The 72089-nt window shown below is 42.2% G+C and overlaps 4 protein-coding genes across 10 annotated transcripts; 2 read left to right on the forward strand and 2 right to left on the reverse strand.

Moving 5' to 3' along the window:
• The first annotated feature begins 10685 nt into the window (after positions 1 to 10685).
• LOC133893291 (non-specific lipid transfer protein-like 1) lies at positions 10686 to 12608 on the forward strand. The gene is made up of 3 exons (XM_062334279.1): positions 10686 to 11200; positions 11400 to 11426; positions 12366 to 12608. The coding sequence occupies exons 1-3, from the start codon at positions 10861 to 10863 to the stop codon at positions 12494 to 12496; spliced, it is 498 nt and encodes a 165-aa protein (XP_062190263.1). The 5' UTR covers positions 10686 to 10860; the 3' UTR covers positions 12497 to 12608.
• Positions 12609 to 16201: 3593 nt separating this feature from the next.
• Positions 16202 to 17193, reverse strand: LOC133892827 (SKP1-like protein 1). Its single transcript, XM_062333790.1, has one exon. It carries the CDS (start codon positions 17145 to 17147, stop codon positions 16554 to 16556), a length of 594 nt encoding a protein of 197 aa, XP_062189774.1. The 5' UTR covers positions 17148 to 17193; the 3' UTR covers positions 16202 to 16553.
• A 6543-nt stretch (positions 17194 to 23736) lies between these two features.
• LOC133892998 (SKP1-like protein 1B) lies at positions 23737 to 24855 on the reverse strand (the record flags this gene model as incomplete). Its single annotated transcript, XM_062333978.1, has 1 exon — positions 23737 to 24855. A coding segment is annotated over one exon (627 nt), but the record flags the coding sequence as incomplete, so codon positions are not given.
• A 15443-nt stretch (positions 24856 to 40298) lies between these two features.
• Positions 40299 to 48334, forward strand: LOC133892321 (uncharacterized WD repeat-containing protein C2A9.03-like). Of its 7 annotated transcripts, XR_009904367.1 has the most exons (11): positions 40299 to 40470; positions 40774 to 40901; positions 41206 to 41373; positions 41935 to 42021; positions 44372 to 44506; positions 44585 to 44689; positions 44773 to 44864; positions 44956 to 45061; positions 45147 to 45233; positions 45324 to 45889; positions 47960 to 48334. XR_009904367.1 is itself a non-coding variant. In XM_062333011.1 (10 exons), the coding sequence occupies exons 2-10, from the start codon at positions 40803 to 40805 to the stop codon at positions 45735 to 45737; spliced, it is 1293 nt and encodes a 430-aa protein (XP_062188995.1). In that variant the 5' UTR covers positions 40299 to 40470; positions 40774 to 40802; the 3' UTR covers positions 45738 to 45920. The 7 variants fall into 7 exon arrangements, 6 of the variants coding, with proteins under 6 accessions (XP_062188995.1, XP_062188996.1, XP_062188997.1 ...); XM_062333011.1 differs by lacking the exon at positions 47960 to 48334 and having other exon boundaries at positions 45324 to 45920; XM_062333012.1 differs by lacking the exons at positions 40299 to 40470; positions 47960 to 48334 and adding an exon at positions 40485 to 40669 and having other exon boundaries at positions 45324 to 45920.
• The last annotated feature ends 23755 nt before the right edge of the window (positions 48335 to 72089 follow it).

Raw genomic sequence — 72089 nt, forward strand, 5'->3', positions numbered from 1 at the left:
GAGCACTGGACCATGTACTTCAATGGATCGTTCACATTAAAGAGAGCAGAGGCTGGAGTGGTCCTGACTTCATCTACCGACGGTATCCTTAGGTACGTAGTTCAACTATGTTTTTCGGCCACTAACCATATTGTAGAATACGAGAGCCTCTTATCCGGAATGCGAGCGACCTTCGTACTTGGGATAATGCGCTTGCTAGTAATAGGGGACTCACTACAGGTTGTGAACCAAGTGTAAAAGGAGTTTTAGTGCTATGATCCGACAATGACGGTATACCTCACTAAAGTGAGAAGACTGGAGCGATGCTTTATTGGTTTCGATGTTAAGCATGTCCCTCGCAAGGACAACCTCCTAGCCAATGAGCTGACCCATCTAGCTTCTTCTCACAAACCTGTCCCGGTTGGAGTCTTTGAAGAAATACTCACATGACCATCCATTACGGTCTTGGGCCAAGGTGATGGGGATGCTCCGCTTGGAAATAAAGCACCAGAGGCAACACCTTTTGAGGCAACTCCTCCTTTGGTGCCATCGAGCTCGGGTGGACATCATCCGGTCGCCATGCTCGATTCGGGTACAACCTGAATTGATTAGATCTTGGACTACCTTCATAATCAAGTAGTCCCTGGCGATGATGCATCAACAGAAAAGATCACACGACAAGCCCGCAGATACTCCCTAGTAGAGGGACACCTTTACCACAAGGGGAGTAACGGCCTTCTACTAAAATGCATCACTCAGAAAGAGGGGAGCATTGTGCTCTCTGATATCCATGGAGGCATAGGTGGTACCACGCTTCATACCGCACCATATTTGGAAAAGCATTTCGCCAAGGATTCTATTAGCCCTTTATGATGCTTGTGAGCTAGTGAAACGGTGCGAGTCATGTCAGTACCATAGCTGATATACCAACCTACCAACCTAAGCACTACAAACCATACCACTCTTTTAGCCTTTCACTATCTGAGGGCTCAATATCGTGGGACCGTTCTCTAAAGCTCCAGATGGTTTTAAATTCCTGTTCGTGGCAATCAACAAATTTACTAAGTGGATCGAAGCCGAGCCCATCAGGAAAATCACTACCACAATAGCGATTAAGTTCATACGGAGGCTGGTAGTATGGTTTAGCAGTCCAAACTGCATATTTACGGACAACATGACTTAATTCGCCAGTAGTGCCTTTTAGGACTGCTGCGAAGAGATCGAGACCAAAGTTTACTATACGTCAGTGGCACACCCCTAAAGCAATGGACAAGTCAAAAGGGCAAATGGGATGATATTACAAGGGATCAAAACTCGGGTCTTCGATCGGCTTAAGAGCTATTCAAGACGCTAGGTGGATGGGCTCCCCATAGTACTCTGGTCGATACAAACGATCCCTAACAGGACTAGGGTCAAAACTCCTTTCTTCCTGATCTTTGTTGTGGAAACAATGCTCCCCTCCAAGATGGTCCTTTAGTCTCTCCGAGTGACTGGCTACTCGGACGGCGACTAGCTGGCGTGACAAGAGGATGACAAAATTTAATCGAAGAGTTCCATGATCTGCTCTAATTTGAGCAGCCCAATATCAAGAAAGCCTTAGACGTTATTATTACCACAAGGTGCGGGAGCTAACATTGGTTGTAGGGGATCTCATCCTTAGGCAAATTCAAAATAAGGTAGGTCAGAATAAGCTTCCCCTAAGTGGGAGGGGCCCTACAAGGTGCTCAATGTCACCTGATGTAACATCCAGAGTTTTAGTATGCTAATTAGTTGCAAATTTCAATCCAATTTAAATTTTTATTTAGATTAATTAAGCTAACTAGGATTAAGAAAATAGGTATGCCAATGTATATGTACCAGTATATATACATTCATATATATATATATATATATATATATATATATATATATATATATATATATATATATATATATATTAGATGTGCTAAGTTGAATAGGAGTCCGAGAGTGTACTAGAATCAATTTCGAAATAATCTTGCGCATTAGTTGAGTTTTTGTGGTTCTTTGTGTGGAGATTTGAAATTGAATATCTCTCAATTTCAATTCTACTCTTAGATTCTATTCAGCTAAAATTCCCTAAATTCAAATCCTCTCCCAAAGATCTTTATCCAAATCCAAATCAAAGTTCAAATATTCCAAATGGAGTTGATCTTAATCCCAGGTCAAAAATTCAAATTCAAAATATTCTATTTTGAATTATTCCAAAAATCTCTCTCTCTCTCTCTCTTTTCTTTTTCTCTTTTCTTTTCGCCTTCTCTTTTCTCCCAGGCCGATTTCCCCTCCCCTCTCTCTTTCTCAGCCCAACACCCGACCATTTTCTCTTCTTCCATGTGTCGGCCCATACGCCGCACGCCGGCCCATTCTTCGCGCTGGCAGCCTGATCGCACCCACGCGCGCTCGCCTGGGCCCCGCGCGCCGCCCATCCGCCCACGCGCCTTCCTCCCTCTCCTTCCTTCTTCCCTTTCCAACGCGACGACGCCTCCGCCGGCCGTGGTTTCCCTGGGAAAATCTCCCGACCGGCCTCTGCGATCTCCGCTCGCTCTTCTCTCTCGCTTCTCTCCCTCTCTCTGCTACCCATTCACTTAAATAGCATATAGGCATCCCCGTAGCTTGTTCTCGCACATAGCCGCATGCCACCGTAGCCTTTTGCCTCCGACGCCGTGTTGTGGTCGCCTCCGGTGTTGCGGTTGCTCTGTGATGTGGCCGGCCATCGTGCCGTGATACCAAGAGGCATTAGGCCTCTTTTCCCTGCAGGTTGGCACCTCCCAGTGCAGGGAAGGTGCTGCCCAATTCTCTCGCACCGCTGCACTCTCCTCCGGCCGCTGTCTGGTAATGCTTCCGCCGTCGGCCGCTGTGGACGAGGTCCCCTCTGAATCCATCGTGCCGTGTAGTATTCCGGCATCCGCTCATTGTCGTGAATCCCCTCCGTCGACTGACTTCCCCCTCCCCTCCGCTGCTCACCCAGTGCCAGCAGCCCCACGCGCACTTGAAGCGGCCTTGGGCCGTGGCTCAGCCAAGTCAATTGAGCCATGGCTCGGCCTGGTGGCCGGCTGGCCTACCAGGCCAACCTGGCTGCCAAAGAGCGTGTGTCCATGGGTCGGCCCAGCATCCTTAGCCCGTTAGCCACCAGCCCAAGACCTGGGTGGCCCAGTACTGTGCATCCAAGCTCGGCCAAGGCCCATCTAGGCCTGGAGCCCGCCCATCTAGACTCATTCGGCCCAAACAAGTACTATTCACATGGGTCCCACCAATTCACTATTCATGTGGGGCCAGGTTACTGTTCAGTGGGTCCCACCCGTGGGCCCTACCTATGAATAGTACAATTTTGTAATTTTTTGATTTAATTTCTGATTAAATCTTTCGGGAGCTATAACTTCTCCGTTCTAGCTCCGATTTCGGTGATTCTTTCACCAAAATTCATATAAAATTGATATCTACTCATCTGTCACATTGTGATATCCATTAGCGATTATTTGGTTTTTTATTTGATGTTATTTGATTCTTCTTTACTATAGTTCGTTATTGATCGTAGTCATAATTGCAGAAAAGCACGGCTTCTGCGAGTTCTGCGCAAGAAGTGCCAGAAGCGAGGAGGATCCTGATTTCATTCAAGACTTCAAAGAAAACTCCAAAGAAGGCAAGCCCTATCTCCTTGATCATATTGAATCTATGTTTTCAAATAATTTATATGAACAACTAAAACTTAACCTATTATCACATGTGCTATTACGCTTTTACGGTCTACTTGCAATAGTTAATCCTATTAAATAATTGCCATGCCATGACTGTTATCACCCAGTATACATATCACCCTAGGATTACCTGTTGTTAACTATAATAACAATGGACGACGCGTTGATATGTCACATGCTTAGGATTGAATACGTCTTATCGGAGACGTCGCTTTTAAAATGCGTCTCCTCGGAGATGACGATTTACCATGATCAATATTAACTCAAATACCAAGAATTATTGATGGTTGTGAATCCCATGATGGTTGTGAAATTCTTGATGTCGTATGAGATATGACGGAAGATGTGTAAAAATGGGTGAAAACTAGTTTGGCGGGGGCAAGCGGGATAGTCCTCAGAGTTAGAGGCTATCTCATCGTTGGGGGCTTGAGGTGATACTCATTGCCAACGCTGAAGATGCCTACCCCGGCCGTATAAGCACCGAATCTTGCATCGTCTTGCTTAGCCACCTCGTGCAACCATGCATCCTGTATGGGCATGATTTGATTTTCCTTACATCGGACTGGGTCGAACAATATACCAGGAGGCTGAGAGCAGCGAGCAGTCAAGTTACCATCTGTCCCGCTGTTTGAAGGATTCCAGAATTGTCTTAGGCTTAAAAAATGGAGACTGGCTTTTGGAACATGCAGCTCTGGTACTTGGCGGGTCTCGTGGAAAAGCTCGACAGGAAAGGTGTTTTGGAAAGTCTCGGTATGATTCGCTCCTCCGCTTGCAACGGTTTGGGGCTGAGAATATCGCATGGGTAAAGCTGTACAACTTCTACAGAGTGTAAATCTATTCGAATAGCTGTGTCCACGGTCATGAACGTGCAAAGGCATGGTCACGCTTGAATAAACTCCTGGTGCGTGTGTCTTGATGAGTGAGTGTGTGGACTAGATGTCCATGTGATGAGGTTCCTAACTCGATCCATCAGAAGTTGTGTGGTACTAGAAGTACACCAGATGTGATAATAGAGACTGCGGAGTGAGGTGTAACCCCTCCCAGGACCAAAAAACCCCAGATACAGCTTGTTACTGATTTTTGAACTACTTGAACTCTTTTAAAGTCATTAGCTGAGGATACCACTAACCACCTACGTAAAACTATTTTACGCTAAAACTAAAATAATAAAGCCTTGCTCTTGAAATGTCCCTTTGTGCATCTATCAACACTTGGAAGTAGTATAGGGCTTACTGAGTACCTTCTGTACTCACTCATGCTGTCATTCAGATGAAGAAGCTGATGTCGACTTCATCAAAGGTGAAGCCGGGAATGAAGAGTAGTCTCTAAAGTCACGTTTGCACCCTCGTTACTTGTGGCTTGGGCTTTTGCTTTCGTTGTGTATTTTGATGGGCGTTAGGCCAGGCTTGTAATATTCGAGTGGGTTGTGTGCCTATTGTACTCAGAACCTTACTATTTATGTACGAAGTTTGGTTGTGGTACTACAACTGTTATACTGTGCGTATCAGCTACGTAATCCAAGGACTGATACAGGAGGCACAGGAGATCCCGGTAACGGGGGTCTTACACCTGACCTGGTGCGGTCGGGTTAGCTTTCGAGGATTGCCGTGAGTTGCACAACTCCTAGAACATAGCTCAGTTGTGCATGTTCCATGTGTAGGGCTACTCGAAGATGGGCATGTTTCTCTATTATGCAGGATCTTCTGGACGAGCGTGAAACATGGCTTGTAAGTTTTTCAATTCAAAAACCAGACTCTCTATTTTGCAGGATTTCTCGGGAAAGAACAGTCTCCCACTGGCTTGTAAGTTTTTCTGATTCAATGGATTGACCACCTGGTCAGCAGATTTTTCTATCGACCGAACAATTGGGGGCTAGACCAGGTTAGATTATGTAGTCATTTTTTCATGTTTTTTCCTGTTTTTTTTCATGCTACCATTTACTTTCCATGTTCGCTCATGTGGTGAGTGCCAAATCGTCTGAGTGGGGATTCAAACTTCCACTCGTGCAGTTTCAAGGATATAGGCTGTTGAGGGATAGCGACCACAAAACCACAAGCCCTGACTCGGGTTGAGCACAAGTCACCACCGAAAGACTTGTCATGCCTAGGGTTGTCCTAAGCGTCACGAACCTAGCTAGAGAGCGGTATGGAAGTCCTTGCCCCTAAATACAACAGGCACTCGGAACCTACTCGCCACATGAACACAAAGAAAGTTTACATAAAAGCAGGTCATGTCTTTACAAAATAACCGCTTGGATAATTCCCGGGGGTTGTTTCTTATGGCTTTTACTCGGTATCTCTAGGATCTGAAGATGCCAATCTTCGGGTCAAACCGGACGAACCAAAGCAAAGACCGAGTAACAAAATAAAATGACCATGTAAGGTCATGAAGCTCCTCAGTGGTCTTCTAGACACCGATGAAGCCTTGGGACATTGCCCAAACAAGGTCTAGGTCAAGGAAGTGCTTGCTGACCCAAGCAGAGGCAAAGCAGGCGTCATGGAGTGCGGTCATAAACAAATGGCCGTTGATGTTCCTGCGCAACCTCTGCTCGAGCACACCCGCCTCCTCGGAGGCCACCAAGAACCAATCGACATGACCAGTTACAGTGTCTCTAGGAGTGGGGTGGATATGAATGCCGGTGACCCGGAGCAGTGAGTCAAAGGGGGTGAATGTCTGACTAAGAGAATCGCAGAAACACACCCTCCTCTGGTCATCCTCCCTCATCACTTGCTCCAAGTCTCTCTTCACCACCAACAGCTCCTCCCGACAAGCTAGTCATAGAAACAGGTCGCAAACCATGCATGAGTCAGCTAGTTGAGGCTCACTTGGCTAGCATGGGACTGCACATGGCTTAATGATGGTAGGGCCAACACACCTTGAAGGTCGCTTTATTGGATATCTCGCTCGACCACAAACCTAAGCTCGCACTCAGCAACAGCTTCAAGACAGCGCTGGTCGTCGGCATTATCAACAGGCGTGGTTGGATCTTAGAGCGAGCAGGCGGCGTTGCAGGGGCTCAAGCGAGCATGAGGGGTGGTTAGTTCGGGGACTCTACGGCCATAGCAGCAACACAAGCTTATCAGAGAAATTAAAAGCTTTATTCATGCATAGTACAACCCTAAATTACAGTTTGAAGTTTACTCTTCTTCTGCAACCTCCTCGATGGTCTCCACCTAGAAAATAGACCCTATGAAATCCACCGACCCTTGAAACTCTGCCTTCAGCCTGGTTGCAGGACCGGCGGGCATGACACCCTCCCGAACGGTCTCAAGGTTGAAGTTGGGATCACGGTAGTGGTAGCACTTGAGAACATATGCCGCCACGGCTTTCGCCACTGCCGTCACGTGCTCCGAGGTCCTCGCCACCAGGATGCCCAAGAGCTGGGATAACCTCTCCATCAGAATGTAAGTGGTGTAGGCCCAGCCCAGGGAATCCTGTCATCCTTTAGGTCGGCGACGTCCAACCCAATGCCCCTCAGGGGTTGCCGAATTGCCTTAAAAGCTTACTTAAGAATATCGTGGGTCTTTCGCTCATCCTCCTTGAGCTGAGAACATTTATCCATGAACGCAGCATTTTCTTGTTGAAGCTTGCCATTCTCCTGCTAAAGCAAGCGCCTCGCCTCCTTCTCTTTGGCCACCAGCCTCTCCAGCTCAGCACACCTGCTGTCTGCCACCAACTTCTCGACGATCAGTGTTTGGATAGAGGAGGGAAAGATGGTGAGCAAGGAAAGCAGGTCAAGGCCAGGAGCGGGCTTCGCAATTAGCTCCGCTGACATAGATGTCATGGTCAGTGCTCCCGTCGTTGGAGCCATGGAGGCTGAGGGGTTGGAGCATCTTGCTGAGGCACCAGAGGAGTTGTAACCAGGGCCTATGGTGGGGTCGAGGACTTGTAGCGACAACAGAATACAGAGTCAAGAAAGAAAGAAAACTTTCAAAGCATCTACACCTAACCAGGAATGTACCACGTGGGTGGAGGGGTAAGCATGAGCCTCGTCCTCATGAAGCCTCCGGTGACTAGTGTCCCACGAGTGCGTTTGGACACTTCCGCCGAAGCCAAGTCCTCTACTGATCTCTTCCCTGCTGGCATAGGGCCTTGGTCAGCAGCAGCTTGATCTCCCCTGACCTAGTCGGAGCTTGTCTAGTCGCTGTCGACCTGGTTAGAGTGTGTCTGGTCAGGGCATGATTGGTCAACCCTCTGCTGTCTAGCATCGCTTGTGGAATCTGCACCCATAGTCACTAGCTGGCTCTGAGTAATCTCGGGCCAACTGGGGTGCTAGCCGATGGGATGGTCATTTGGACGACTGGATTGATCAACTGAACGACCTCCATGACCTCATCTACTATCGGACGTAGGACATCGACCTCAAGAAGACCCTACAGCAGCCCAAGTCACAAAATCCTTTTCTCAGATCAAGGATTGAGGGTGATGTTTGCGAGGAGAGGCCAAACTTACCAGTCTAAGCCGAGCCCTCTCTAACTAAGAAAGGTCACATAGTGGAGGAGCGCCGCGTGGAGGACCATCTTTTCTCGAGGCAGTCGACATTAGGATTCGGATCCGTGAATCGATGGTCTCATCGGTGAGATCTGGACAGAAGGAGTGTATAAAGGGTCATGCACCTAGCAAAAAAAGGGAGAGAAAAAATGCCAAAGAAACAACTACGATGTTACCCGTGGAGCTCTCCTAGGTGTCGTCGTCACTCCTAGTGTACAGGTATGCCAGATGAGCCCTCCTCTGCAAGGAGCACAACCGGTGCTTGACGAAACCACAGATGATGTCCGGTCCCATCAGCCCGGCTTCCCCAAGCCGCTTGACTAGAGAGGCGAGGGTCAGCAGCTCCGGAGTTGTCTTTGAGATGCTCCCCTAGTTCTCAGTGACCAGTGCCGGTGCGCTCGGCACACGTAGCTTGTCCAAGGCATTATCTATTGATAGGTAAAACCAATCCTCCCTCCAGTGCGACCACGACGATTTGAGGCCCATCTCGATGTGGGAATCCGTGATGCTGTCACAGAGATGGAACTCGTAGCTCCCGGTGGCAGGTTCGGTCACCGATAGGGCCGAGTAGAAAAACTAGAAGAGATTAAGACATGGCTCAACCCCAATAAAATTCTCGCATATATGAGCAAAGATGCTTAGCATGATAATGGAATTATGGTTAATATGGAGGTAGTGTATGTCATAGAAGGTAATGATGGTAGTGAAGAACTCGGAGAAGATCGGCACGAGACCGGCCAGGAAGAAGGAAACAAACATGATGACCTCCCCCTTGCGAGGAGTAGCCACACTCTCCCTGGAGCAGTGTCCAAAAGACAAGCGGCGAGGAAGCATGCTGTCATTTCAGCCTCGCCGCATTACACTTGGACTTGGGGAAATCTGGCTCATTGCTGGGGCGCGGCGTCAAGGCGGGTGTAAGAACGGGAATGAAGAAGAAGGGCTTTGAGCACAAAAGGCATGGAGGCTATGAGAGGTGGCGAAAGGCTGAGGAACCTTGGGCTTTCCAATTTATAAGACCGACGCGATATCCCAACCACTGCGGAGTCTAGCCGCCACAAAATTCAAGAAGATGCGCTTGGAGAACCGAAATTCCCTCTAGTTCGGCGGCAATTTTCTCTCCCCCACGATCTCTCCCACGAGGATGTTGAAATTCCCTCAGGTTTGGTGGCAATTTTTCTCTCCCCCACAATCTCTCCCACAAGGCTATTTCTCTCTCCCACGATTCTCCCCCACTCACATTTTTCTCTCCCCCACGATCTCTCTCTCTCTCTCTCTCTCTCTCTCTCTCTCTCTCTCTCTCTCTCTCTCTCTCTCTCTCTAGACATTTAAACCTCCACTTGAGATGAGATTTCCTAAGTTTACCCTAAGAGCAGGCCACATCGACGACCACTCCCTGGGCGAACTTATGTTCACACGGGGCTCAAGTGATCCGATCAGGCCTGACCACAGCCAAATAGAGTCCAGCAACCTCAGAACTAGATGGTGAATTACTCACTCCACCCCATCCGCAGTGGAGCTTGGGTGTTACTATCGATATAAAGAATAAGAAGGTCCCCTGTCAGGCGGGGCCTAGGCCACTAGACTCCAACTGACGGTTGATATTTTCAAAACCATGGCCCCCTACGCGACCAAACGAGACTTGCACGACTAGTCCCTGGTCACAGATGGAATTCCTGCGACCAAGAAGAGATGATCATGAGGCAGAAACTCGTCTAAACAATCTAATCGCATTTAATATCATCTACTCATATGTTTTTCTTCCCCAGACACCCTTTCGGCGAGCAAAGTCGTGGACCAACTCATAGACAGTGTGACATGTCCCAATGCTTCGGGACAGCATAGCAGGCGTTCGAGCAGCTGGGCAAGTAGGTGTGATGAGCGTGCATCGAGTTGAGAGTTGTTGGCGGATGGAACAAGGTGTGCATGATGACTAGATCAGGCATGCCCGCCCTCTGTAATGATGACTTAGGAGTAGCTATCTTTGTCAGGTAAAGGATGGTCACCGTATTTTGGCACATTGTGCTTGTATGTGTACTTTGTCTCCTACTATATAAAGGAGGGAGGACCGAGCCTATAATGATGATGAAATCATCCAACTTATAACAAAATACATATGATATAGCGCTATTATTTTGAGAGAGACCTGAACCTAGATAAACCTTATGTTATTGAGTTTCTTCGACACACATACTCACAAACGACCAGTGGAAACACTGATCATTCAAACACATGCCTATCATTCACTATACCTTAGATATATTATCAAAAACTAATCCTCAACAGAATTGTTCATATACGTTGAGATTCGTATTGAAAAAGATATGAAAACAATAAGAATTAAATATAAATATATATTATATGAAAGAGATAAATGGTCACTATAGATGTTACATGTGTAAGGATGAGGACAAGTGCAGTTGTATTTTCCTGGAATGCCGCGCCATTCCATAAACTAAAGTAACCAGCAACCAACCAGCTAGCTCACTCGATAGCAACTGCACCCCTGTAATATCTCGTCGTCCTCGCTGGCCACGGGGCGAAGACGACGGCTCCGCCTCCTTTAGAGCCGGCACCACCCCGCGCAAGCTGATACCAGCCAACCATTCATTCCACAGTCCACAGCTGCCTCCTTTCGGTCTCCACGTTTACCTTGATCGTTCTCGAGTCGCGACCGGCCATGGCGCGCCTCACCATGCCGTTCCTCGTCGCGGCGGTCGTCCTCGCGCTCGCGGCCGGAGCGGCGTCGCAGGCTCCGGCGCCGGCGCCAGGGGCGGATTGCTCGTCGGCGGTGACCGGGCTGATCGGGTGTATAACGTACGTGCAGCAGGGGAGCACGCAGAGCAAGCCGTCCAAGGACTGCTGCGACGGGGTGAAGGGCGCGCTCAAGAGCCCGGCCACCGTCGCGTGCCTCTGCAACGCATTCAGCCAGAACGTCGGCATCATGATCAACTTCACCCGCGCCGCAGGGCTGCCCGCCGCGTGCGGGGGCGACCCGACCGCCTTCAGCAAGTGCAACAGTAAGTAGTACCACCTGATCTCTTGGCTTCTTCGTTCTTCCGAAACAAGAACGTTTTCTTAAACCAGCCCGTTGGCTAATTTTCACTTCGTTTTTCTCTTCTTTTGTCTTAATTTGTGGAGAGAATAATCTCTAGGTGATGTGCATCTTTTGTAGTTCTTGCAATCTTAATTTTAATTTGATTTTTTTCTTTCTTGCAGTCAAAGTGCCCGGCGCCCCTACTGAAGGTAACAGATGCTCCTCTGTCCTCTGTTTCTTGTTCATATTTTGCAAAAACGATGGATTATTTCGGATTTTCATAGACTTCTAGCCGATCTTCTTTCGAGTTTTGGCCTAAAAAGAGGGTGAGATCGTACCCCATAGTTAACAGTAGTGTTAGCTATCTTAGCAGCACAACGGCCCTAAATTTTCTGAGGTCAGAACGCTCTGCTTTTTGTCTTGATAGTGATCTGCAAGTGAAAATCTAATCAATAATTGATACTAGTAGCATAAGAAAACGACACGTAAAACTAGCATCTCCAGGCCAAAAGCACGCAAAATAGCGAGATAGGACAGATGGCACATTTTTATGTGGTAGACTTTGTTTGGCAGCTCCAATTCTAATAATTTTTAGAATCAATTATTTGTAGCTCTATAAATTTTTAGAACTGAGTTATAGATAGATTAAACATTTTTAGTTGAAACATCTTATTTTTATTATAAATTAAAAATATATATATTTAAATTATATTATTTTGTTTTATAGATTTTAAATCTTATATGAATCTCACAGCAAACTAATTACCTCCACACCGACGGCTAATGGCAGTAATAGATTGCCATCATAGGTGATTGACCAAATTTTCTGATGGGTGACAGCTTAGGATCGTAACTAACAACCTGACGTGATGTGTCCATTGCAACCATCAGTAAGTGATGCAAAGTGTTACATGCTAAATGATGTGATATGTGTACGGGATTCTATTTGGTGTATTATTATCTCATGCTCACCGATGAGCAAACGTCATATGTGTGGTCTGAAAATTCCGTCCTAAATCTCTGAACGCTCATGAGTTATGCACCTGAAAAAAGCGCTGGACTGAAGAGAAGCTGGGTCCTGCCGCTGCATACTGACCTTTAAACCGTGCGACCTTTCGTTGTCTCACCTCTCTGCTTCCATTTTGCAGGGCCTGCACCATCTTCCGGATCGGGACCGGCCGCCGGCTCGCCGAAGTCAACTGCAACCCGGTCTCCGATCTCGGCAACCGTCGTCATCGCCGCCGTGGCAGCGCCTCTGCTTTCTTACTACTACCTCTGAAGATTTGTCGGATGATTTGATGATCTAGTTCACGAGTTACTACGAACCTTTGATATGTATGCGCACTGTGCCATGATTGAGTGACTTCAATTGAGAGAGACATTTTCTGCTACTGCTTCATTTTCACTGTGCTTTTTTTTTCTAAGAACCTTCAAAAAGGAATGGGAGTTTCTGCAGTTCATTAAAAAAAAAAGAAGAAGTTGACTCTGTTTATAACCGGATCTGAAAATCGTACCACCGTACGGTTTATTTGAAAAAAACTGACAATAACTCTTAACAACAGCAAAAAATGGCCGGGACAGTCATATGAGGTGATACAGCAACACACACCTAAAACACATAAAGGGTAGAATTCGATATGAGTCATCGATAACAAGTTTATCGCTAAAATGATAAAACAGCTTCGACTTTCTGCAACAAACCTGAGCTCTAAGGCTCTAACACCTTGACACCACACCCACTCGTATCACAACCACCAAGACATCTGAATTATTTCTGATACATGCCTTACCTGCTGTCATCCGAATTATTTCTGATACATAGTGCTGCATTGTACTAGTAGAAGACTAATAGTGCTATACTGGCATGGACTATTCAGAATAACAAGTTGTCAAAAGAAATACAAGACTAGCGTCGCACCGAGTGATATAAAACATGACATGTAAAGTCAAGCTTGTTTCATCAGAGCAAAAAAGAAAAAAGATACGCAGTTGATGCCATCATATACGGAGAATCTGTAATACAACTGGCAGTTTTACAAACTGAACAGTTCATCGCTTTGTTTTTCTTCCAAGAAAAAGAACACTTCATTTCTGAATCTCCAACGCAGCAAACCATTTGGGAAGGAAATCCTCTAACGTAACACGTGTCAAACGTCAGAGAAACCACGTCCTGTCATTTGCCGGACGTGACGCTACCTAAGAGGAACCGCGTCCTGTCATTTGCCGGGGTCAATGTGGAAGTGTTTGGATGGGCCAGATGGTAGAAGCCCGATTTTTAAAGGCCTTGCTAGATTCTGTCTGGGCTTCTAGCCCAGTGTCTACTGAGTGCTGTGCTCAGGTCTAAAACAGCAGTACACTTTCCTCTCAGAAATAGCAGTGTACTTCCTCCCAGGAAAAAAAACAAGCAGCAGTATCACAAGTATCGCGCATGTTCGATTGTTTATGAAATGATTTTAGTTTTATTATTTGGATGGCAATTTACTCACCACACACACTGTGTATTCTGTATCTAAAACGCAGAAGAAACAGAGTCTGTTTTGATGTCAATTTCTACAACAAGTTTCCCTACCTTACCATGACAAAAACAATATATGCTAAAAACAACACAATGGAACACATATTTTCCAACATTATTGCCAACTCATGTATTGAAGGAAAACATCCTGGGATTGGAACTTAAGAGTATCTCCAACCGACTTCTGAATCTCGCTCCTTGTATCTTCATATAAAGAGTATCTCAAAAATATTCCCACTCTATTTCTCTACGTGCTCTAATCGACTCTTTAAATCTTGCTCCTGCAATGGCTATATTTCCAGCTGCTATATTTTGTATATGTTTGAATTTTATTTGAATTCAAATTGAATTAAAAGAATAATACCACATGAAATAATAAAAATGCATATAAATAGAGCATTATAAAAGAACTCACTTTTTCACCATATAATATAGGGCTGAAAATAATTTTAGAAATTAATCATCATATAAGAAGAATATTGGTGAATTTTCCCAGATTTTTAGAAATTTATTTGAGACCCTAACAATTTTTATAAGTTATAAAAGTAGCGATTTTAGAGAATTTTAGTTTAAATTCTACACATCCTTTTTGAGTGAATCCAATTAAAATAGGTTGCGCGTGGATTATTAAACATGTACAAAAAATTCTAAAATTTTTAGAGCAACAAAAGATACTATTTTGAGTAGAGAAGATGAGAAGAGAAATCAGAGCTATCGAGTACTGTTCACAGTATGTCCACAGTCAGTGTCTCTTCATTCGTTGTTCTGGAAACAGCAAGCGAGATAGCTAGCGCGTTTCGCTTAGACAGAAGTAGCGAGCGCTACGAAGGAGGTGGCGAGCCTAGTAGAATAGAAAGCCGAGTAGAGAGGAGTCGGTTGGAGCCAATTGATCGGGTGGAATTGCTAAATGTAGCGATAGCTTGTGGGATGAGGGGTCGGTTGAAGATACTCTAAGGACAAGAACAATACTTAGATGTTTATAGCTAGGTGTTTAAGAAAAGAGAGTGTTAAGCAATTTCATAAAAAAAAATATTTTCAATGTAAATAAAGACTACAAATACTTAAATATAGTTAATCATCTTATTAGCACCAGTATAAGCGGTGGTACTTAAGTAAGTACCTCGCTCTCCGTTAGTCACCTGTGCTAGTGAGGTTGAGAAAAAAACCTAAACATCCTATTGTACATGCTCTTTCCCCTGTTCAGTAGGGATGAAAACGGTCGAAAATGATCGGAAGAAGTTTTCACCATTTCCACTTTCACATTTTTCTCGAAAGTGAAATAAAAAATGATAGTGCCGGAAACGAATACGGCGTCGATATTACGGGAACATCGATAACGATATTGTCGGAACGGAAACAAGCCGGTATCGATCGAGACTCAAAATTATAGAACGATAAACACCAGCGTAACGCTACTACGCCCATGCACCATGTATAGGATCAGATCAATTGATCGATGATTACACACAAACACACTATGAGGATAATATCAAATGTTTAACTTAAGTAATAATATCATACATGTTCAACTTATGACAGGCCAAACAAACAGACAAGTACTGAAGTATACAACCAGATACCAGAATATCGCAACATGCTAACATCCAACGAGATAGATATATTACATGTAGTTTTTAGTTCAGACTTAACATAAACACATAATAGTTTAGATTTGACATAAATTTATATGGGTTGGGCTGCTTGTGTATGTGGGTCTTCAGATATGAGGGTAGAAAACGGTAATTATCGGGCTTAAAATACAATAATTACCGGCTAAATACGAAAAATCCGAAAACGATTGGAAGAGCCCAAAATCATTTCCACTTCTATTTCTGGGACGTAATACCATTTTCATTTCTATTTCTTCGGTATATCATTTCCGACTGCTACGGTTGAAACTCTTCAAAAACGAGCTCCGAAAACCGATATATATCGTTTCCGTTTTCATTCCTACTGTTTAGTGTATACTGGAAACTAGGCATAGTCTAGAACTGAATTATACTAAAACATAAGAACAATACAAGATCCAAATACTTTACGACTCTGGTGGTAATTAAGAGCTAAGAGTTTATTGCAACCAAATCTTTCGGAGAGAACGAAGACCTGCTTGAATGACCGTGACCCACACGCCAAAATCAGTACCAAAATACCAAAAACAGAGACACACATCACCTTCCCATTTCTTAATTGAATGTAATTCAACAAACACAATAGGCAGATTAGGATAAAAATCACTTCATTTTCATGCAAGCAGATCACTGAAGAGACAGAGTAATCAATGCTACCACCAATTGCATGGGATTGAACATACATGACATGCATTTCAGGATCACTTAACCACTTCATGCAAGCATATCGAGATTACAAGCTAGAACATACTCTACAGAGACCAAGCATTTCTCATGGGATTAATCAGAAATTACAGGAAATTCAGGATGTGATATTATCTTCATGCAAGCAGACCGAGAGAACTAGCCAGAACAGATCGATCAAGAGCAGAAGCACACATTCAACAGAGATAGAGCAATTAATGGGATCAATCATAAATGGCAGGCAATTCAGGATGTGGGTATTCATTCACTTCAGGCAAGCAGTTCAAAACTTCCACCAAACGATCGATTCTGTTCTTCTACATGACGAAGTGAAAATGGCTAAGCAAGTGTGAAGACCGGGTTGATCTGAACAGATCGATCCGAGACAACGTAATTACGAAGCAACCACTAGGACGGGACGTTAGTAAGAAAGGAGGCAGTAGAACAGAACCGCTTGGCCGGCAGATCCAGTGGGATGTTAGCGCAGCAATGGCTTCGAAACAAGGCTGCTAGTTGTCGAAAGCCCAGGCGTACTCCCTTCGGATCTCCTCCTCCTCCGCCTCGGTGAAGTCGTTGACGATGTTGAAGGTGGCGCGGATCTGCGCGGTGGTCTTGCCCTTGATCATGTCGGCGACCTTCTGGCAGGTGGCGTCGAGGAGCCCCTGGATATCGAGGTAGTTGGCGGCGAGCATGAGGTCGTAGAGGGCGTCCTGGCCGAGGCTGTCGACGAGCTCGCGGTCCCACTTCTCCAGGTCCTCGGACGATGCCGCGGCGTTGGCACTGCTGCTGCCGGCCGCAGCGCTGGGGTCGGAGTCGGCGGGCTTGGTGGCGGCGTTGGCGTGCTTGGTGCAGTACTTGATCACCGTGTCGAGGGCTCGGGAAGGGACTTTGGGGAGCGGGATGACGTCGTTGGCGAGGCCTTTGTCCTTGATCATGTCGGCGAGGAGCGAAGACAGCTTTGCCGCCTCCTCCGATACGCGGAACTCCTCCTCCTCCGAGCTCTTCAGGGTGATCTCCTTGCCGCCGGCCACCTCCTTCGCCGCCGCCGCTCCCTTCTCCTTCTCCGCCTCCGTCGCTCCCTTCTCTCCCTTCTCCGTCGCCATCGTTCTCGCTCGCTCGGCGACGAAACCCTCGCTTCGCTGGGCGCTCGCGGTGAGTGGGTGGGGGCTTTGGGGTGGCGTCTCACAGGTTCGGGTCGGCCGGGGGGAGGCGTGCGCTCGCACGAGTCTGTTTCTTCTGCCGCAAGATCGGCCGTGCGGTCTGGGCCGAATGGTTATGTTTGCTCGTCCGTCTGGTGGACCGAATCGAAACGAGCTGAAATTTTCAAGCAGCAACGGTCTTCTCCTACTGGGCTGGGAGGGCATGTTTAGGAGTAGATGGCTCGGCCAGTCATAAACTAAAGAGTCGTTTCCTCAAAAAAATAAAAAATAAATAAATGAAAGAGTAAATTTTGCAACCTATACGAAGACTTTTATATCATAAAACTACACATACTTTATAAAAACTATTGAAAAACTCTATTTTCATATGACCCTATCTAAGAACTATACCATTTTTACCCAACAGTATCACAGAGCTACACTCCCATTTTCCAGATCCATTCTAATGCTAGACCACCACATGGCATACTCAGCACAGCGTGATAGAGTCCATTCGCTGTGGCATCCCTTGCCACGCGGGCTTCGGTAAGCAAGTCGGCCCACTTTTTGAGTGTAAAAATTATAGCATTGTAAAAATCTGTCTTTGCGGTTTCGCATGACACTTTTCGAGTATCTTTTAGTGGCATAACACGTACTCCTAGGCCTATTTTCATGCAACAAACTCACATAATAGACACTGTCACACGCACAAACAGACTATATCACGTGCCACTGAGTATGTCAGTGGGACCTAGCTGTTAGAATGGATTTGGGAAATGGGAGTGTAGCTTTACGATATTGTTAGGGAAAAAATAGTGTAGTTCTTCGATAAGCTCACATAAAAGTGTAGTTTTTTTAATAATTTTTGCAAAATATGTGTAGTTTTATGATACAACATGACAAAAAATTATAGTTCTATGAAATAGCTTTCTAAAAGTGTAATTTTGTAATAGTTTTGAGGATCGTAGTGTAGTTTTGCGAAATTTAATCTATAGAAAATTTTCATTAGCTCTTGTGAAGGCATGTCTGACCATTTATTTGCATTGAGATTTATGTTAACGGGGTAGGTGAAAAAAAATAATGAGGTAGTTTAGGAAATCAATGGATGGATGATGTCAGATTATTGAGTAAGGGGGCGTCCTGGCTAACGGCCTCTCGAGGGGTCCTTAGTGTCGATCTCGTGGAGTGGGATCCATGGCGTATGCCACGAGTGGCCAAAATTATGACTGGAGGGCTCATTGCAGCATATTGTTGGCATGACTCAGATTTATACATGACCAAATGTTTCTTGTTGTACATGAATAACGTGGAAGCATATTCTCCTGAGGGTATATGGAGGTAGTTTAGGTACCGGCAGGTGGTGCCAGTACCTCCCCCATGAGACGCCAGTCGGGCGCGCGAGTAAGTGTGTTATTGCAGGTAGTATTAGTACCTTTAGTGATCCATGTTAATAAATTATAATTGTTTCGTTCATGTACATGAGGAGCGTATAGAGGGGCGGAGGCATGCGGGACTGGGCATTAGTGAATGCTGAGCACCTACAAAGGTGGATGGAGTCAGCCGTGGTGAATGTCATCGTTCCTGCTAGACAACACAATGACACCATATACTGGGAGTAACTTTCGTTGTACCATCCGCGTACGCATGCCACCTTACTCAGCAGACTTGTATAGCCGGACCCCAGACCCTTCCTTCAGGATCGTGTTTGCCTTCTTCACATTATGGTAATTGTTGTGATACTTATAACAATTTTTATTGGTTAAACCTCTGTATTACTGAAATAACCCTCATCTTATACAAATCGACGAGGCGTACGAGATATACGCAAGCGGAGCAAGCTTGTGGGAAAGCAAGCTGGTCATCAACACTGAGGGATCGAAACCCTCTCCAGGACTACATGAGAACGAGAGGGTCCCGCTTCCTATCTGCTAACGTGGTCTAGGTGGTTGTACCCCGCATTGGAGTGGTATGACCTACCAGCTATGGATCCGTCTCGTGCCTCCTATAGTAGCCGCTCGTCCGGTTCCCATGACGAACCCGTTTAGGCACAGTCGTGAGAGACAACTTCTACTTCGGAGTATCACGAAGAGTGCACGCAGGCTCCTGCGCCCGAGCAGTATATATTAGGTTCACAGGCCCCGTAGTGGACACAACCTCCACAATCTACGTTGACACCTTCGCCTACAGCATTGATAAGTCACGAAGACATCGTTGACTGTATGCAGCAGACGCCTGACTGGAGTGGCACACATGATTTTGATTGGGCTACTACAATACAGGCCGCCAGCTTCACCGAGCTCCTCAGCTCACAGTGCCCCCAATATCCTGATGCACCTGAGGGTTCATAGTGGTACTAACAAGGTGAGCCTTTGACACACCGAACTCCATCGGAGCATGTTCTAGGGGCGTCCACACTGCTGTATGAGGATCCTTCTTCGTGGTACATGCAGATACAGAGTTAGCGGGTAGGATACACATTCGATGGGGGTCCCACAGGGCAAGATGTTGATAATGATGAGCAATAGAACACGAGGTAGGGGCTAGCGTAGGCCGCTGGAATGAGGGTCACTCACCCACCAGACGCGTATACTCCTAGGGATTGTGTGCGGCGTCAACGTCGTTGAATCACTAGTGCAATTGTTCGGTGCACTTGTACTTGTCAACGACACATATATTATTGATTTTATTATCGTAGTCATTCCTATTACGTATTATTCATTGTATTGTTAACTTAATTATTTTTAGTTTATGTAATGCTTGTCAAATAATTATGGCACACAATTTATGTAATGTTTGTCAAATAATTATAATATCAATAATTGTTTAATATTTCTTAAATAATTAGGGATTCGTGCTTTGATACAGAGCCATAACGTTGCAATAAAGGATCGATAAATCTATAGCAGGATCTTCGAGTATAGGCTTTCCATGGACACCTACAACGATCCATATAGCACTTAATACCTCATTGTAGGCTGTGCGTGAAGGGAAAGATGATTCCTTCAAGAAGAGCAGCCTAATCCAAACCATGGCTAAATTACACGCAAGACCCTTTTGTTCTGTGTTAACCACTCCGCTCTAACATATAGCCACCGAGGACCTTAGGGCCCTCTTGCACGAGCAGCGTCAAACGTATCTCAGAGTGTGCGAACTAGCCGACCATCATTCTATTCTAGGTTCCTCTATGAGATAAAGAATAATAGTGATATTGTCCGACCAGTATGCATCTTACATTCAGGTTCGTAATTTCCTATATGCTCACCCTACTTATCTTTTTTTTCATTGATTTGAATGCTCCTCTTTTGCATTAGGCGTTCCCAGAAGACGCACAGTTGATCAACAAAAATATCACAAACTTCTTGGTGATGTATATACTATTCGGCGGGGGTGTCATGCTTGGTTCGCGTAGAAGACGACGACGGTCAGCGAACCTAAGGGGTACAGGGGTGCCCTCTACTACTCATCCATAAAATGATGAGAACGATGATGATGATGATTTAATGCCCCTAATGCCTCGACGTTCCAACAGCAATACAAGAGAATGTTCAATAATCACTGTAAGAGGACGTTCCCGCACCACATCGAGATGATGTACAACCGACAAGAAAATAGGACATGCTAATATCGTGATGCTCAAGATGATGGCGACGACAACGATTTCATACCACAATAACCCCTCCCTCCGAGGCCTCCATCTCTGGAATACATTGATGACCTAAAAATGATGGTGGATTTGTTGGTACCCATTTTTACAATTTTCCATTACCACTTCGGAGACGACAACCATCTTATTCTAATAGCATTAACTAGCACAGCTGGCATTCTTCTGCTAATTTGTGTCACCACTTTCCTCCGCCATCTTGATATGATCTGGGTATTCAACATCTATGCACTACGAACTATGCAAATAGCAGGTAGGACTATTTATTTTGTTTACGAACTATTTGTCTAATCCATGTGATGGTAAGTTTATTATATTAACATACTATCCAAGCACAATTCTTTCTAGCATATGAAAGGTATTTGTGAACTCAAGCTTTAGACACTCCAATGTATCATCAGCACCTTGGGGACTAATATTAATTGTAACTCTAAAATCAATAATATGATTGTATAAACCATTCAACCTTGGGCTCTGCTTGCTTTAGGATGAATTTTTAAAGCAGGATTCGACTTTGGATTAAAATCAATGGGATAGATATTACTTCTACACCCACTCAAAATCAACAGCTTTCACAGGGAATGTTTTCATACGATTTTATACCTCCATGCAGAGGTAACAGTAACTCAATGTTGAACCTTTGCAAAATGAAATGACCACACCAAGCAACAACTTTCATAGGAAATCTCTACTAAGCATGAATGCCATAACTTTTACAGCTTTCACATGGAATCCTATGCTCCAGCCCCCAGCCAACCTCATGCACTCAGTCCATACACCAGCCCCCAGCCAATATAAATAGCCCCACCCTCATCCATGGATAGACTACTACTTCCTCAGCTCTTTCAACTGCAATATCTTCATTAGCTCCACCAAGCCCACCTAAGAAATATTGAGGGATTTTCATCCTCTAGGGGTTTTGAACCGCCGATGTAATTCTATGGCGACCCTTGTAGTCTTTGTGAGTCTCAGGACATCTCCTACACCCATGGTCTACGCTTCTTCATATATGTCAACTACCAGTATGACAAGCCTCGATATGAACCATACGAGTACCTACCAGTATAACAACGTATATCACTAATATGGCACTTTCCATATGATTTTATGCATTGTCTTACTAATCTTCGCTCTTGTTTCATTTGTCCGGTCTCCTCCACCTATCTATAACTTCATGGAATGGTTGGACATGGAGCAAAATACGCACCGAAAGCGGTGGATCGACATGAGCATTCGGTAGAGAAGGGAAGAGTCAACAGCAGGAGAAACTATAGCTCAAGCGTCAGGAAGAGGAGCGTATGAGGAAGGCAGCCAAGGAGCGTGCCGTGACTAGGGCATGCGAAGCAGAGAGGGAAAGGAAGCGAGAGAGAGCCTATCCCACTAAAACGGAGGGCCCTGATGCCCTACGAAAGGACAAATATCCTAGGTACACTTAGTAGAGAGTATTTATTGCAACCCGATCTATTTTCCTTTCCTAAGACATATTTAGTTTAACAGCGACACGCTATTAAGTTAGTCTTTAGGCGTACCATGCATGCTAACGTTTGTCGTCGTCATCTCTTTATGGTTAGGGTCTGTTCGCGCAACGACAAAAAACCTCATATTGCATGTAATGTTTACCAGCATATGTAACATCTATACCGGATTATATGATAATCGTACTTCACAATTATTATTGTTCAACAAATTAGATTTGTATCCTCCCGACATTACTTCCCTAAAAAATTACCAACACAAATACATTAAATGAATAATAAAATATCAATAAAATTATGACATACTCACTCATCTAGTTTCTTTATTTATTTATTCACTTGTGCCCTATTAAAACTAAATTGTGCTACAAAACCAGCCCACTCATATTTTATAGCGAAACACGGCAGCGTGTGGGTTCAAAAAGCGACAAAAACGAAACAACGCGACCGTCGCTTTGGGCCGGCCTGTATTCGATACATGAGGTGCCGAATACAGCACTGTTCATCGTAGTCGGTATCTCAGGTGCCTAATAACGAATGCAAGATATTTTCGGCATCTTAGGTGCCGAGTACAATGAACATTGTCATATTCGGCACCTCAGGTATTGAATACATGAGTTTTCGGTACCTCAAGTATTGAAATCGATTTTTCATGTTTGAGATGCCGAATACAGGTGCTAGATTTGTAAATACGCCGATATGTTGCCTATTTTAACTAATACGGTTACATTTGTTGCCTATTTTTAGATTTTTGCTGTTTTCATGCCATTCTGCATGGAATTTGCTACCCCACCTTTACCGTGACAAAATTGTGCTAAAAACGACACAATGGAACACATATTTTCCAATTAGTGACTGTTCCACAACTCATGTATTAAAAGATGCAGAACAGTTATGGGATTGGAATGGTATCCCCTGTTCAATTCATATTTGAAACCAAGCATAGCCAGAAATTGAATCGTACTCAAACGTAACAAGTAGACAAGATCCTTATCCATCACACCCCTGGTGCAGAATGACAGGACTTGGTTGAACCTTTTGGAGAGAATTAAGACGTGCTTTGTATGGTCCTGACCCACATGCCAAAATCAGTACCAGAATACTAGAAACAGACACCGAGCAACCTTCCAATTGTTTAACTGAATGTAATTAAACAAACTCAACATCCAATTTAGGATACAATATTAAATTTCTATTCATGCGAACAGATCGCCACAGAGATTGAGAGAATTAAGACGTGCTTTGCATGGGATTGAATACACTCGACACGAACATTTCAGGATTATATATTCACTTCATGCAAGCAGATCAAGGGTACTAGCCAGAACACCTTCAATCAAGGGTAGCTGAACACATAGGACAGAAATAGAGTAATTTCATGTGATTAATCAGAAGTGACAGGCGCATCAGTCACTGCAACTTCGTACAAGCAGATTTGCAGAGATTGAGCAATCACACTACCACCAATTGCATGGTACTAAGCAAGACATGACATGCATTTCGGGAAACACAATAATCACTTCGTGCGAGCAGAGCAACAGTACTAGCTAGAACACAATCGATCAAGGATAGTATAACTAGAACACATGATACAGAGACAGAGCAAATCATGTGCTTGATCAGAAATGACAGGCGATTATCAGAGTATGACATTCACTTCAAGCAAGCAGTTCAAAGTTTCCACCACACATTCGGCTCTCTTCTTCTTCGACAGGACAAACTGAAAAGGCTACCTACGCAATGCAAGTGTGTATAGACCGAGTTGATCTGAACCTATTAATCCGTGACAGCTAAGAAGCAACCACTACGATGGACGTCATAAGAATGGAGGCAGTAGATCGAAACCGCTAGGCCGGCAGATCCAGTGAGATCGATGTTGGCGCAGCAGTGGCTTTGAGTTCGAAGGCTCCTAGTCGTCGAAGGCCCAGGCGTACTCCCGGCGCATCTCCTCCTCCTCCTCCTTGGTGAAGTCATTCAGGATGTTGAAGGTCTTGCGGATCTCGTCAGGGGTCTTGCCCTTCATCATGTCGGCGACCTTGCGGCAGGTAGCGTCGAGGAGCCCGTCAATGACGAGGTAGTCGGCGGCCACGATGAGGTCGAAGAGGTCGTCCTGGCTGAGGCCGTTGACGAGCTTGCGGTCCCACTTCCCCAGGTCCTCCGACGCGTCGGCGGTGTTGTCGCTGCTGCTGCCGGCCGCAGCGCTGGGGTCGGAGTCGGACTTGGCGGCAGCCTTGGCGTGCTTTTCGCAGTACATGATCACCTTCTCCAGGGTCCTTGCGGCGACTTTGGGGAGCGGGATGCCGTTGTCGGTGCCGCCGCCTTCGATCACGTGTCTGAGAAGCGTCGAAAGCTGCGCCGCCGCCTCCGACATGTGGAACTCCTCCCCGTCCGAGCTCTCCAGGGTGACCATCCTTTCGCCGGCCACCTCCTTCGCCGCCGCTCCCTTCTCCCCCTTCTCCGCCGCCATCGCGCTCGCTCGCTCGCTCAACCACGAAACCCTCGCTTCGCTAGGCGCTCTCACGGTGAGCGGGTGAAGGAGTGGGCACGAGCCGAATGATCAGATCGGGGACTTGGGGTGGCTCTGCTTTATACCCACTCCACGCTTCACGGGTTCGGGTCGCCCGGGGAGTGGCGTGGTGGCTGCCTGGCTGGCACCAGCCAATCCATTTCTTCTGCCGCAAGAATGGTCCTGAGGTCTGGGCCGAATTGGTTCGTTTCTTCGTTCCGACAACTGGGCCGAATGGGAAGGGGCTCTATTTTCTGGGCCTAATTGGGCTTCTGTAGGCTCCACTGGGTTAAGTCGGCCTATTTAAAATTGAGAGATGTTAAATATCTGATGATAGATTTTAGGGATAATATGTCAAATTTATAACCTTCTAATTGGTGTTGAGATTCATGATGGACTCCTCTTCCACCTCCAACAAACTCCGACGAGCTCCATAAACTCTGCAAAGTTAGGGTTTTGGGTTAGGGTTCAAGATTTTGGGGGACTTATGGGCATCCGGCTCTAGAAGATGGTCGGGGAGCTCATCAGCTCGGCAGTGGTGGCGGGCGGGGGTCGGGATGGCGAGGCGGCAAGGGCGCTGCCCACCACAGTGGTGGTGGATGGCGGTTGGGTCGACGATGGTGGCGAGGGCGTGGATGTTGGAGTAGTTAGCGTCGACGACAATGGCGTGCAGCGGCTCTGATGGCGATGGTGCCGCCGGAGCCGGATAGGGTGGCGGTAGAGGCGGGGGAGCTCAAGAAAAAGAGCTAGGATCCGTCAGAGGAGCGGCGAAGGGCGCCGAAAGAGGGGTGACAGAGGTGGAGGGAGGGGCGGTGTAGGCGGGCAGGTTGCGCTAGCGCCGGGGACGGCGCCAGTGAGGCGGCGCGAGGTCGAGTCTGGAGTGGAGATGGGAGTCAAGCTAGGAGAGATGGGGTGGGGTGGGGATTAGGGTAGAGTTTATATATATATATATATATATATATATATATATATATATATATGTGAATATGAGATAAATCTGGACTATCTAATCTGGATTGAATGGTCCAAAATTTGACAGATTTAGAGTACCTAAATTTGTCATCAGATAACTAGATACTCCCTTTAAAATTAGTGTATTGCTACGCTTGGCCCAGTCATGTGGGCTGTAGTTATATTTCTACCTTTTTTTGGAACTTGGCAAAGTGCTGATTTCGTACTGAAACTAATGGTAGATCTTGAGAGGGGCAAGTAAAGATATCAATGGGATCTGATCCTCAATTCTTCATGAGGAATTCCTCTTTTAGGGAAGGAATCAGGAGATTTTGTTTCTCGCGGAGATACAAATGGTAGAAAAATAATTCTCCTCGGGTCTAGTGGGGACATGTATGTGAAAGTATTCTCTGTCTCTTTCTCCGTGAGGACCTACTTAGACCATAATACTTATATATGTATATATATATTATGTAACTATATAAGACCTATTCATTCAATATCTTGTACTCCACCTCATTTCAGGACCAATCAACCAACAACTCAACACCAACCTACTCATCCTAGGTTTATCCATTTAATTGTTAAGGGGATGGATTCTTCGTTGGGTCCTCATTCCCTATACAAGGATAGTGATAGGGAGAAAATATTCCTCACAAGCAGAGATAGAGATAGGATGAGAAATTTTCTTCTATTTGATGATAGGGATGAAGAACCATTCCTTGATGAAGAATTCCCCTTAATATATCTGGGCTCAATCAATAGGCTCAAGACCCTCTACCCAATGTCACTTCTTTATAGCTTCTTTCTTTATTTTTTTAAGAGAAAGAGGAAGAAGATCAGTCTCTCTTCCCCCGTAACTTTGATGCGTCCGCCACTGTCTGAAACGACAGGATTTGCTACTAACTAGTAGTTAACGTTGACTAGTTATTTATGTGGTTAATGGCTTCTGTTTATGGCTCTCCGCGTATGACCTGTGTCTTTCTTTTACTCAAGTGGGCTTCTGGTCTCCATGCGCAGCGGCTTGTGTAGGCTTTTTCTTTTGTCGTGGCCTGGTTGGTTTAGCGCTTGCACAGCCTGGTTGTTTGTTTGTTTGTGATTTTGGACGGTGTATTGGTTTCACCTTTCACGTGTGTTGTACCCAACAGGGGCTAGTTTCCTTCGACTTCTTCTTTTTCTTTCTTTTCGCTAATTGACGTGCTGCAGATGGATGGTAGAAATACAAATTAGGTTGTGTGACCGAGTGTCTAATTTTTTTATTAACAAATATCCCCTTTTCTTAAAAATTAGTTCTATTAGGTTTAGCAAATTGTTGAATCAAGTAACGTGAACATTCCTCGCTGAGCTAATTAACGAAAACTTTATGCTGTGGACTTCTTTCCGTCTTGACCTATTGTCCCTTTCACTATTAATTGGTTTCTTTATTCTATCTCGTGGGCGGCTTGGGCCCCTCCCACCACCACCGGCCCACATGCGTTGAGCTCGTACAGTTTTTTTAAAATTTTCTTTTCTTTCTTTTTTGCCTTTGCTAAATTTATTTTTATGGAACATATAAGATGGTCGGTTGTATAAGGTGATCGGCTAGTTTTGGTCCACTATTCGGGTTTATGCTTTTCTGGTTTTGGTAATATGTTTTTTATTCCCTTTTCCATGCACAATTTATTTCGATGTTTCAGAAAAAAAAAATTAGACTCGCTAAATCAACATTTTTAACAAGCAACGTTGATCCAACATTTTTTTATCACATTACCAAAAAAGAGGTTTATCCAATATTTTTCACATCAGCTAAATATGTTGGTCCAACATTTTTTCATGTTACCCAAAAGATGCCGATCCAATATTTTTTCACGTCACCTAAAGATGTTGATCCAACATTTTGTATGCCGCCTAAAAAATCCAATTTTTTCACGTTACCCAAAAATGTTAATCAATAATTTTTTACATCACCTAAAATTGTTGATCCAACATTTTTCATGTCTTCTAAAAAGTCCAACCTTTTTTCATGGACCTAAAATTTGTTGATCCAACATTCTTAATGCATATGAAAGGTCTTTTCAACAAATCACATATAAAAGGCAGCAAAAATACAAAAATAGGCAACATACGTCAGCGTATTTGCAAAAATAGACAACATATCAGCGTATTTGTAAATCTAGCATCTGTATTCGGCACTTTAAAATCCGAAAACTCAATTTCGGTACCTCAAACTCCGAAAATACGTCGGACCCACTGATTTCAGCAACTGAAATACCGAATATGACACTGTTCACTGTATTCGACACCTCAAATACCGAAAACACGCTGTATTCGGCAACTGAGTTGCCGAAGCAGTTGCCGAATACGGCTTCTACCGTGCAGCGACAAGCTAGCAAGCTACAGTAGAACGCAGAAATGTGTTAAAAATTCATGTTTTTTATTTAACTCACGATTTTATTTGGGAGTATAAAAATAGTCTAAAAATTCTAAACATTTTCACGAACAAAATAGAGGTCACTAGCAATCCGTTTTAATTGGTTTGATCCAAAAAGCATGAGCCAATATTTAATTAAAATTCTCTAAATAAGCTAACTTTTATAAATTCTAGCAATTTTTAATACCTCAAATAAATTCTCAAAAATCTAGAAAAAATCACTAATATTCTTCTAATGTGATGTACTAATTTATAAAAATATTTCGAACCCTATGTTATTTGGTGAAAAAATAAGTTCCTTTATAATGATCCATTTATATGCATTCTTATCATTTCATGTCATATTCTCTTTTAATTCAATTTGAATAAAAATAAACGCATACATTCTCTTTTAATTCATTTCATGCGATATTCTCTTTTGTGGAGGATGACCGCCCTTGTTGTCATGGCTGGAGTGATGTGAAGATATACGGCTGAGAAGATGAAAAGCATGACAAGGCAAGAAGATGTTGCGCACTTGCGAAGGTGTTTCGATCTACCGAGGAGTGACAATGTTTGGTTGGAAATATTTTGCTTCCTTAGTGCAGACAACAAAGGTGCATGAAAATCAATCTCAATATGTTCATGTTGACTGCATCACATGAGAAGAATATTAGCACATCTCATCGTCAAATGTGCTGGGTGAGCTTGAAATGATAAAAGAGAATATCACATGAAATGAATTAAAAGAGAATGTATGCGTTTATTTTTATTTAAATTAAATTAAAAAGAGAATATCACATGAAATGATAAGAATGCATATAAATGAGGATGTCAAACAGAGGGGATATTAGCACATCTCATCGTCAAATGTGCTGGGTGAGCTTGAAATAATAAAATATTAGTACATGAAATGAAATGAATTAAAAAGAGAATGTCACATGAAATGAATTAAAAGAGAATATGACATGAAATGATAAGAATGCATATAAATGTATCATTATAAAGGAACTTATTTTTTCACCAAATAACATAGGGTTCAAAACATTTTTATAAATTAGTACATCACATTATAAGAATATTAGTGATTTTTTCTAGATTTTTGAGAATTTATTTGAGTATTAAAAATTACTAGAATTTATAAAAGTTAGCTTATTTAGAGAATTTTAATTAAATATTGGCTCATGCTTTTTGGATCAAACCAATTAAAACGGATTGCCAGTGACCTCTATTTTGTTCGTGAAAATATTTAGAATTTTTAGACTATTTTTATACTCCCAAATAAAATCGTGAGTTAAATAAAAAACATAAATTTTTAACACATTTCTGCGTTCTACTGTAGCTTGCTAGCTTGTCGCTGCACGGTAGAAGCCGTATTCGGCAACCGAGGTGCCGAATACGGTATTCGGCACCTCGGTTGCCGAATACAGCGTGTTTTCGGTATTTGAGGTGTCGAATACGGTGAACAGTGCTGTATTCGGTACTTTAGTTGTCGAAATCAGTGGGCCCGACGTATTTTCGGAGTTTGAGGTACCGAAATTGAGTTTTCGGATTTTAAAGTGCCGAATACAGATGCTAGATTTACAAATACGCCGATATGTTGTCTATTTTCGTAAATATGCTAGCGTATGTTGTCTATTTTTGTATTTTAGCCCATATAAAATAGTGAATTAGGTTTTGCAAATTGTTAAGGAAAGAAACAGTCTTTCCTCCTAAAGGTGTCAGCTAGATCATGATCTTGTGAATCGTGCACCGTGTAGAGAGCCCTAAAAATATATGGAATAGAAAAAATAAAGAACCTACAAATTTATACTTGGAAAATATATCTTCTTTTTCAAGAAATGTTTTTATGGAAAAAAATCATAAGAAGCCGATAGCTTTTTAACTGGAACAAAAATAATCAAAGCTATATAAAGTTTTTCACGGGGACCTATGAAGGCAAACCTACAGAAGCCAAGCTCATGTGAGACGATACGTAGGTATATAAGTGGATACTCAATGTATAGTTATGGATCTTTAATTAGTTTATTTTCTTTTAAAGTTAATTAGGTGAAAGTGAATTTTTATTTTAATTGAGTGAGTTTTAGGCTATGTTTGGCACAACTAAAATTTACGAGTTTTTAATGAAAAGTGATTTTTGTTGAAAGCTACTTGTAACTTTTAGTTTTTGACAGTTATTTTTTATAGAAATTTTTTAGTTTCTCAGCATACCAAAAACTAAAAAAGTTACTTTCAGTCAGCTTATTAGCTTTTAGTTTATTTTATCGTAAATCAGCTTTTTAACTTTTTCAAAAGACAGCTTTTCATAACCCTATTTATTTCAGCTTATAGCTTCTGAGGAATAAAAACCAACAATAAGTTATGTCAACATGGTCGTAGGTGAATCTAATAAAAAAAATTACAAAATGAACTAGCTAGCTTTGCAAGGGATTGAAGAAAAAAGTTGTTGCCTCTGCCGAAAGGACAAATAATGAAGCAAAGCGTGGGTGACTAAGCCATTATTTGTTTTCTTGTTCTCCAGAAGCCACTTTTGAAAAAATAAATTAAAGTTGAGCTACTCGCTGAGAGGCGTTTTTCAGAAAAGCTATGTGCAGAAAAACTAATAATTTATTATAAAAGACAACATCTTATTTTAAAAACAGCTTTTTAGATAAATTAAAAGCATAGCTTTTTAAAAAAGCCTAAAATCAGAAGCTCATAAACGTGTCCTAAGGGTCTGTTTTTTAAGCTATGGCTTTTGGTTTTTTTAAAAAAACTGACTTCTATCTTTTTCCTTTTGAATATTGGTTTTTACAATAATTTTATAGTTTATCAGCACACCAAAAACTAAAAAAGTTTTTTTCAACGAACTTCTCAGCTTTTAGTTTATTTTATCAAAAATCAGATTTTCAGCTTTTTAAAAACCAAATTTTCAAATTTCTATTTGTTTCAGTTTTTAACTTTTAAGAAGTAAAAATCAGCCAAAAGCAGATATTGATCAAAAGCTGAAATAAAGATGGCCTGAACAAGTTCATGAGCCATTCCTTCTGTGCGGGAAACAGAGGTAGCGCTCCCATAGTCCCATGTCTACTGTTATGATCGAAGAGGAAAGCGGAAATTGAACAGAGGAAACATTGTTACTCTTCGGATAAAGCGGAAATCAGACGAAACACTTTCCTCCAGAGACGTCAACTAGATGTTACTCTCTCTCTCTCGCATATAACCTCTTCTATAATACTTAAAATATATGACGTTATATAATTTTAATTTAAAATTTTCACTTTTATTTTTTCATTAAGTAGCTTCATTTCCAATATAAAATTTATTTTTTATATAATAAATAATATTAATAATGAGTAAATTTATTTTTTATTTTTTTTATTTTAATACTTATATTTAATTATAAAATATTAACTATTTTAAGATGGAGGTGGTATTTAGTTTGTGTTCAGGTGAAAAGATCGTGGGGAGAGATAGAAACAAAGCCATCTTCGCTCGTTTTCCCTTTGTCTCTTCACGTGATATGCTCACTGCTGTTATGTCAATTCAACTACAGTTAGAAAGGGACTGCCACGTGGACGTCCAAACCCAATCGAATTAAGCAGACGCAACGCGCAACTTAAAGTAGAAAAAAATCTCCGCTAATGGCCAAAACCCAAATGATTAATCACTTGATCCAAAGACTCGTTGGTGTACCACGGTAACGCCGGCCAGCCTCTCGGCACACCAGCGTTCGCCACGTAAACGCAGTCACGTCCCGGTCTGACGTCGACGGTAGCCTGGACGGCTCACGGCGTCCCGCAAACGCGCGGCACGGCACGGCATGGGGAGCGCCCACCGGTTTCCAGCGCCACGCGTCGCGGGCAAGGCTCGCTGCCAGGCTGGTACCGCCCGGGACTTACACGTGGGCAGGGCAGGGGGCGTCGTGTTGAAGTAATGAAGTCACAGAAAAAGCAGCCTACTGAATTCCATTGTGGGTCCTCTCACGTAACCGTAGGGACCACCGGGCTGTGGCTTGTCTCGCAGCAGGAGCAGGTAGAGCCCACGGTGGTGTTTCCGTGTTTGGTCGATCGAAGCGGCAACGCAGTACATACGATCGTGGGCGGCGTGCACAACGGCAACGCTACCACCGCGCTACAAGCGCATTCATTTCCATCGACAAGGTTGGTCGGATTGCAGCATCACTCGCTAGGCAGTACGCACACGAGTAGTACAACTGCTAGGCTGATAGAAAATAGAGAATGAATTTTTTTATTGATTTAATGAAATATTTATATATATACATGATGAAAGAGTGTTATTGGAGAGACACGTCTCTCCAATGAATATCATGAAAAGTTGTTAAGTCTCTTAATCAAATACATGTTACTTTGGTAAAAACATCTTGTTGCTAATTGATCACTAATTGTAATAAAATTCTAACACTTCCACTTAATCAATTATTCATAATGTAAACGTTTGTTGAAAAACTCTCCTAAAACTCTGTAGAAAAATACGAGAAGAAAATAGTATGTTGATATGTCATTAAAACTTCTTTAAAACACAATGAAAAATATAAAAAGAAAATGATATGACATATTAGTTATTGCTTAATTGAAACTCATATGAGAAATCTAAATAGGAAAATTCATTGGTGAGCTTAGAGAACAATAACTATGATCTATGGATCATATTGAAACATCCAAAAAAACCTCTTTGAAACATAGGAGAAATAATGATAATATGCTATTAAAACTCCTTTAAAACCCAGTAAGAAAATAAATAGAGAATGATATAACATATATTGATTATTGTCTCTTTGTAAACTTATATGAGAAAACCTTTAAAAGAAAAAACCTATAAGCGAGTTTAGAGAACAATATATATGTCTTTGATACCACCTTTGAAAACCCCGAAAGAAAAAAATAAGAGATATAACATATGATCTTGTGTAGATATTGCCTCATTAAAAATCTTATATGAGAAACCGTATAGGGCAAAATTATAAAGAAAAAGAGTGCAATATAATATGAACATATTATTATTTATGGATCATTTCCTCCTGAATCTTACAAATCTTGTAATCATCGCATACCAATTTCTTTAATGTATTTTTTTGGAATGCGAAATTTGGTAAGGATGAATAAATCAGCAAGATTATCACATGATTTAGTTTGCAAGATATTTATCTTCCCATTATAAGGATAGAATAATTTAGGAGCAATATGTTTGGTTATATTATTCTTTATGTAACATGTTTGTATTTAAGCAATACATGATGAATTATCTTCATAGATAATGGTTATTGATTCGATAGAACATATACCACATGTCTGTTGTATGCGGTTGATCATTCTGCGAAGTCATACATATGTTTGTAATGTTTTAGAATGATAGGTAGAAGTACTCACTGGAATCTGTTTGATGACTCCTACGAGATAGTTATATCACTATGAAATCAGTTTATGATCTGGTGTTAAGAGGATCAGTTGTATAGCCAAAATCTGGATATCCCACTATGATCATATATTATTTTTTTCTGATAGAAAAATCTAAATATTTGATACCATAAAGATATCCGTGGATTAGAGTTCCGCTATTTAAGCTAGCAAGTTATCTATGTAATATAAGACATGTTGTGGTTTCTAAGATACATGAGCTCTTTGATGGCATAAGATACAAAATTTTAGGTTTAGTTATCATCAACTAATCTATGAATGGATCTTGATTCATATTTAGGGACAAATAACCATAAGTATTTTGATGAATATGATTATCTAATATTATTTAGATATTGATGGATTGATAAATAAATATTCTTGCAGGAATATGCTCAAGTTGTAGACTTAAGAGAAATTTAATTTTAACCAAATCAATCATCTCAAATTCTATCATAAAACGATTACATACTTTGTTATGTGTGGTTTAGAGATTATACAAAATCCAATTAGGATTTTATTATGAACACACATGCAATCGTTGTAGTTGGAGTAACGCTTCTGTGGAAAAAACTCATTTAGTCAGGTGTAGCACATTAACTTAACTGCTTGAAGTCATGGAATGACTTTAAGTTATACATAATATATATTGCGATTTGTATTTAGATTCAAAATTTGAAGTTCATTAGAGACTTATATGTTCAAATCTATCTAATTCATTTAGTCTGCCAATGATATTGAATATGAGAACATAATTTTCACACATACCATAAGGTATGTAGCATTGTAATTAATGTTGGATTTCTACGTGAACTCTTGTGCTACAAGTCTTGCTATTTCAGCTTGAAGGTATAGGTATTACTTTTGTGAGTACATTTCTTTTTGTGAACAAGTGTAATTCTACCTCAATTGCTTCCTTCTATTTGGTCCAGTTCGAGTGCTTGAGGCATCCTGTCATGGCCATAGACTTTGGTCTGGAACCAATTGAAGATCTTCTGTAATTTACGAGGCTAAATTATTTATCAACAATTTGCAGATTTTGATATTGATTGATTCTATGGAATCGATATAGTTTATGAAAATATTATCCCATTTAACTCCATGTATTTTCCAAAATAATTGAGTTAGGGTGTTCTCATAACCTAGCGCCTGAATTTATGTACATATTTGTGCTGAGTATTTAGGTGTTGAATATCTATAGATGCTTGGATAATGAATATCCATAAGGTATCTATCAACATGATGTTGATTTGTAATTTAATGTTGTGGAGTAAGGATTCATTTGTTTCCGCGGTAGCTTGCAAGAAGTTTTATTCTTTGTGAACATACTTCTCCCTCTTTTATTTTGATTTAGAATTTAATTGGTTTTTTTGGTACCTTCACTCTTTCCGTCACATTCCTATTATGAATCTAGGATTTGGTGACACCTTTGTTGACATTAAATGCATCTTGGCAGGTTATTTACAATATATTGTAAATACAAGATGTTATGAATAAGGATTCATATATCAGGTATGTGGATAGGATGACTGAATGTGAACATATATGATATTCTCTTATGATTCCTGATATTCTTTATGATATTAATCTTCCCTTAATGCCGAGAATTATCCTCAAAATGTTATAAGCATACGGGTAATGAATATGTCCTATGTGAGAGACTCAACGTATTATATGATTCACAAATAAATATATCTCATATGGATCCCCAATGCCCTTTGATATATACTATACGGTGGTGATATCGATACGTGTAGAACGTAACCAATTCATAGATATGAAATACTTGGCCGAGGCCAAATTCCATGTATTAACTGTAACAGAGGCAGCTATATGATTGTAGTTGAATAAATTTGGTTTAATGATACTGTGTGTAAAGCCATATATCACCAATAAGATGTAGGTAAATCACAATTCTATAGTTAGTTATGCAAATAAATTAATTCTCTTGAGATATTCAGCTAGACCATTATGGATGTGCACATATGATACTTAATGCAGTAGTGTCCAAAATCAAACAATAATTGCATGTACGATAAGAAACAACATTATCCATGTGAATGAATTTGATCCTGCGTATAGGATAATTTGCTCTAATTTTTAGTATCTGAGCAATGAATTCAACATAAGTGTGGTGTCTTATATATAAAGGACACATTCGGGACTATTTTGTAGATACATCGATCAGTATTGTAGAGTACCTAGATGGTCCATAATATTGCTGAATAGAGCCACGTGTATGTTGTTAAATGCGTTCAAGAAATTAGATGACACATTATGAATTTTAAGGTAAGATGACCTTAAATTAAATTCCATGTGACATATGTGGTACACACAAATATGAAGGTATTGAGAATATTGTGACCAATAGAATTGTTAATAATTTTTCTCATCATCTCTAAGAAAGTGTGACCAATACAATAATGCCAGGTCTCGATTTGATCAAGATAGAAAAATTATTATATATTGTATGAGTTTTATGTATGTACAGTACAATCCATATAGTATATAGGGAAGCTTGCCATATCCATTGATTAAGAGGAGAAATTCCTCTTTTGTCGTTGTCGGAGGATTAACTCCTGTCGCAGGGATCCCGATAGACCCCTTTTTAGAGATTCGGCCGGGGGGATGATCCTGAATAAGTTCGTCGGAGAAATAAATGAAAGTGAACGTAAATGCAACGGCCGGTGGTGGGGGATGATTGACCTAGTGCAAAGAGAAATAAATGCACCGGGGTTTAGACAGGTTTGGGCCGCATGGGGGCGTAATACCCTACTCCTGTATGGATGCAATAACTGTCCTGAGGGATGTCCCCTGAGGATGTATCTGGTTACAAGAATATAGTGTCTAACTACGAGCTTGAGGCTCCTTGTTCTTCGGCAAGAGCTCTGCTCAGGCTTGCTTGCAATGTCTTCGTCTGTTGGCTTGGTTCGTTGTGGGGTTCGTATTCTTCGTCTGGGTTTTTCTCCTTTTGTTCCTCCGGTGTGCCGACTCTTTTATGCACTCGCCGACCACGACATACCCCGAATGGGAAGAAAGGGGTACAAGTTCCAAGACGCCATGACTGAAAAAGGCGTCATCATTTCCTCTGGGTGAAATGACTGGGGCGGTGGAAAAACGCGGCGCGCGTTCGGTCACTTGTCACTGTGGACGCCCTGGCGACGGGCGCCGTTGAGAGGGCCCACCGGGCAGCCACCGAGTCACCCGGCGTGCCCGCCCTGTCTTGTTCCTCTGCCACGGCAGGGCAGCAAGCGGAATACCTTGATCCTAGCGATGTTATCCCGAGACACACCGGATGATACGGGACGGGACCCGTGCAATTAATAGCCCCACGCCCCCCTGCCAAAGCATGGCAGGGACTGACACTGCGGCGGGAGCAGTTGGATATGTCAGGCCACACACGCTCATTGAATGCGGTTTCGGCCTCTGACTGGCGGACACCTCATCGGTGGGCCCCTCGGGAGCCTTTCTGGGTCGTCGGGGAACCGAGTGCTCAGGGGTATTGTTCACCTCCCCGAGCACTCTCTCCTGAGCACTCTTGCCCGATCCTTCGGGGAACCGAACGCTCGGGGACCGCCACGCGCAGCCCCGAGCATTCTCTCCCGAGCACTCTTTGTGTGGAACCTTCAGGGAACCGAGCGCTCGGGGACTGCCGCTCGCAGCCCCGAGCACTCTCTCCCGGAACTTTAGCTCTTCTGGTCATCGGGGAACTAGGGCGCTCGGGGATGACCTGGCACCGGCCCGAGCACTTTCTTCCCGGTACTTAGACTCCGCGGATCGTCGGGGAACTGGGGTGCTCGGAAACCAAAGACTGTGGCCCCGAGCACCTTCTCCCGGAACTTGGACTTTCCTCACCCCGCAGGAGGGACCTCGCGGGATGGTGACACGTGGCGGATGGCTGGCCTGGCCTCGGGACTCAGGGACCCCCGGTTCCTGATACACCGACAGTTGTCATCATGGGTTTTGATATAAAAACCATTCTGACGGATATCTCTATAACTTAGTAAGGTACGAGTTGAATCGGGATACAATAGATCATCAACGATTATGACTTGTGTACCTATATGGAGAGTAATTATGGCACGATCAAAGTTAATAATCACTACATGGCGTCAACGATTATCAAAATATTTTCTTATCTCTTAATAACAGTTTAATATTTTAGTTTCACTACGTATAGAATTTATGGTATAGCTATCCACAAGGCACATTTTCTTCATCAGTTTGACTCTCGTAGAAAATCTATATATAGAATTGAAGAATTTGATATGAAATTCTTTATCACATATATATAATATATACATACTTAATTATAGTATCATAGTGCTAATACAATATTGTATTATAACATTTAATGGGACATAGGTAGCATGGTATCTAAGGAATTGTGAGACTAGTTAAGATCTTCAAACATGTCGTGCGAAGTAAATTTGACAAATATGTTTTCCATACTCATATGATCTTTTAGTTGTAGAAGAGTCTGTTTGTTACTTGGTTCTTGTAGAACTTATTGTGAACAACTAGCCTCCTTAGTGGAGTCGGTTTGAAGATTGAAGTGTGTTTCAAATCTTTGTCCTTGAGTAGGTTTGTTATATCATACGGATTGTAAATACAGATCAACTAAATGTATTAGGGTGCGTCATTTCTTGATGGTGTACTTGTAGCATCCACACTTACGACAAACATTGGATTTGCTAAGTTGGAAATGCCTTGACCCTGATCTATTGTATAAGGCTTCTGCTTCATATAGCTGTCCGAAAAGCACATAATTAATGCAATCCTGAGGGGTTTTTTTTGTAAAATTGATGTGTGCCACAAGCCGAATGGGCCAATGCAACTTGGGATGAAGCCCATTCGGCCTTTAGGCCCATTAACCGGGTAGGGGAGCCACTGTATATTAGTGGAGGGGCGGTTAGGACTGCAAGCCACACCCCACCGGTCACCCCATCCTCCTGTGGTGCCGCCGGGCTAGCCGAACCACCACCGGCTTGTCGGGATTTGCTCAAGCATACCGCATTGGGCAGATTGCTAGGCTGGGGTAGGCCAATGCCTTTGGAGAGGGTGGATGGTCATGCAGACCAAGCGGTCGCTGGGCTACGTCGGCCGGCGTCGCCATGGGCTGTGTCGATCGCCGATTGCTGGGGAGGGGGCCTCTAGGTGGCCTTGAGAGCCACGCCGTCACCATCTCGGGTTGACCATGGGCAGCAAGTGACACCGGTTTGGAGGTGTCGCCGTCTCGGGTTGAAGAAGCGTCGCCGGATTTGCGTGTGGTTTTCCACCGGGGAGCGAGCATCGGCCGGGCCACACTGCCGTCTTGTGGCTGTTGTGCAGTGGCCCTATGTGCCCTCGTTCGGGCTGGGCGCACGGGGTGATAACGCCGTCGAGTTACTCGTTTCGCGCCCCAAAGGAACGTTTTCCTGGGAGGGGGACATAGGAGTGCAGGGCAGCCGACTGCCTTAAGAAGAGGCTATCGCCGGAGGGCGGTGCGGCCAACCGCCACCATATTCACCGACTGTGGGTGGTGTGGAAGGCGCTGAAGTGCAAACGGGCACCAACGGACCAGATCCACGCCAACCATTGTTGTTGCAGAGAAGAGAAGACGATGATGGCCAAGTTGATGGCGTGATCGTGTACCTGTAGGTCGAGAAGTCACCGTGGTGTTCATCCGTGATGTGCATTGGCCTTCGTGTCTCTGGGATTCTGTGTTGTGGCATGTTGCCAGGGGGTGGATGTCGTCTTGTTCTAGGCGCCACCTTCGTGCGGTATGCCGATCTGCGTCGAGGTTGATTAACATACTCGTGATGTTGGGCGTTGTTCGTCCCTCCTCCGCGCTTCCTTGCTGTGCTCTTCGGTGCTGTGGCTGATTAACGATTTGGAGAGTAAAGTGACTGATAATGTATCGTAGCAGATATGAAAATAGAGAGAATAAAACTCTTTTATTGATCCAATAAAATATTTACATATATATACATGATAAAGATGTACTATTAGAGAGACATGTTTCTCTCCGATAGATAAAATAAAAAGGTGTTAAGTCTCTTAACCAAAAGACATATTTTTTGATAAAGATACTTTGTTTGCTAATTGATCACTGTCTGTAATTGAATTCTAACAGTTACCGATCGAATCGATCCAGTCACTGTCTAGCTCCGGGGCCCAATGCCCCGCTGCCCCCCACCCCACCAACCGATCGCATGAGACTGTAACCAACCTAAGTGCTCCTCTCGTGCATAATGAAATCAATCGTCCGCCCAAATGCCCTACAAACGCGAGGGCGAGCCTAAGCGACAACTATCACCTGAGCCATGGTTCGTGTCTATTGTCACGTGAAGAACGAACACTACTACAGGAGTTCAGTCACTGAGTCACCCCTGACATGCACCGAACGAACATCTTTAGATTACTATTTAGAGTGACTGAAAAAAAACGGCTAGAAGCTTTAGATTACTATTTAGTTTTTAAAAACTTATTTAAGTGAGAGTAGATCTCTCAATAATCCAAAAATAAATAAAAAAACTTATCCCTAGAAACGGTAGAGTCTGCCCTGTGCCTTCCGTCGTCTCGCCCCCACGCTATAAACGCCGTGCACCTCTTTTTTTCCATTATAAGATCCATCACTACGTAATACATCACACTCGTACACTCGCGAATGCGCTCGTATCAGTCGCCTATCGTAAATGGTGGCACCACGCTAAAAGGAGGATTCCCAAATCCCCACCATTCTCACGCCGCCCCCCCCCCCCCCCCCCCCCACTGCTCTTCTCACCGTTTCCTCCTCCGGAGCCGAGGCGGCCCTTGATTCGATTCGATTCGGTTCGAGTCGGGTATTTTATCTCGCGCTTCGAATCGGAAGGCTTTAAGGATCTCGCGTGCGATCCCAGCTCCCGCGAATCGTTCGAGGTGCCGGAGGTATCGCTGCTGGCCTGCTGCTCGCCGGCCCCTCCACCCTCTGTTCGACGCTTGCATACTTGAGTTTTTGCTGAAGATTTTTGTGGGGTTTGGGTGTCCCACTGTTTCCGCGTGTCTTTCCTCGTTTCCCAGGTCCCCTTTGTTCACCTCATCCGGGTTCAGTAGTAACCCGGTGGCTTTATGCTTCGTGCGAGCCTCGGTCAGACGGTTTTCGATTTGTGGTTGTTTATGGCTTTGTGCGGTGTTGCAGTCTGCGGACGCTGTTTTTACCGGTTGCGCTTCTGATCCTTCAACTATTCCCAGATTTTGTGGTTTCCTGATTCGTGGAGACGATGGAGATGCACTTGATTGACGACTTGGAGTTCCTGGAAGGAGAAGACGAGGACTTGGAGTTGTTCGGGTTCGCAGCCGGCGATCCCCCAAGCCCTCCGGTACGGATTTTCGTCCTTCAGTAGTGTGTTGTCGCAAACGTAAGTTTACTTTTACCTCATCTCTCGTTGGGTGAACACGAAGGGATCATATATGTACTGAAGTGATGTTAACCGTAAAGGGGCAGTAATGCAACATCATGTGAAAAATTGTGATACGCTAGTTTGATGTTATTTACGGTTTCTCGGTCTATGACGTGCTTTGTTAGACAATTATGGATTGCTTCTTTGTCCTATGGTTGCAGATTTTACTTTTTTTTTTCTAAGCTTAATAACATAGGATCCCTTTTTTTTATTCTTGCTGTAGAATAAGAAAAATTATGACACTTCTGCCGCTGAGTATAGAAGTGGGAAAGACATTCAAGGGATACCATGGGAGAGGCTAAATTACAGTAGAGAAGAGTACCGTGAAATGAGGTTGAAGGTGTACCAGAACTACGAGAGCCTCTCCAGGTCACACGAGGAGTTGGATATGGTGAGATTAAGTATTTAAGTGTTCTGTATAATTGCCTTTCTACTTTCAGTTATTGGTGCAAAGATACTTTTCAGCCTTTCACATTACGATTGTAAATGCGACGATACTTGAGTTCTATGTATATACTTATCTCTTCCAATAGTTCTTGATTTTTTAGCCACACTTTTGCTCATATTTTGAACATCACTTTCTTAGATCTTTAAGAAGCAACACCACAAATTAAGCTGAGCACCACATGAACTACTGATATATAACACTACAGATTCAATTCTTACTAGTTTTCTCATATTTGAGTGTTAGCTGTCAGAGTAGCATGTTGAAAGAAACACAGTCAGTTTGTTCTGGTATCCTATGATCTTATCTCCTATATTCAATTCTTTAGGTCATGGGCTCACACAGCAAACCTTTTCAATTTGAAGTAGAACAAGAAGAGGAGAGATCAACAACTAGGGAGCTTGCTATTAATGTAGTTTTCTTGTTAGGATTATTTGCACCCTTTGTTACACAGGAGAAAATTGTGTCACCACTTCGCTGTGTGCTTATTTCTTGCCTCTTCTGTAGGAGTGCAAAAAAGTGGAGAGAAGAAGCACTTTCTACGATTTCCGCTTCAACACAAGACTTGTCAAGTCAACAATAGTTCATTTTCAGGTATATATCTATTCCAACGTTAATTTGGTTGATAAACACTTGTAAAAGGATTCATGGTGACGTCAAGTGGGCCAGCAGGCTGTCCAATCAAGTTAGAACTTTTCTTTTTAATGATTTTTACTCATTATTACCAGCACAATGCCTTAGCAATTTTTTTGAGGGAAAAGATGTGCATTGAACTTTAGGAGGAATGTTTTATTTTTCTTTTAAGTTGCTGCTAACAAGTTGTTTTTGTTGTTGTTACCTTCATTTTTTTCATAATGCATTGCACCTTGTTGTATCAAGTAGTCTCTTACAACAAAACGCATCTTGATTACGGACTTCTTTCTTTTTGTAAGTGTAATTGCATAAGGGGATTTAGCCCCATCTCTGTGTGTGTGTGTGTGTGTGAGGAGGGTAAACACAGTAGACAAGCATACCAAAAAAAAAAAGGAAGGAAATGTTCATGCTACAAATGTTAGCCATTTGCATTTATGTTCGTACTCTGCTTTGTAGATGTTACGAGATGTTTTAAGCTTTGACTGCTTTCTATTTCAGTAGGTGAAGTTTCTAATCCCTACTGCTTTTTCTTTCAGTATAGAGTGTAACTGTATTAACATAACATTGACTGCAGGTCCTGTGATAAGTTTAGTTAGATATGCTAGCTGAAGCTGTAGTTATGTTTCTACAATTAACACTCCTATGATATAGGACAACACTGCAATACTATCCTTTCGTCAGGGCCCATAAGCAGGTGGATGAGCATCCTCAGCAGCTGGCGCTGTTATCACGACATCTGTGGAATATGGTATGGTAGGTTGTTTATGATAAGCGAGCCTCTGCTGGATAAATCATGCTCGCATTTTCCTTTTGGTAGATTGGGCATTAGAAAGGGGCTAACATAATTCTATGCAGGATTTCCATTATGGTGTCAATTTGACAGATTATAAGTGTCTTAATTTTGTGTTGCAATGTTGTCAGAGTGAAATGTTCGTACATATTTTGCATTCAGATTGTGCATACTTCTGTCAGTTGTTTATGCCGTTTAACGGAATGTTTGGCTTGTTGTTACGAGTTCTTCCTCCTGATTGTCTATTCATTTTAAAACGATTATATTCTGTTAAAACTTTCGTGTTGGGTAAACAATCGGTTTATAGAAACTGTTGTTTTGGATATTTTTGGTTGGTGTCCGGTGAACATCTTACAAGAAGGTGAAGTATTAGGGTTCTAGGATCATTAAAGGGATAAACATCCGCCAGGAGGATAGCTAGGCGGCGTCAGCTGCTAGGGGAGGGATTATATTATAGATTCGGGAGACTTAGAATATTGGGGGAGACTAGCTTAATTCTTCTTGCTTGACTACAATGATGTGCGGCTGCCCCATTATATAGATAGGGGATATTACAATCCAAAACCAACTCCAAATCCTTACCTAATTTATCCCTAGCTGAATTGGAAACTAATCGAACTCTTATCTCCTAATCTAAATCAAATCCAACTTCTACCAAACTAATCTAAACCGAATATCTCCTACCAACTTAATTCAATCTGCTGCAGTTGCTACCTTCCTTTCTTGTGTGTCCTTCAGACAGTAACCCGCCTATGACCTGCACTACCAACTTAATTCAATCTGCTGCAGTTGCTACCTTCCTTTCTTGTGTGTCCTTCAGACAGTAACCCGCCTATGACCTGCACTGTGATACGAAGCTACTGTTACTTCAAATTTAGTTAGTAACTACACTCTAACAATAGCTATTATGACATGTTTCTAACCATATATTCAAATTTAGTACTACAGCTACTATGACATGTTTCTTTCTGATGTAACTAGTCATTGTCAGATGCTGCTAACCATATAAGCATATAGAAATTCCAGAGCAGAGCTGATTAAATGATAATAATTTACAGGAGGTTTAGAAAAGTGAATGGTGGTTATGTATTGTCCCTTTGGCCTGTGTGAATTTGAGCTTTTCATCAAACAAAAAGACACTTCCTTCAGACAGGTGGAAAGGCAGAACATTGAATGCATAAATCTGATTTCCTGGCAATTCTTTGTGACTGTGAATTCTTATCTGTGCTGTTTGTTTTCTTGTTTGTCATGTTGCATTTTTGCTCGCTTTAGGTGTGCATTTGTCGACCAATTAATTTCAGTACTCCTCTTAGACCCCTAGTTTGATAATAGCTAGCCTGTTTTCTCCTAGAGTACCGCAGCTAGCTTATCGACTTCTGTGAACAACTGATTGTCAGCATTTTGTTGCTAGACATATACAGCCATCTGCATGTTTTCTTTTGTATAAAACACCACTTATGAGATACTGTTCTTAGTTTCTTTCTACTCCAAAGGTGCTAACCATATTCTGGATATCTGCAGCTGAGGGACCTTGTTTGGGCCACATCTAAGCATGATATCTACATGACACATAACTATTCAATGATGCACTGGTCTTCTCTTCTTCAAAGAGGGAAAGAAGTGCTCAATGTGGTAGGGCATGTATTTCCAAAGCAGGTTTGTATCTCTTTAATATGAGTTTTTTTGTTGTTATTCTTCGTATATCCAACTTCCGACCTAGTCCCTACTTCACAGAAAGTCCATGGAGCTCGGCCATTGTCCAGAATGCAGATCAGCACAATGGCTGTAAAAGACAATCTTGTGGTAGCTGGTGGTTTTCGGGGCGAACTGATTTGCAAGGTAAGGCTAGTTCAAAGGCGTGCACATCTTTCAGTCATTATTTGTCCGTTGGCTCATGGATTTTTATTTCGAGGTTTTGACAGTACGTTGATCAACCTGGAGTGGCATTCTGTACAAATGTTACTGACAATGATGATTCCATCACTAATTCTGTAGACGTGTACCAGTCTGCTAAGTAAGAAGCTTACCATTTAGTTGGTATTTTATTTTTTGATTTCGTAAGTAGTATATACCAACTATTTCATTTCATGTTTTCGGTAATGCAGTGGCTCTACACAAGTGATGGCTGCGAACAATGATTGTGTTGTCAGAGTTTTTGATTCTGAGATATTCAAGCTACTTAGCCGATTTACATTCCCGTGGTCGGTCAATGTGAGTTAATATTAAGTTCCTCCTCAGGTAGTTGATAACTCTAGCTTGTTCCACTTTGATAGTCATGAATTGTTGTCCATTACAGAACATCTCGGTGAGTCCTGATGGCAAGCTTCTATCTGTTCTTGGCGACAACTCTGATTGTTTGATAGCTGATCCTCAGTCAGGCAAAGTATGCTGATCGTCTTATGAAGTTTAAACTTCCCGTACAATGCCTTGGTGCATCAGAGAACCATGTCTAACACTCTTCTTACGTTTCCAGGAAATCGCAAACCTCAAGGGACATCTGGATTACTCATTCTCATCCGCCTGGCACCCTGACGGCCATGTCCTCGCCACCGGGAACCAGGACACCACATGCCGGCTGTGGGACATCCGCAACCTCTCGCAGTCCTTCGCGGTGCTGAAGGGGAGGATCAGCGCGATCAGGGGGCTCAAATTCTCATCAGACGGCCACTTCCTGGCGATGTCGGAGGCGGCAGACTTCGTTCACGTGTACGACTCGCAGTCTGATTACTCGAGCGTGCAGGAAATCGACATCTTTGGAGAGATTGCTGGCATATCATTCAGCCCAGACGCGGAGGCCTTGTTTGTAGGTGTTGCGGACCGGACGTATGGCAGCTTGATTGAGTTCAGCAGGAGGCATCGGCACAACTACTTGGATTCCTATCTATGAAACTGCAAGGCGCCAGTGCTGTAGGTGTGCACTTGGACGTTGTACATGAAGATGCAGCAGGGAGTTGGCACCCAGAAATATGGGCGTGGCGTTTCTTATGTAGCAGGAGTGACTATGCATGCCTTTCTCGAATGCTCTGTAAGCAAAGAATGGTAAGTTATGCAAGTCTTTGCCAGTCATCAAGCTTTGGTCCAGTCCTTTTGCAGTAATACTGTAGCCGAACATTTCTATGCTATTCGTCTTGCAAATGGTAAGGTAGAACATCACTTGATTTTAGCCGAGCCCCATCCACAACACAGGAAGTGTAGTGATCTCTGCAACCAAGAACACCCCCCCCCCCCCAAGCTTTTACTATCTAAGGCAGAAGTTGAATCACTCATCAAACCTTTTACTATGGAGGAATTCGAAGTAGCGTTGAAAGAAATGAAAACAAATACAGCTCCTGGCCCATATGGTTTTCTTTTAGAGTTCTACAAACAATGTTAGGGCCACATCAAAAAACATATGATGGAAATGTTTGATAAGTTTTATAGAGGTGAATTGAATCTTAGCAGACTAAACTATGGCCTTGTATCCCTAATTCCGGAATTCAAAGAAGCTAATAACATCAAGCAATACAGATCAATTTATCTGCTAGGAGTTGATTATAAATTTTTGACTAAAGTCTTAACTCTGAGGTTGATCCCTCTGGCTGAGAAATTAATTAGCAAAAATCAGACAGCCTTTATAGCAGGGAGCAATATCTTGGATGGAGTTGTCATTTTCCATGAAACCTTGCATGAATTGAGAGTTAAGAAACAAACCTGTGTCATTTTTAAGCTAGACTTTGAAAAATCCTATGATAAGATTCAATGGAGTTTTTTTTAAGGAGGTGATGGTGAGAAAAGGTTTCCCTACTCTTTAGATAAACTGGATCAAACAGGTAGTGGAAAAAGGTAGAGTTGGCACAAATGTAAATCGAGTTGAAACTAATTTCTTTAGAACTTACAAAGGCCGAAGGCAAGGAGACCCCTTTTGGTTGGAGATGCTTTAGATGCTATGTTGACAAAAGCTAGAGAGGAAGGATATATTAGAGGTTTAATCCCTAATGCTATGTTGACAATACACATACAATTATATCGTAGAACTTGATGACCAAGTAATCACCTACACAAAATTCCTCTTATACTGCTTTGAAAACATGCCAGGCATGAAAATTAATTACCAAAAAAGTGAGGTTATGGTTATAGGTGTAGATGCCCAGAAGAAATATGATTATTTATTTATATATTTTTATTTTTTAATATTTGTAAAATACACGTTTGCTTTAAAAAATTGCAGATCTAACTTATCGTTGTCCGTTAAAAAGACAACACTTTGACATGATAGGCTAGCATAATACCCCTTTGAAGTGACGTAGAAAATGTCGCTAGTTCAAAAAGCGACACCTTGATGGGTGGCAGGCCCTCCCATGCAAGTGCCGGTCACATGCATGGCATGCCACATGCAAGTGCTAGTCACATGCTTTATAAGGGGAAGGTGTCCCTAGTTGAATTTTTTAGTGGGTTTATCGTGGTATATTAAAGGTGTCGTCTATTGGTCATGCGATATCTTAACATGGTAGTCATGTCGGCATGTATATTTAATTTTCAACTGTCATCTTGTGGGTTTATAAGGTGTCGCCTATTCAACGAGTGACACTTTGCTATCGCCCTTACAGCAGGTGAATGCTGGTTAGATTTGGATTTTTTTAAATAGACATGTATATTTGCAAATATTAGAAAAATAAAAATATATAAATTAAAAATTCGAAGAAAGATAGAGTTGCATATATCTTCAATTGTAATGTGGGCTCCGTTATGAAGTATTTAGGCATTCCAGAAGACAGGAAAAAACAAAGCTGGAAGCCCATGGATCGTTGGCTCTCCTCGCCCTGGTTTCAACATTCTAATGTGCCTGCCTCGCTCGCTAGAGTCGACCAATCAGCGATCACCTCCTGCCTGATAAAGAGGTGTGTTTGGATACGCTAGTAGTAGAGTATTACCGTCTTTTTTTCTTTTTGCGAAGGAGTATTCCATCTGTTTGGTTTGGTGCATGAGCGTGAACCTGTATAGGATCGTTCAGGACGAGGCACCGTACCGTGGTTAGATTGAATCAAGCCATCCTGAAGAGTCTACTTCAATTTATTCTTAATCTACTCGCTAAATGATTTGATAGATGAATCGGTCTTTTATGTTATGCAGGTTTCATTGTTCGTTGGTAGAGATTCAAGATGTACTGGTTCGTCCTCCGGTTCCTTCACGGACCTCCGTGCACGCTCCTGTGTTTGCTTCTTTCGTAACTCATCCAGTGTCTTCCAAATAGCATCAAATTTCTACTGCTGGTCAGGACCACACAACCCCATGAATATGTTCATGAGGTTTTTGTACTTGAATTGATAGAAGAAGTTTGTACTTAAATACCTCATGCACCACCTATTTTGTAGATCCAGCCACATAGGACCCATCATGCCATTATCCGTATCATTCTGCAAATCCTTAATAGCCTTTAGCATCTCTGCATGCTAGTCATGTATAAGACACACGTATGGCCAATCACCTACAGTTATCATCTTGATACAGTACAAGAACCAATACCAATTGCTGGTGTTCTCACTCTCCCCAAATGAAAATGCAAACAGTAGCACTTGGTTGTTCCAATCAACTCCAATAGCAGTCAGGATCTGTCCCTTGTATATGCCAGTGAGAAAAGTTCAATCGATGTAGAAGATATGCCGATAATACTCGAAAGCTTTGATATATGGTCCTAATGTGAAAAAAACATCACTTTAGGACATACTTGCCAGGTTGGTACTTACCAATGTCGTAATATGTCCCCGGGTTCTTTCGAGCAATGATCTGTAGCAAGCGTTAAAGATTATCATATGACATTTTGTAGGTCTCAAATCTCATCTTAATTACCTTTCTCTTTATCTTTTATATCTTGTTATAGCTGATAGTGTACTTGTACTCTTCAATCGCTCTAATTATGGATCCTAGTTCATAGTTTAGATTGTTCATAATCTAGACGTACATCATATTGACAACAAAGACTGAGGTGATATTCCTATGACTGGACGTAAGTTCGTCCAACATGCAAGTGTGGTCCACCATAATCGACACCTCCCAATACTCAATCCACTTCCCCTTGAAGCTATGCACCCGTCACGGGCAATTCTCCTTCACGTACTTGACATCGTATTCCTTTTTTGTTTATTTGACAACATAAAACTACAGTCAAAGTGATGACGCCCATTGAGTCACATCATCCTTCATGCCCTAATTAGTAGGATACCTAGCCCCCTTGGTTATCTTGTTCTGTGTATGCTCTCAGGACACCTGATTCCCCTCATTCAGCACAAGATTGTTAAAGTTGGGATTGTTAAAATTCGCGAAAATAGGAACATCGTCCTCATCATTCGACATGTTATACTCAGTGTAACATCCCAAAATTCTTAATCAGGTAATTAAGCATTCATGATCATCATTAGCATCATAATTGAACTTTTGAGCAAATATTTGAATGCATTTAATTTAAATAGGAATTGTTAACTTTAATAATAAATGATGCTTTGTGAAGGAACTCACTTTTTTTTATGCAACACAGGGTTGAAAATAATTTATAAATTAGTCCCTATTATATGAAAAATATTAGTGAAATTTACCAAATTTTTGGGAATTAAATTGGAGCCTTAAAAATTTGTGCAAGTTATAAAAGTTGACAAATTTAAAGAATTTTAATTCAAATTTGGCTCAGGCTCTTTGGATCAAACAAATCAAAATGGGTTGCATATGAATTATACTATCTCATAAAAATCATCCTAAAAATTTTGGATCAGAGAAAGGGAAATAATTTTTTGTTTTGTTGGTTACTGTGCACTCACCCTCCCTGGGTCATCTCCCTCACTCTGTGTTTCCAAACGAGCACTGCTCGTATGTATGATGATTGCCGACTTTGTTGACAATCGAAGTCGGCCACCAAGCTGTTTCCAGAGAAGTCAACCACCACCTTAACCCCCCTGCTCTCTCTTCTCTCTCTCACTTCTCTCTCGTGCCTTCTGTTCTTTCTTCTCCCCAGCTGAGTGGAACCGATCAGACAGAGCAGCATAACCGCGCCGCTGCAAATCCACCACACCCCGATGAGATCCCGTGAGCTCTGAACCCGGAGAAGCAAGGAAGGAGGTCGGCCACCACCCCGCCGTTGAATCCCACACGAGCCACCTCGGTTTCCCAGCCGATTTACGCGCATCGGTGCCCATCTTCCCCATTCCACCATTCCACCATCAACCCACCACTACGCTACCTCTCCGGCCCAATCAAAAACCTGGTGAGCCTCCCCGTCTCCCTTTGATGCTTTAGCGCGCATCGCTTTCCCTTTCGCCCGACGCCGGTGGGGGTTTCCACGGCAACTGAGCCATCGTCGCCGGCCATGTTTCAGCTAGGCCCGCCAGCCAAACCCCACCTAGATGTGTTCCACGTGGCGCGTTGGCTCTTGTGGTGCCCTCGGTCAGCTAATGACAAACTACGCCACCGCGTGCTTCGGAGCACACCGCCGAGACTTGCCATGGCCTCTGGTCATGAGACTGAGTCAACCGGCTAGGCCGCGGTCCCCACTGGTTTATGGGTGTGGCTAGTTTAGCCTCAGTGCAAAAAAGTTCGGTAATATTATTTAAATCGGTTAAAATAGAAAAGAAGAATACATTTGTTGTGTACTGTTAAATCGGCTGAAAGTTTATAAAATGCATAGGAAATTAAACATAGCTTAAAAAATAGTGAAACCAATTTTTTTAGTTTCGTATGATCATTCTTTACGTGTTAAAAATGCTAGAAGCCATGAATTTTGTACCAGAATTCCTATAATTAAGTAATTAATTATTTGTAAGTCTAAAATTGGTGAAACCAATTTTGTTAATCTTATTATATTACTCCTTGTTTGTTAAAAATACTCATCTTTGTGTTATGCATAGTTAAGTTTCCATTTAGGATGAAGCTTTATTTTAAGCTTACTTAATCCTGGAGTTTTTGTAAAACAATTAGTGATAATCCAAACTCAAGAGTGAGACATAATGCAAGACATGATGCATAATGCATTGCATCTCCAATATTGTTAGCATATCATCCATACTCATTGCGACACATTGTTCTTTTATTTAGAAATTGTCACTTGGGAGAGTTGCGTGTTTGAACCCGAAACCAAACTAGAGGAATTGGTGAGTGAAGGGTAGGAAGCACCAGGCGAGCATATGTGTTGGTGATTTTTTGGTTAATTTGCTAGATTTTGCTATGAGTTGTATATGCATGTTTTAGCAAGTCGATGTCGGGAATCAAGTAGAATCTATTTGATGCATTCGGCCCTACCTTGATATATTGATGATCTCCATCCTTATAACCTGGGTATAACCATGTTAATCTCCAATTTAAAAGATGTTTGGAATGCTTAGCAATACATAGGTTATCGGTAAAAGTCGAGTGGTGGAATATCCATCGTTCGTGAGCTATCGGGCTTTCAATTACTATTTTAAAGGAATAACAAGTTGGGATAATGAATCGGTTGAGACAAGATGTGGGCAGTATTATAGGCAGTTCAGGAGAGGAGACCCGGGTGTCATTGAAATTGAGACGAGATGTGGATGCTGTCAGGGGTAATTCAGGAGAGGAGACCCGGGTGCTATAGACCTATTGCATCGATTAAGCACCAATCATTGTTCCTGTTGGCTTAAGCACTTTCCGTACTTCCATATATTCAATAAATATATGAATGAGCCGATTATCATGCGTTGTGCTAACGCTTGCCTTGAGACCCTATGACGCGTTAGAGAAAAATGATGATGAGAAGCTAGGTGACGGGGAGGTTGAAAGGATAATGATGTCGCCTAGAGGGGGTGAATAGGCGTTTTTACAAAATTTTGACCCCTTTTATTAGTTAGCCTAAACTTGCAATGGAAATAAAACTAATGGATTTTTCATAATTGAAAAACCTAAATATGCTAGGCTCAACTAGTGCACAATCACCCTAGTGTGAATGTTACAAACCTAGAGTGACAAAGATATTTAGCAAGATATGCAACAAAACTCTAATAAGAAGTTCTGAAATTACTGTTCATCGTAAGTTCCGGTATTGTTCATTAGAAGTTCTGATTTTACTGTTCATTGAATGTTCCAATTTCCCAAATCGAAAGTTCTGATCAGTTCAAAACAACAAATTTCAGAATTATGAAATTATCTCTATGCACATACAAATAATAATACAAGCATGGATATCAAAGTAATGCATAAGAGTAAAAAAATACAGAGACAAATGATTTGTTACCGAAGTTCGGATATCCACCGATATCCTACGTCTCCGTTGAGGATGCTCGGTCACACTTGAGCTAGGTCTTTTTCAACCCTTTTTTTCATGAGGTTGTACACATGTACTCCTTGCCTTCACTATGACCAACTCTTCATCCACTCCAGAGATGGTGAGTTCCGCAACCACTTACGGACCTCCTCACAATCTTCACTTGAGTAGATCACCGGTAATACACTACCGAGCTGTCTAGGAGACGGTGGTCTCCAAGAGTAACAAACACCCGAACTCGCGCACGATCAATGTCGAGTGCTCAAACACATGCAACAAATGCAACAACTGTGGGCTATTCACTAAGCCACAGAGGCTTGATTCTCATCAGATCTTGATATAGAGAGGTAAGAGGAGCACTCAAAGGTGGAATATCAAGTTCAAACACCTCACAAAAGAAGCACAAAGATAGCCAAGCAACCAGTCCCACTCAAGAAGAACAAGGGGTATAAATACCCCACTCTAAAAAACTAACCGTTAGACTCAGATTATATAGATCGGAACTTCTGATCCCATGAATCCTAATGGTCGAAAACTAGCCGTTACAACCTATTTCCAGCACACATCAAAACTTCGGATCCCCAGATCGGAACTTCTGATTAAAAGCTAACTCCAAACACGAGAGCACTATATTTTTAAAACATCGGAATTTCCAACTGACATTGGAACTTCTGATTTTAGGAATAGGAACTTCCGATATCAACATTGCCGACCCTCTAAAAATAGCTATAACTTTTGATTCCAAAGTCCTATTTTGATGATTTTGGACTCTACAGAAAGCTTTGTAACACCCAGTTTTAAAGAAATAAAACCAGGTATAACCACATGTATGTCAGGATCAAGTTCCATACATATGTTACATCATTAGTGTGTCATCACAGTATCAATATTACAATATTGCTATAACTTATTACAAAAAGGACCCGAGGGTCTAGAAGAAAAACACAGCAGAAAGGAAAAACTCTAGTGCCAGAGGGTCTGTATCTTCCACAAGCGTCAACCGGGGAATACCAACCAAGAAAAGGAGTTTTGGGTCGAAGTCGTCTCCTTCATAAGGTGCAACTTTATTGACGGCTTCTGAACAACGGTAGAATGCAAGAGAGGAAGCAACGGGTGTGAGTATAAATTGTACTCTGTAAATGTAGGAAAGCACGATACGGGACTTAAGTCAAGAAAAGGTTTGACACTGGTTCACTACACTAAGAAATCTTATCCTATAACTCCAAAAAAAGGCATCCTATTTACTAAGTGTGAAAACACAACTTAATCAAGAATAATATCTCATCAGACTCGATCCGACTATCAAGACTCACCAGGTAAACCCAAAACTTGGCTACCCGACCAACCATACCAGATCTCTGATCCCAACTAATCAAGAAGAAGTCTAAGCTATTCTTGACCGTGAGTGCGGCTGATCGATCAGTTTTATACTCTGCAGAGTTTGCACAGCTTTCCCCATTAGTCATGATCAACTCTTTTACGGGTACCTGTCGGTACCTTACACACTTTCAAGGTGTGCGTTGAGAGATCACTACAAGGTTTTTACAAAGCTCCCACTGACCTGTAAGCATCCACTGAGGTTTCACTGCTAACAGTGATTCCATCACGGCAGAAACCCCCTCTTGTGCCACTCAACCGACCACTCTTGCCCATAGAACCTTAGGGGTGGCTAATTAATTGGATATGCCATATCCATATAAGCATATTGGTTATATGATATAGCCTAGTTACATGTTCAAGAGCTGGCCCTTGGGATCCCACATAGGAACAACCACAAACCAACTGTGCATTTTCCGCACACGTGCATTCCAGCACCATCATTACATATCCATCCTGTTAGGATCCACATATCATGTTGCTACCAAAGATTACCATACCTGGTTCATGTTTTACAATCATTAGTCAGGTTTAACTCATAATCCAACCCTGACAACGACTAGCATATCAACCCTTTATTTCCTATGACACATCAACGACGACAAGTATATTCATACAAATACTAGTAAACCCTAATCATAGGTTCCAATTTAGACAAGCATGCATGAAGGATATACAACTATCATAAAATCCTAAAGTAGGTGCCAGATGTAAGGACACTTGCCTTCAACTGAGGGTTGCTCGAAGTCTTCAAAAGCTTAGTCCTGCAGGTTCACAAACTGCTCACCTCCTAAAACGGCATATCGAAAAGCACACAAAGGAAACTACTAATAATAGTACACCAAGTAGTAATAAAACTCAGTAAAAACACTATAAAAAGATTCTACACGTTGCTACAAAATTTGAGTGCGAAAATCACCCAAATCGGAGCTACGAGCAAAAGGTTATGATTGATTGAAGTTCTAGGGGTTTTCTACAAATTTACCTAATTCAGAGAAATTCTAGATTTATTTTATACTAAAAATCTTATTTATTGCGCAAGTTGATCTCATAAAACAAAATTGAATTATTTTTGTTATAGAAAATCATGTGGATCGAGTCCACTCGGCTGTGAACCAAAGGGAGGCCCTCAGTCCACGGGTCCACCATGCACTAGAGGCGCTAGCGGGGCTGGCACGACAACGGGTAGTCAGAGAATGGCCGAAATGGAGCTCTTGCGGCTAGAGAGCTTCGGCGAGCAGTGGAAAAAGGAGAGGGGGCGCAGGCGAGCTCACCCTTGAGCGAAAACAACGTCAGAGCGGGGTCGAGATGGCCGAGCGACGGTGATGGCGGCTGTGACAGTCGATGCGGTGTTGAGGAAGGGGTTTCGCTGGTCGAACGATGATGATGACCCACAAGATTGACTTTGGAGGGATCTGTAGAACTGGAGATATGGTTAGCTTAGCCAAAGATGGCGCGGACACTTGGGAAGAGCGGCAGTGGTGCAACTCTTCGGAAACGACAAAGAAAGCGGCGACGACGATGCTACAGGTGAGAAAATGGGGTGTGAGCGGGTGTATGAGGTGTGGAAACTCGCCGTGATGGCCACGAGCAGCTTAAAAAGGCGTGTGGGTGAGCAGAACAACCGGGGTGCGGAGGTGAAGTGGGTGGCGGCGATAATGGCCATAAGGCCAACAGTTTCCTCATTTACTCGAGCAATAGGGAGGATTGAAGAGGGGGAAACAGATGGGGCCATCTTGATAGGGCTTAATGCTTCAGATTCAACACTTCGAGTAGGAGAGAGGGCGCAGGGAGGTGCTGGATCGGCAGACTACAGAGGGGATCGGCAGCTAGAGGAGGAAGATAAGTCGGGCGTCAACTCGGCACGACTCAGGAGCAACGTGGGCCCACACGATAGAGAGTGGCAGGAGGTGGAGGCGGCTTAGCTAGTGGGCTTGGCCCAGGTGGGAGCGCTTGAGACACCAGACCAAGGCCCATGCGAGGGAAAGGGGAGGGAGCCAGCCCGAAAGAGAAAAGGAGAGAGAGAGGGAGGGGGTTTGGGCCGGATTTTGAAAGGATTCAGCACGAGAGGATTTTGGAATTAAGAAATTGCTTTTCTTTTTATTTTTGAAACATTTTCGCAAAGACTTTGTAAATGAGCGCCTTCTAGCGAGTTTTGCAAACATTTTTCACACAAAAACCTATTGCAACTATTGCAGCATGAATGCGTAAAGCATAAATATAACCTATGGCAAATTAAATTTAGAAGTTAATTTCCTTTTAAATATAACAAAACCTACAACTCCTATTTAATTCTAGCAACATTTTAAAATATTGAGAAAATTAAATATTTAGGGTGTTACAAGCTTATTCATAGGGCTACATATACCTACTGGATTCATGATTCCAAACACATTTGATAAAAGCTAGGAACACTCCAAAGACCAATTCGAACACTTCCTCCAATTTTTCAAAGCTTAATCCTCCAAGATTAAACTAGGAACCATATGATTCATGTCAAACATCACTAAGGCTTGGCTATAACCACTTTTCATCACTAAGGCCAACAACACAAAGAGTTAAATCTAAAACACCTTTTAGATACCCCGAACTCCTAAATCGAACACTCAACACAAACATATCCCAAATTAAGCACATGGTTTGAGCACTTGATACACGAGCAACGCTTTTGTCAGCCCCTCTTGATAGTAAGGTTATTGATCCTATAATTCGGTCTCTCACAAAATGAGACCGGCAAAAACTAGAAAACCTATTCTAGTTATACTTTTGCCTTGAGAAATCCTATCGGACTTAATGAACACATCATCCAAGCTTCGACAGTTCTCATAGCTCTTCAAGGCTCATCATCAACTCCTCTTCTCTTGATGGTGATTGTCGGAGGATGAACTCCACAAGCGGGGATCCGGAGGGACCCCCTTTGAGATTCGGCCGGGGGGATGATTCTAAATCTACCTCGCACGTGAAATAAATGAGAGTAAATGGATGCAGGTGGGATGGATGATCGGATGCTAGTGGAAATAAATGCTCAGGGGATTTTAGACAGGTTCGGGTCGCACGGAGCGTAATACCATACTCCTGTGTATATGCTATAAATGCTCTGGAAATGCCTCTCTGAGGATCTCTTGCGTTACAAGGATTTTTGTCTAAGTCTAGAGCTTCGAGCTTCTTGTTCTTCGTCAGCTTATCTCGGTCCTGAAGAACTTGTCCTCGTTGTCGGGATGCACCCCCACCTTTTATACCGTCGGGGCAGCCTAGCGTGCCCAGAAAGGACGACGCAAGTCCCAAGGCGCCATAAATGGAAAGCAACCATCATAGACTGCAGTTTGATGTTACGGGGGGGGGGGGGGGGGGGTTGAAAACGCGCCCCCGTTCGGTCCTGTCGTCATCATCCCGATTTTTAGCGGGTGCAGCGGGGAGGGTCCACCGGGCAGCCACCGAGCAACCCCGCGTGCCCGCCCGGTCAGAGCGAGCCTGACACAGCAGGGCGGCAGGCGATATGCCTCGAGCCCTGTGACAATATCCCGAGACGCGCCGGATGACGCGCGATGGGACCCGCCGCATTAAATGTCCCCACGCCTCCCTGCCAGGCGGTGGCAGGGACTAACAGCAGGCGTGGGGGGAGTGGTTGGAAGTGACAGGCTACGCTCCCCCTTAAATGCAGTATCGGGCCTCTCACCAATTGACACCTCACCGCTGAGCCCTTGTGGGGTCCACCGGCAAGGGGCTTGTCAAGTCCTCGGGGAACTCTGGGTGCTCGGGGACTACTATTCATAGCCCCGAGCACTCTCTCCCGAATATGCCTTTTCTTGGTCCTCGGGGAACTTGGGCCCTCGGGGACCACTGTTCATGGCCCCGAGCGCCCTCTCCCGGAATTGTGTTTACTCGGGTTATCGGGGAACTCGGGTGCTTGGGGACCACTGTTCATGGCCCCGAGCGCCCTCTCTCGGAACTTGTACTTTTTTGGGTCCTCGGGGACCACTGTTCATGGCCCCGAGCACCCTCTCCTGGAACTTGGTCTTCTCGGACCTCGGAGAGAAGTCCCCGAGGGAAGGCGCCACATGGCACTCTGCTGTCCTGGCCTCGGGACTCGTGGACCCCTGGTTCCCATGTCAATGACAGTGATGATCATACTTGCTTCTATCTTGATCCTCACTTGATCTTCCGAAAGCTTGATAAAGTTTACTTGATTGTTTCCCATGCACCAAGCATGGAAGACTTCTCCATTTTCATCATCTTCACTTGGTTCACCACTTAGGTATGGATCGCAAACATCAAGCACATAAATTATCCACTAAGCTTGTCTTGATCTTGTTCTTTCAACTTGGCATATTGAATATCTCAATTCAACTCATATCTTCTTATGGAACATAACCTCAATTCACCATCAAGCACAAAGCACATGAGTTAGTCCTTAAAACCTAATTGACAACTTTATACCTTAAGTCATTTCATCTTCAAAAATAACTTGGCCTTCACTTTTATTGTCAATCTTCATATAGAACCTGACCACACTCGTTCTTAAGCACATAACACATGGGTTAGTCCATAAAACTCATTTGATAATCTCATACCTTTAGTTAATTGAACTCTACAAGTAACTTAGCCTTCATGGTTATTTTCAATCTTCTCCTTCAACTCCTAAGCACCACCTAGAGCTCATTGATCTCGATGCATCTTTCTTGATCTTTATAACATTCCTTAATGAATGCATTCTCTATCAATCATGCATCATCTATGGAACATACTACAAATAATTTTTAATATAATTGTTAGTCTATATATATTGTCATTAATTACCAAAATCACACTTAAGGGATAGATGCACTTTCAGAGCGAGAGGTGGACATTCGCGGTAACCCTGGTGCTATAGGGGCATGTGCAAGTGGGTAGTTTCGAGTATGAGAAATGTTATCTCGGGGACCAAGAGAATGGACCCGAGTCATGTGGGTAAAGATGTACCCCTGCAAGGTGTAAGAATAATTTGAATTGCCGCACTCTCAGTCATGAGCATGCTTAAGTTTTATTGGACATCAATCATAGTTTTTTTTAGTTTGGTGGGATGGTAAGTATGTAGGATTTTGGGAGAAGCGTCTGCTAGTGCTTATTTGAGTTGAGCAAGTTTATATTTTTAGAGGTTTTGATTATTTGTCTATCAATATTAATTGTGTATATCATTGTATTGATAAAAGTGCTTTTCGTTGAATCACTTAAACTTTGTGGCCATTTCTTTGCTATTCAACCAAATGCGTTATCTTTGGAGTCGAGAATAAATATACTCATGTTGTGTAAGTCTTGTGAGTACCTTTGTACTAAGGGTGTTGCCCTTAAATTGATGCAGGTAAAGATGAGCTAGTTTATGTATATTTTGATACCGATGATGGGTAGGAGTAGAGGAGGAATATCTGAGCTAGTCCCAGTGGTGCCTTATGAGCAATAGCGCCACTGGCCTTTTTTGTTTTATTAATATCTTTTTGCTACATATGAAAAAAACTGATAGTAAGTAGAAACTGGAATCGTAAACAAGGTATGTAATATAAGTTAAAGTCTTCACACTCTATTTATATCTTGTGATGAAACTATATTGTAAACGATATATGCTGTGATCTTTGGCTTTGTTGAGTATATATCGGGACTGCCAGAATTACTCTTGTTTTAATCAAATAGTACTTCAATGGATATTTTTAGATAATTGTTAGTCCTCGACACGTCAAATGACGGGTGCATGCTAGCTTTTGTCTTTATAGATAGACGACATTGTTGATTAAACCGAGTGTGATTTGAACATGTCTAACACTCAGGAGCTTCGTCAGTCTCAAGATCATCGCGCTCTATCTGTTCAATTAGAGAAGTGATTCGTTTCCCCTCATCTGCTTCACCAATCGGTTTAATTGGATCATCCGATGAATGTGCAGCATCCAGATCGTCATCCTCATTACCCTCCTCCTTATCCTACTCTTCCTCATCACCCTCCTCCTCCACGTACCCCCATCCTGCATCTCCTCAACTTCCTCCTTATTCTTCTAGCACAAGCGGCATAGGTGGCCAACCTCTTTCCACTACATCATGTAGGTACATCCTCTATACTTGAGTTTTCCTAATTAGGTACACCTCCCAGTACACACCATCTCTTATACGATTGCCGACAATGCTAATGGTCATCTCTTAAACCTCAGATCTATTTTGAAACCTCACATCAACTAATCGTACAAGTGTTCAACACTCTTCTGCATAGATCTAGAAATGCCCTTAGTTCATTGACTTAGAGACCGACAATACTACCTCTTTCAGACCATATAATATTTCACTATCCTATAAAAAAAATCCTAAACTTACATTGATCCAACATACCTACCAAACATCGATATAAAACCCTAACATAATTCTAACAAAACATAAAAAATACGTAAAACTACATCTACAATATTGCAACATTCATTAAAAATATGGTCCACCAGTTAATCTACCTAGCAACAAAATATCCTCGAGTCGCTATATCAAACACCTCTAAATTCTACATCTACATCTAATAACTAACATATGTCTAAATACTAATTCTAATTGCTAAACAATATCTAACCCTAATTATAAACTTAGATCTACATTCTAACTTACATCCAGTGATTTCCTACTCGGTTTGTAAAAAAACCTCTAGATCTAACATCTAACCTATATAAAAATCTAGCACTAGTGACTATCCTACCCAGTTTGTAAAAAAAGAGCAACAAACATACTTTCTTCCTTCAGCAGGGCTACGCCTCCAATTTTCCCTCCTCTCCTCACCTCTCCTCTCCTCCCTCTCTCTCGTCTCGGCTAAGTGCAAATGAGAGTGCTGACGTCGGCCAGGACGACATGCTGTATTTTATACCCAAAAGGTCTCGTTTGAACTGTGGACGACACCTTTTAAATAGGCATGCCAGGAGGCGTTGCGAGGGAGATCTCATCTGTTCACTGAGCAAGAGTAAGATCTTACTAGCTAAATGGGCGGGAGATACACATGGTCACGAGGTCTCACCCGCTGATTTTTTAATTCTGATTGGAAATTCCATAGGACCCACAAAATATTATCTGTGTATGACGTGGGATCTTACTCTCTCCTAATGAATGGATGACGGTAACATATTCTTCTAAAATTTAAAATGAGATGTGCAATTATATATATATATATATAATTCTCCGTCCTTCTGTCGAAACCAGAAATGCAGCCCCGAAATCACCACCGCCAAGTTCTAGCAAAACAGGGAAGCAAAAGTTCTTTCTACCTCTTGCTGATGAGTAACTAAAGTGCAAATCCTTTCGGTCTATTACCATAGCCCTTGGCCTGTCACTATCTCAACAGCCCACGGTCACGAACAGGAAAGCAACACGTACACACTGTTACTCTTCTCCTGCTACGTGCCGTTTGTCACTTGCGTTCCAACAGAGGAGAACTCGAGCACTAAGCAACGTACCGAAGGGGCAAAAGGGCCGAGGCATCTCTCTCAAAGAAAGGCGAGACGCCTTTCTCGGGATCACCGGTAGGAATTTCTTCACCGCTAGTTTTCCACTTTCTAGTTGGCCGCCGGGGCCCGGGAGACCCAAAACAAGGGGCCGGCCGGCCGGGTGAGTGAGAAAAGCAGCGCCGACCATTGCCGCTGCTCCTGCGACTAATAATAGTCCAAGCACCAATGCTGTTCTTTATGGTTTCCCAGGTGCTTTACAACACATCAAACATGTGCGAATTGCTCCATTGGATGACAGGGTCCGGAAATTGCAAACAGCTGCGGGAAAAGGGCGTCTATCGCATGCAACTGGGCCGTCGTTTCAGATCAAATCGATCACATCATATCATATGAACGGTTGCTGCTTCACTGCTCATGCTCGCACACAGCTTGAAGAGCACGTCGTGAGTCGGTCAAGGAATCACCTAATTAAACTAGCTTGTTAGGTTTTCTGGTAGGTTTGTACTATTCAAATGTTCAAGCGTGCGTGCAACTTTTGAACTCGGCGTGCCTGTCCCTGCCGACCTGCGTGTGTTTCCAAGATTCCGAGCCTAAGGGCATAAGCAACTGCAGCATGCATTGCCGGATTCTAGCATGACTAGCAGTGCTATTTGGTCACAGCAACATTTTTAGGAATAATTAAAGTGCTCTGCCGGCCTAGCTAAACCCGTTTTAATAACTCCTCATTCGGACTTCGAAGCGCGCAAATCATCAGAAAGCGTGCAAGGCCTAGCGATCGATGCGATTTGGTTAGCTTTAAAGATGCTATAAGTGTCTATTTGTTTTAGTAGGAGGTGGTAAAAAATAGTTTGTAGATTGTGAATTGTAAAAAGTTAAATTGTAAAAGATGAATTATACAATCTACCTAAGCTAGTGGAAGATATTGCTAGATTGTTACAATTTAAAGACTAAATTATTAAAATCTAGATTGTATAATCTGCATGTTTGAAACAAAAGTTCTAATTTGAGAAGGATCTAGGCAGCTAGCGATAGAGTTTAGTCTTTGATATGCGTTTGTTGGTGGTAAAACATGGAGGTGCATGCGAAGAGAACCTAATATATAGGGTCCTTGAAAGAGAGATCTTATTCGTCCTATGGATTTGGTAGTATGGAGGAGAGGATACGAGAGATGCATATGTAATAAAATCATGGTCATATGTGGACTCATGACATTGGCATTATGCATCTACGTGTGAAGATTTTTCCAAAGAAAGATCTTGCGGTTTTTCTTGCAAGACCAACTCGTACTACAGATTTTTATTCTGGTACCTATCGTAAAGCTAGACACAGTTGACAGTTGTGACATTGCATCTGATATTGTGCTAGCATCATGACAATTCAATTTAAATTATATCAGAAATTGCTCCTTTTCTTTATATCTGAAGACAATAAATATTGCAGGAGCTGTTGGCGTAACCACAAATTAAAGTAGCGTATTTCCAAGAATCAAGCACATACACGAATCTTCAGCAAACTAAAACAGACGCTATCAACAGTCTCGACACAGTGAAATCAATGGAGAATAGAATAACTTTACATGTCTGTACGGAGAGAATACGGAGTATAGTGTTACTGCAGAATTTTGCATCACTATGCCGGACAGCTAGTATATATGCTTAGCTTCCATCGAAGCGTGCGAACTAATTGAGGTGGAGTAGCAGCTAGTAATAGTGTTAGTACTACTGTCTCACGTCAAATGTCTTTTCATAACAATGCACTATTCTACTACATCCAATTGACTATCGAATAAAGGGCACGTACATAAGAAGAGAAAATGCATGAGTTGACAAGCCATTGGTTAGGTAGTAACTAGTGTTAGATCCCCTCCCTTTTTGTTCTTGACTTTGGGTGCTGGAAAGACTCTTCCAATATGCGCAACATAATGGTTCCAAGAGACAAGACAATGCACTTTTGGTACACCCCATTTGTTAGAAAATCACACAGCTCATGTATATGGCTACAATTTCTATAGGCACGCAGGATTTCCGCTTTTACATTGGAAATGCCTGATGATTCATGAGACAAGGACGTTGCTCTGTGGTGCTTCGATTCTCCGTGCCTACAGAAATTCTGGAACTTACAATCGATCATATTGCACAAATATCTCGACTTCTATCTTTTCTTCCAAAGCAATGATGTTCTTAAGGAAGGTTTTTCTAGACCACAAAATCAATATTATAAAACTGAATTTATATATCGACCTATCACTGCTGATTCCTAATAGACCGACAGTGATAGAGCATCACTACCAATTTATAAGCCACGTAGGAAAAATCAGACATTGTGGTTTATGAACTGTTAGTGATAATGGTTATTACTGTCGGCTGATGGATTGAGACGGCAATGATACCTAGCGCTCTCATCACTACCGGTTTAATCCACTAACCGGCAGTGATAGCTCTGCATCACAAACTCTCTTCTAGCTCGAGCTAACAGATCGACCACAAGGTAGTTTAGAACTCTCTCCCTCACAAACTCTCCTATGGCAACAACCACTTCATCCATTCTCTCGTATTGATTCCCCTACCATTCAAGCTCAATTTTGATCAAGAAGAAAGTTTAGATGAGCTCTCTCTAGCTATCCAAATAAAATCCCTTCTTTCTTCTCCGTTGGCTCATTTGACCTTTTTTTTTTATTTTTCAGGGCAATTGAACTCTAGTTTTTTCCTCAACAACAAGCAAGCTTGAGCCTCTTGAGCTCAAGTAAGTTGAAATTTCCAAATTAAATCCTATATTTAGCATTTTAACTCAAAATGTTAGCTTAAAAACCAAAATTGATCTTATCCCTATGGAGACCTAGGCAAACCTTCAAAGTTGATCCTAATGAACCACAGAAATAAATTTAGAAGTCTACAATATAGGAACTTTAGGTATGAGCATATTTACTTTTGATTTTTAATGAATTTAAAAAATTAGACATGATATTTAGGTATGTAGCAAGATCCAATTGTATTGTTATATTTTGTTCAATTAGCAACCTCCAATATAGAAACTTTATGTATGAGCATATTTATTTTTCATTTTTCTTAAGGAGTCCTAAATAAAGAAAAATTCTTGGGATGGCACCAACAAATACCTATCGGAAACGGACGCGAAAGTATACAAAAAGCGGCTCCTCCAACCCGGGTCAATTATCGGTAGGAGATGACGATGTAATTTATGTGTTGGTGATCGTAAAATCTTCTAGATATTTTGAATTTGAATTTATAATAATGATATAATTGTAGATGGACAGAAGATGGATGTACGATGCGAGCCGTGTGAGCGCAGAGTACAAGAACGACGTGGAGGGTTTCCTAGTAGCAGCCACGGTGCATAAGTCAGATACACAGTCTCAATACATGTGTTATTCATGAATCGATTGCGAGAATAAGAAGTAGTTCTCCACCACCCAGTAGATACATTCCCACTTGATATCAAGGGGCTTTATGCCTGGCTATACATGTTGAATCGAGCACGATGAAGCTAAGATCATACAGGAAGGGCAATACATTGGAAGAGAAGACAAAGACATGTGCACCGATAAGTCGGTCGATGAATACATCGATATGTCGCCTGCCGGGGATACGTTGGCTGATGATGATCTAGAGGAGATGTTAGCTGACGCCGACATAGATGATCTGGAGCAGATGTTACGCGATGGGGAAGAAAATTTCACCAATGAAAGTGATTTTCAAAAGTTTCAGCGTATGGTAGAGGACATTAAAACATCGTTGTTCTTGGGCTGCGAGAAGGAGCACACAAAGTTGCGTATTGTGCTTTCACTGCTGCAATTGAAGACAAGCAATGGGTGGTCTGATAAAAGCTTCACAGAGTTGTTAGTGTGCTTGAAGAAATTGCTTTCAAAGGAAAATATGCTGCCAAAAAACATATAACAGGCTAAGCAGGTTGTGTGCCCATTGGGGCTGAAAGTACAGAAAATACATACATGTCTAAACGATTGCATGTTGTATCATGGAGAGCATGCAGACTTGCAAGCGTGTCTTGTCTGTGGTGTAGCATGGTACAAGTGTGACAGTGATGATATCGATGGTGAAGGAAAGAAGAAAAGGTGTCCCATCAAGGTAATGTGGTATTTTCCTATAGTCCCCCATTTGGAGCGTTTATTCGCGAACAAAAGTTATGCTGAACTGATGCGATGACACGTCGATGAGTTCAAGGATGATGGAATGCTGAGACACCCCGTTGATTCTACGCAGTGGAGAAACATCGATAGGAAATACAAGAAACCCTTTGCAGAAGATGTGAGGAATATAATATTTGGATTGAATACAGATAGGATGAATCCATTCGGCAACATAAGAGTCATAGCACTTGGCCTGTGACTCTATGTATCTACAACCTTTCTCCTTGGTTGTGTATGAAGCGGAAGTACATTATGATACCGGTGCTGATACTAAGGCTGAGGCAACCTATCAACGATATCGATGTCTACTAGAAATTATTGATGGAAGATCTTGTAATACTATTGAACAATAGTGTGCAGGTATGAGATGCATACAAATAAGAGAACTTCACCCTACGCGCAATGTTATTCATAACAATCCAAGATTGGCTAGCCCTTTGCAATCTATCAGGCCAGACTGTCAAAGGCTATTGTATATGAGTGCATTGTTTGGATGAAATAGAGAGCTTGTGGCTCAAGAATGCCAAAATATAGTATACCTAGGTCATCATAAATTTTTTCATAAAGATCACCCATACCGCAACAACAGGAGAGTTTTTGATGGGAAAGTCGAGAATCAATCACCTCCTAAGCATCGCACTGGGAGACAGGTATATGAACCAGTCGTGTGGACTTTAGGGTTATCCTTGGAAAGGGATGCTGGAGTACACTGGTTCTGAAATCTAATCTTAGAGCTCTTGTGTTAAAAAAGAAATCTATCTTTTATGACTTAGCATATTGGCCGAATTTGGTAGTTCGACACGTAATCGATATCATGCATATACACATTGAGAAGAACGTGTGTGATAGTTTGATTGGTACATTACTAGACATACCTGGCAAAATAAAGAATACACTCCAAGCACAGAAGGACCTGAAATATTTGAAACTCAAACAGGATCTACATTCCGAAGATATGGAAGAAGGCGATACATATCTTGGGCTCGCTAGCTACAATTTGAGCAAAGCGAAGAAAATTGCAATGTGCAAGTGCCTGCATGGAATTAAAGTTCTATCTAATTACTCTGCCAATATAAAGAGATTAGCAAATATGAAAGACTTGAAATTAACAGGCATATATATAGCAAGTTCAAATTTAAATAAATATGTATTAGGATTTTATGTCAATAGAATGTTAATAAATACAGATAGTACAATTTCAAACGAAAACGCTTGAGTCCTGTAGCAGTTTGTTAGGTCTTACTTGGGGGCAGGTTGTGGGTTCGAGTTTCTTCTCGCACGCAACTAAAACAATTTTTTTACACTCGGTGGCACCAGGAGTGAAAGGGGTTTCACTGCCAGACGAATATGTCCACCGGTAATGAAACCGCTTTCACTGCTGGTGGACTTATTGGGCCGATAGTGATACTACTTTCACTATCGGTAGTCCTCTTGAGCTGACAGTGAAGATACTCTTTCACTGTCGGTCGTTATATTGAGCCGGCAGTGAAAGCCTTCCCCTATAAATTGGCTCAATGCATGCGCCTTTTGATACTTAGAAAAAATTTCTCCTTCCCTGTGCCCTCCACCGAAATGCCTTTTGACACCGAGGAGCCCACACCAGAGGACCACAAGCCCTCATCTATGAGCCCAAGCTCGTTGTCCCTGTCTTCCTCGACGTTGTCGTCCTCCTCCCCAGCGCTGTCGCCATCCTCCTCAAAGTCTCCTGCCTCTACGCTGCTGCCCTATCCTCGAGGCCGCCTTCCTCCATGCGACTATCCTCGTCACTATCATCTCTGAGCTCCAATACATCATCGCGGTGAGTACTCCACCTCCCACATCTCCTCCACCTCCCAAACGGTGTTTGTGGTTCCTACGAAGTAATAGGTACTGTGAGGTTAATGGTTGATTTTGTAATTGAGTTCTGGTTTCACCACTGGGTGGTTTAGTCAATTAAAATTGAGTCAAGTGGCTCAGTTCTGGTGTTCAAATCTTTCGTGCTCAGGCAATCAATTGGTGAAGGTACTGTGTTGGTGGAGGTGCTGTGTTGGTGGTGCTTATTAACTCTATTGATTTTGCCTTTAGCCGAATTGCACTATGAGTATTTCGGTTTTCTCCTCTCTTTCATTTCTGCTCTCTAGACGGCTTGGTGATATGCAAATGAAAATTGAGGTTGGGCTAGATGTCTAAGTGCAATAGGTGTTAAATCTATTTGTCCTCTGTTTTGGATCGGCACAGATTGCCCTGAGAGTAGTGATGCATTCCATTGTTCAATCCCTATGCTTATTGTTGGTAGTCTGTACATTGCTAGTTAGGCTTGATTCCTAGCTAGGAGTTGCTGTATTTATTGATTCAATTAATCTTGTTTCGATTGATTCTGGAAGAGCAGGAAAACCTTTAGTACTGCTTTGATATTTTGCCAGCTCAGTTAGTGTTTGTTTCTCATAGAGTAATCCTCTCCTTATTAGCTTTTATGTCCAGCAGCATTGTTCAGGAAGAAAGCTCAACTTCAGAGAACATTTTTTTTAGTTTTATATCTAGTTATGATCTTAGCTTCTAGCCCAGCTTGTGATGTGTCAAATGGACAATTAGGGAGCAGTATATCGTAGACCCGAGGCCAATTGTTATATTTATTTGAGAGTAATTTTATTCAATCATCCATATGTTGTTCAGTTCATTTTCATGTTTGAAGGGAGGTGGTTTCGCTTCTGTACTTATGATACTTACGTGTATGTTCATGTTCAATGTATATGAACTATTTTGTTTCTTGATTTTTATATTCAGGTGGTCCTCAAGCATATTTTGCAGTCACAAATGATGAAAGGAGATAACTATTTACCATATATATAACTGCAAAGCTCGACTGGGATGGTTATTACACATGCACCTTGCACGCCTTTTCACTATCCCAGTCGATCTTGCAGTCGTATATAATTATCTCCATAATATGACGCGGATCAATCAAATAATAGACTCTATTGGATGGTGGTTGCATATGATTTTGGTGAGTGATTTTTGTTTTTGTTTGTTGCTTTTCTTCTTACACCCTAATGTATAGATACTGATGCTATGCTTATTTTAGTACCGATCAATGAACTGTCATGATGAGTTTGTATGAAAAGCACTGCCCAATATATCATTTTGCATATTCTCTGAAATTTAGAACTGCTATGACATGATATGTTGTCCATCGTGGCCAGCAAAGTAGAGTGTTATCTAGTTGGGAGGAATACCATGCATAAGTTAATGGATTCAAAGGAGCATGTTACAAAGGATATAAGTCCAAATATGAAGCTGTTGTGGCATACAACAATCAAGTCATCCAAACCGAACTAAAATTGGCTAACTTCAAAAATAAGAAAAAGTACGATTTCACGTATAAAGATGTCATAATCCTAGTTCTGGTTGCAATCATCAATATTACTATGTCAATACCTTTATGCCTATTTTGCGACGTAAGATGTGACTTTTTTTTTGTTAAATGTGGTTCTAACATACTCAATTACAATATTGTATGTGTATGCATTCTATCTATCGACTCTTTTATGGTTATCTCACTCTTTCGACAGCCTCTCTCCCTCCCTCATGTTAGCTTGGAGCTTAGGCGATGCTGCGATCGATCAGGTGTGGGTGGGTCCTCCTCTCCACCACCATCGCCCCCCTGGCATCCTTGAACGTACACACGCCATCAGCCGTCCGTGCGGAGACGCAGTCCTCATCACGGGAGAAGTAGAGGGATACTAGGTTGGCTCAACTCAACTGACTTTTCGAGGGTGACCTGTGAGAATATTATGTATATATGTGTGACATAAATTACTATGTATTAATGAAGGTATTTTTATTATTGATTTATATTAAATATGTCTCATTGTATACATGTATTGAGTGAGAGAGAGACAGAGAGATCGAGGAGAGAGGGAGGACAGGGCCGGAGTAGAGGGGGAGGCATAGGATTGTCGGCTAGAGCTTTCAACCTGCAATGATACTCAGGGCATCACTGTCAGCTGAATCCTTCAGCCGGTAGTGATAACCTCTTTCACTGCCGATCCACGGAGCTAACAGTGATAGTCTCCGATTATCACTGTGTGTTACCCACTGCTGACTCCAAAACCGACATTGAAGGGAGTTTTAGAATCAGCAGTGATGTACCGTTCTACAGTAGTGAGAAGAAATGTTTTTATGTAGCTTGGTATAGCATCGCATCTGCCAGCAGTCTATCTTACATATCCAACGGGCCGCGATCGTTCCTCCAGACGCATTAACCTTGATTCTCTTCCTTCCGTCCTTTCTTTCTTTCCAGTCGGTGAATTGGGCGTGATCTGGCCTTCATCCCTTTTTTCATGTGAGGGTTATGTTTATGTACTTTGAGGGCCACATATTCAATCATCATCTGTGATTTAAATCTCTCCCCTGCTTTAATCTGAACATAGATTTGATTTACACCCGATAGGTCGAGAGATCTCTTTGCTCAAATTGTGAATTAAGTAATTGCAGATATAACATGGATTAGCTAGAAGAAATTGATTAATGCTCAGATCCTACTTTGGTTAAAAAATATCTCTAATCATAATTGTCATATAGAATCAGGATCATAATATATGATCGGTCATAATCAAAATAAAAGTGGATAATTATTTATACAACAATAGAAGGAACCAATTTGGAAACAAAATAGAAGTGGATAATTAATTTTACAACAACAGAAGGAACCAATTTGGAAACATTTCATAATTTTGTCAATTTTAAAATACTGACCTAGAAAGAAAAGCAGATGTTGGCATCATATACTCTCTAACTAGATGCAACGCATGACAGTGAGCACTACCTAGCACTGGTTTTCCGAATATTTGCGCTTGTTGTAGCACTTTCTTCCTTCACACTAACCATATCTATCATGATGAAAATAAACTTGTTATATATACAACTATTAACTCCTTTTTCAATTGAGAATTAGCAGGACATGAAAGCAAATTGAACTACTTTATTGCAGTATTTTATTTGCTATGAATGAATGAATGTTCTAAATCTAAAAAAATATTGTTTTTTGTGCTATTCCGCAAAAGTAAAAAAGCAAAGTTGTTAGGATTTGGTTGGGCCCTTTGAGAGATTAATTAGTTTAAGCTAACACTTCCATGATCGACTTGGAAACACATGCAATAATAGAAGTTTTTACACGAATGCAAACTGTGGATCAGAGACAGATATGTTGAAATGTTAATTAGTGCAATAGTCACGAATTGGGAAATCCCTTTTGCTAATTAATCAGAAGATAAATTGGTGGTATATCAATATCTAGTGGAATTTAATAATATGCAACCGAGCGACACAAAAAACACTTAAAGGTCTGTTTGAAAATGAGATATCAATTCATCCAAAGATGTAGGATTATGTATTTGAACTAAATATTAAGAAAATCCTTAAGCTAGCTAACCCTATCTTTTACAAACACCCCTAAGAAATTCCTTGAGCTAGCTAACCCATTTGTTACAAACACTGCTAAGTTATTTGTCCAACCACCCAAATAACAACACTACCATAGAATCAGTGAAAGCATATGGTGTGTCACATATGGTTTTTTAGAATTCGTCACAGACAAAATACCCTCAGACAATTGCTAAGACAGACATGTCTATAACAAGACCGCAATCTAGGTTTACCTGATGCCACATATGTTTTTTTTAAATATGTCTATTTCTATCGTACAAACACAGACATCGTTTAGAAAAACTCATTTGTGATATTATTACAGACGGTTTCTTGTAAGATCTATTTGTATCTGTATGATAGACACACACCGAGAGCCCATTTTGTGAGCTAGGGTTGTTTCTGCATCGAAGGAGCAAGATCTAGGTGCCGAATCCCTCCTGCACTGAGGTGAGTAATGTCTATATGTCCATCACAGTTTTGTTAGGGTTTCATAGGGTTTGTTTCGATATGTGTAACTGAGGGTAATACAATGTTTCTATCGTAGGTCTGCAATAGCTCAGTTCACTACTATCATGCGCTGGCAGGATGGGGTTGCTCCTATGTCTACTTCCACGACGTGAATGCTTGGTGTCGAATTCGGTCGTGTGGACTTCATGTTCTTCGCTGCTGTGAAGGGCCCCTCCGTGGATACTGTTTTTGCTGTGAATCTCGTTCTCCATTATGTTCTTGCAGATGTAAATTTCTCTATTATTGTTCTTCACAATAAATGGAGATATTTTTGTGAACTACAAGACTAGTTTGAACGCACATTCTTGCTTAACTATGGTTGGCGGTTTGACAGTAATGCAGTTTGGTTCTGGCTCATGCATGAGATAGTTAGGATGGAGCCTGATCCGGATGACAACGAGATGCTCATTGATGATAATGTTTGGGTTGATGTTGTGCTGAAACGTAGGAGGTTGATATGATACCAATCATTTTATGTTTCTAGAAGATGACATCGACCAATGATGTCAATCATCTTGCCCTTCTAGAAGACGATGTCAATGATGTCAAGCATCTCATCCCTCCTGATGAGTAATGTGGGCCTGATCTTCCGATAGGTAGCGATAAGTCGGTGGGTGGAGAACTCGACGTTGATGATCCAAAGGCTTCGACCCGAACAAATCGTCTCCCTTGCAATCACTACACCACAGCTCCGTTGGTTATCAACCGTGTCGCGCGGTTGACCTCGCCAAGAAGGCTCAATCCCTGCAAGCGTACCGAGAACACAAGCAAGAACGTAGAAGATGCAATCTGAAATATTGCGAATCGAATTCAAGCGCTCGAAGTCGGGGTTCCACAAACACTTGCGGCGGCCTAGTCAGTCCGGAACAAGAGCGAAAATCTCACAATTGTGTGTAGATCAATATCTAAGCAAAACCCAACCCTAATTAGGGTGGCGGCTACTGTATATAAAAGACTAGGGTCGGCCAAGGACCCCTGGACGCGTCCCTAATGGACTCCAACACGTTACACGGCCCAACGGCCCAAAAGATGGTGGCGCAGCACCCTGACAGATTCTGAATATCCACTTGTTTTGACGATTCCTGTTGACTCAGAAAGAAT

This window comes from Phragmites australis, chromosome 15 (assembly GCF_958298935.1).
Source record: "Phragmites australis chromosome 15, lpPhrAust1.1, whole genome shotgun sequence".
NCBI lineage: Eukaryota > Viridiplantae > Streptophyta > Magnoliopsida > Poales > Poaceae > Phragmites > Phragmites australis.

Excerpts from the sequence above, each read along its gene's own strand:
- LOC133893291 (XM_062334279.1), top strand. The coding sequence starts at position 10,861 with ATGGCGCGCCTCACCATGCCGTTCCTCGTCGCGGCGGTCGTCCTCGCG. Across the intron at positions 11,201-11,399 it reads CGCCTTCAGCAAGTGCAACA|TCAAAGTGCCCGGCGCCCCT; the intron begins GTAAGTAGTACC and ends TCTTTCTTGCAG. Across the intron at positions 11,427-12,365 it reads GCCCGGCGCCCCTACTGAAG|GGCCTGCACCATCTTCCGGA; the intron begins GTAACAGATGCT and ends TCCATTTTGCAG.
- LOC133892827 (XM_062333790.1), bottom strand. The coding sequence starts at position 17,147 with ATGGCGACGGAGAAGGGAGAGAAGGGAGCGACGGAGGCGGAGAAGGAG.
- LOC133892321 (XM_062333011.1), top strand. The coding sequence starts at position 40,803 with ATGGAGATGCACTTGATTGACGACTTGGAGTTCCTGGAAGGAGAAGAC. Across the intron at positions 44,690-44,772 it reads GGGGCGAACTGATTTGCAAG|TACGTTGATCAACCTGGAGT; the intron begins GTAAGGCTAGTT and ends AGGTTTTGACAG. Across the intron at positions 45,062-45,146 it reads CATTCCCGTGGTCGGTCAAT|AACATCTCGGTGAGTCCTGA; the intron begins GTGAGTTAATAT and ends TGTCCATTACAG.